We start from the raw sequence: 70,162 nt of genomic DNA on the forward strand, positions 1-70,162 counted from the left end.
CCCTGCATAACTACTTTAAAGTATAATATATATTTGAGAAAACATTTATAACTCCACTGGGGGATAGGTTGCTAAGAAACAGAAGGTATTTCTTAAAAAGCAAGACAACCATCTGCTTAGATTTGAAGCATTTCTCTCTGACAAATGGTGTGGTAATGATTCATGAAATTTATAATCTAACTTAAAATCTTATGGTCATGGTAGCTTACAAATTCATCCATAATCCAGAAAACAAAGAGAAACCTATGTGATAGATAGATAAATTGTGATGTGAGCAGAACCAGAGTTTCTTTGTATTCAAAACATCAGTCCAGCTATGAGGATTTGGTTAATTATTAAACATATGCATGTAATCAGAACACCTGACTTTGCAGTTTCTTAGCAGACTGAGTATAGTGTACTTCTGCTTAAGCAGATGAGAGAAGGGAAATGGGATTTATTTGCAACTTTTTGTTTGGATAAGAAAAATAATGTAGAATATTCTTGTGTTCTGCACATCAGTGCACCCACAGTTTCTAGATCTACTAAAAAATGTTAAGAATATTGGATCCCAGAATTTTCCTGCTAGTACTTTCATTTTTAACAAGCCTACGGAGTACAAAGGTACTTTCAGAATGGAAGAAATGTGGTGATTGGGAATGTGAAAGTAAGTAACTTCTTTTTTTTTCTAAAGCTGTCAGTGTATATTTAGTTATTACAAACCATTATGTTGAAATTAGATGAAGCACTGAATGAAAATGAGTAGCCATAGAAAATCTCTGTTGTTGATATGCTAAGTTTATGAATAATTGGCTTAAAATTTTCAAACAAAAAAAAAAAAGAGGAACATTCCTGAAAAACCTACTTACTGGACTGTGTTGTGTAAGAATATAAAGATCGAAGTTCAGTCAAAACAAAACAAAGTTCTTGAATAGCTCACTTTTCTCAGGTTTCCACAAGACAGTCAATATAAAGCAACTTTAAAATATTTTTCACTCATTCCTTACAGGCATATATATATTTGAAAAAGGTAGCAAGAACGAACGTATATCTTTGTTTCATAGCCTGTTCTGCAATACTGTATTTTTCTATTCTAAGCAAACTGTTTGGAGTTTCTTGTTTGTTTGCTTGTTTTATAATCCTTTCTATGTGGCACACAGATCCCTTATCCTTATGTCTTTAAGAAGAAGTAAGAGTAGTAACTGGTAATGGAGTTCCTGGGGATCAAATAGCTTTTCAGGAGGCAGTCAGCAAGCCACTGAATCACCAGTGGACAGCAATAAGTAATGTGAGGCATTTTCATACTAAATGCTTAGACCTCCTCTGCTGACAGCCTGATTTTCCTGGGGAGCCATTCCAACTTCCCCAGCTTCTGGTTGCTCAGAGATATCTATCTGTCTGTGTATGGAATGGGCTCCAAACTGACTAAGGCACATAAGTAGTGGTTTCTGTGGGTATATACAAGTGGAGACAAAGAGAAAGCAAAGTCATTCAAATTGAATTTAATAATTTGTTTTTGATAATGTCTTTAAGTTTTTACTGCTTAAGCTTACCTATTTTCTTTATAATATTAATATACCCAAATAGCAGACAAAACCCATACAATAGCTACTAGATTTAACTTAGAATTTAAAAAACAAAAAATTAGAAATTTGCTTGGAAAATACTTCTAGCTGCTTAGATTTGTGTTTAATAGTTGAATTTGCTAATTCTCCACTTGCATTTCAGCCTTGAAAGCTTGGATGACAAGCACTAAAAACAATGCTGATATTGGACAGGAGCTTTTCGCCTTGGTGTCTGCACAAAGTAGCAGAAAAAAAACAGGACAGGAGTTCTTTTTTCCATTCTGTATTTTCAGTAAAATACCACTCCAGTAAAATACCTTTCAGTAAAATACCACTCCATCACCAAGTGTCATCATATATTATATGATTATATTTTATATATTGATTATATTTTAATATATTATTACATATCAGGGTTTTTCAATAACCTATCTGACTTCATGATGAAGTGGTTACCAAACTTACGAGCTCCCTTCTTCCTACATATTATTCCAGCGGCTATGAGCAGAGTTCATGCCACTACAGATTATCTGGGACCTGACTGCCGATATCTGAGCTTCAAAACAGGGGAGGAGATAACTGTATATTCCAAACTTTCCAGGAAAAATGAAAATTTGTGGATAGGAAGTGTAAGTATTTAAATCGGATAGACTTCCCACATAAATAATTTAGGTACTATAATAATAACAACAGCAGTCTACTTCCCTCTAGGAATTTTCCATCTCTTTTGTAATTGTAACTAGTCATGGGTCAACATCGTTATTTGTGAGATGCTTCATTGTTTTTATCTTTCTGTAAAAGGAAAAATCAAATCTGGCTATCAATTACTCATTGAGAAAGAAAACACAGATCAGAATCCAACTTTTCTGACTTCTCTTCTAATAATTTGACTGCAATGATTGCATCCAGTTCCCTTAAGAACATTCTGGTCTGTTGGGTCAGGTCTGCTGGTAATGAGTTTTTATGGTTACTTAGTGGACAATCCACTGTTGGGACCCGACGTTACAGTTCAGTGCTCAGAGAAAGTTCCCAGAGAAGTTATCACATATATGTAATGGTTTGGAACAACTGACAATGTAGTTAGAGCAACAATTATTTACGCTGCAGCTAAAAGCAGTGGATGCACAGATCCAATTCCAACTGCTAGTAAAACTGAGCTGGAAGGGAGCTTAAAGCACACCCAGTCCCAGCTCCTGCCATGTGCAGAGCTGCCCCCCACCAGCTCAGGCTGCCCAGGGCCCCATCCAACCTGGCTTTCAGTGCCTCCAGGGATGGGGCACCCACAGCTTCTCTGGGCAGCTGTGCCAGTGCCTCACCACCGTCTGAGTAAAGAATTTCCCCCTAACATCTAATCTAAATTTCCCTTCTTTTTGTTTAAAACTGTTCCCATTGTCCTGTCGCTATCATGCCATGAAATATACTTCTTGCTTCCTGAATTGGCAAATGGAACAATTTTGTGAAGGAAAAATAAAAAATAAACCTTTCTTCTTCTTTTCTTTTCTAGCACATATGCAAGCACCCAATATAATCATTATTGAAGTTTAAATGTTTAAATGTGTTAAATGCTTAATATGTCTTACAGAAAGGAAAAGATTTTGGTTATTTCCCAAAAGATGCTGTGAAGGTTGAGGAAGTTTTAATTGCAGAAGAAGTTGAAGTGCTCACTAAGGTAAACCAAAATCACCAGATTCTCCAGTGTAGTTTACACCACATGAAAAATCTAAAAACAAGTTAGAAATTTGTATTTCAATGCACATTTTATTTCAGATAATTCAAGACAACATTCCATTTGTGTATTTATTGTCTTTTAAGATAATTTTTTATCTGATAAATGATATAGAACCGCTAGGAATAATTCAGTTACTTACAGTCCTTTGCATAAAGTTATAGGCACACACAGAGGAAGAGAATAAAGATACACTGCTGTAGAAAATTACATATGAAAATATTTTAAAAGTTTATATTTTTCTTTTAGGAAACTGATTTCCTTTGTCTTGATGGAGACGAGTATGTTTTTGAAAGCGAAGATAACGCATTACATTATCAGAACAAAGAAAGTGAATATTCATCATCTGATGCAGAATCAGAGCTGCAAGAAAATGAACTCTTAAATCAGACAGGAGACTCCTTCCAAAATGAAGACACAACTGAATCAGTTTTTGAAAATGACTCCAAAGAATCTCAGAGTCAGGAGTCTGCAAACAAAAAATTGGTTAGTGAAAATGAGAGCAGAAATGAAGATGCTGAACAGCCAGAACTCCAAAACAGTCTCCCACTGGAACCCATTCCAACTCAGTCTAGTTGGATGGTTTCCGATATTGCAGGGTGGTTCACCACGAGAAGTGAAAATGATGAAGAGTCCTTAAAAGCCATTACTGAACCATCAGAAGAAAATAGTTACCAAGGCAGAAAAATAGCAGTAACTGCAGACAATGACTTAGAGGAGCCAAATGACAAGGAGGAACAAGAGCCCACATCATCTGGTTGGCTTCAGGGTGGACTGAAGGATTTTCTGTATTTTGGTAAAGAGAATGTGAATGTTGGTTTGGTATCAGAAAATGATGTAGAAATCCATGATGTTTCTAGTGTGGATACTCATTCCTACAGTGAACATGAAACAACAGTCACAGAGTTATCGACAGAAAAAGAACAAAATAGTGAGAGTCAAGAATCCACATCAAATTGGTTTAGTTTGGGTTTAAGTGATGTTCTAAATTTTGGGCAGGCTGAGAAAAATACAGATGCTATGGAAGATCATGAAAGCAAAGAAAGAGAAGATGAAGCAAATAAGAATGAAGAAATGCAGACTTTAAACCAGCAAGAATTACACACAGACAGAGAATCAAATGAGACAGTCAAAGAAGCGATAGATAAAGCAGATGAGAGTTACACACCAGAAATAATAGATTCAAACAGCAACATGCTAAATGCCAGGGAGATAACAGCAAGTGTGTATACTCCTAATGATACCAAAAACACCCCAAGCAGCACAGGATCATCTTTTGATAAACTAATAGGTGACAAAGAAGATCCAGTTGATCCCTGCAGTACAGAACAAGATGTGGTATCAGTAAGTCAACTGTTAAAAAACACTGAAGATAGAAATCCAGAGTTGGAAAGGAACTACGGCCAGCCAGGTTGGTATGAAAATATCTGAAAAAGTTTCATTAATAATGTAGACAGATATGATAAACCAATTGAATCAGGTCAAATTTCTTCTCCCATCTCAGTACTGTGATCCCTCAGACACAAAAAATATAGAAGAAATGCCTGACATATCAGAAGAACAGAACCAGTTCTTCCCTTAGGATTTCTGCAGATCTAACAATGTTTCAGATTTCAATAGCTAAGGGAGAGAAAGTGTGGAGTTTACGGGAGGATGTGTTTAGTTGTTCCAGTGTTGAAGAATGTGTTTCTAGAAGTAGTGAAATTTAGGAAAACACCAACATAAGAGGTTATTATGATGACCTTATCTCCAAAGATTCTCTATACTTACCTTCAAGATTAAGTTTTGAAAATACAGAATGTTTACAGGCATGAGATTTTTCTCAAGCAAACACCATTCACTTTCAAAAGAGGAACAAAGTGAAGAAGAAGAGAACAGAGTATGTGTGAATGAAGAAATGTGCACTTTAAATCAACTGGAAATTGGAAACTACTGCAGGGAAACTAAAAAACAGAAGCAGTTGAAACAGTGCAAAATGAACAAAATAACATCAATGCTTATATTCACAAATATGTAAATTCAGAAAATGAATTGCACGCCAGTGGGGACCACCTAGATTATCCCATGTGAGAGTGACACCAGGCTCACTCTGGAAATGCTGTGTGATAAATGCACACATTCACCGAACCCATTTCATTATGTTCCAACAATTTTATTTATAAATGTTAAGCTGAGAGCAGCTCTGTGAGGGAAACAAACTTGTACAGCTACACCGATGTGAAAAGCTTCACTGTGAAATCACAGCCTACTTGTGGAAGCTATTGGGTTATTTGTGATGGAGATCTTTGGCCACTTGTGTCCCTGGAGCTTAGAATTAAAAAATATTTTTGTTGTAGATTGTGTGTTTTTCTACATAGTTAGGCAAAGTGTGGCATATTTTTTTTGTTTTGTTTTTTAAAGTATATTTTGAAATGCTTTTTATTCACTCCAGAAAATTTACCTCAAAACAGAGGAAATAAGGCAGCTGATTCCTTCCAATACCCTTCTGCATGAACATCTGTGTTTTTGTATTTTACTGTGTTTTTTTACTGTGTTTGTTATTTTGTAGTTTCCTAAAAGATCTGCTGATCTTTAATCCTACATGGGATCTTTAATTGTTGAGGAGAAGAAAGAAAATAAAATCAAAACCTAGTTAGATATTCATATTCATATCTTGTAATTAAAAAAAAAAAATTGTGTGAGAACAGTTGTTGAATCCTTTGATAATAAACACCATTTCTTTTCACAATTATCTGCAGGAGTAGGCGGTAAAAGAAGGCTGCTGGAAGAAAAGCCAGAGGATAAATATGAAAAGGATGCACCTATTGACAAGGAACAACATTCAGAAGAAACAGTGATTCCTTCAGTAAATTCTGAAGAAAAAATGCCAAGCTTAGTAGCTGATTTTCAACATGATGATGAAAAGCCTTTCTCAGATGACATTTTCCAAATTCAGAACTACATTCCAGATAATGGTACGTGTAAAATTTCCTAATTTGAGATGGCCAAAAAAAAAAAAGAAAAAGTTAAAATTATATTAAATATACCATAGTAACATAATTTTTTCTTTTTTTCTTTTTTCTTTTTTCTTTACAAACAAACCAGATGGAGGCTGGATAAATCAGATACTTCTGTGCCTGAGTGCTATTGAGATGGGGGAACTGGTAAAGTTTGTTTTTTCATCAATTACAAGTATTGTCAAAGAGGTAAGAGTTGCTCCTTGCTTCCATAAATATCTGTTGCTAATAGCAACTGGTCATGAGTGGTGTTCCCCAGGGATCAGTACTGGGGCAGACCCTGTTTGATATCTTTAATTGATGGTTTGGATGAGGCAATTGAGTGCAGCCTTAGTAAATTTGTGGATTACATCAAGCTGGGAGGAAGTGTCAATCTACCTGAGAGAAGAAAGGAAGTCCAGTTCCCTACAGAGGAAACTGGACAGACTGAATCAATGGGCTGAGGCCAGCTGTGCATGCTTTGACAGGACCAAGTGTCAGGTCCTGCACTTTGGTCACAACAACCCCAGGCAGCACTACGGGCTTGGGGCACAGTGGCTGGAAAGCTGTGCTGAGAAGGATCTGGGGGTGTTAGCTGACTGCCAGCGGAACATGAGGCAGCGGTGTGCCCAGTTAGCCAAGGTGGCCAATAGCATGTTGTATCAGAAATAGTGCAGTCAGCAGGACCAGGGAGGTGATTGATTGTCCTCCTGTACTCTGTTCTGAGCTGTGCACTTTGAGTACCGTGTTCAGTTGTGGGCCTCCTGCTACAAGGACACTGAGGTCCTGAAGCGTGTCTAGAGAAGGACAATGAAGCTGGTGAGGGGTCTGGAGCACAAGCCTTATAAGGAGCACTTGAGGGAACCGGGACTGTTTGGTCTGGAGGAGGCTCTGGAGGCCTTACAGCCCTTTACAACTCCCTGAAAGGAAGTTGTGAAGAGGTGGGGGTCGGCCTCTTCTATGAAGGAACAGTGATAGGATGAGAGCGAACGGCCTCAAGCTGTGCTGAGGAAGGCTGAGGCCGGGTATTAGGAAAAACTCACCCCAAAGAACGGTCAGGCACGCACTGGAGCGGGCTGCCAGGGAGGTGTCGGAGTCACCGTCCCGGGAGGCGTTCAAGTGCAGATGCGGCACCGAGGACGCGGTTAGCAGTGGTGACGGCTGGGTGCCTGGCCTAGCTGACCGTAAAGGTCTTTTCTCCAGAATCCCTCGCAGCGACGGCAGCCTCTTCCCGCTGATCGACGGCAGCCCCAGCACGCTCGGTTTTTACCAGGCAGGCAGGTGTTCCCGAGGCCCGGCCCCCCGCGGCGCCTCACGGCGGGGAGAGCCGCCACCTGTCGTCCCTGGGCACGAGTCACAGGCGTGACGGCAGGCCCGCCTCTTCGGCGGGGCAAGGTCTGTGCCAGGAGCCGGCCCGGCCGCTGGCGCTCCTGTTTGCGCACGGCGCTGCCGTGACGCGGGGCGAATGGAAACGGCGGAGGTAAGCGTCCCCCGCAGCAGCGCTGTGGCGGCGAGCGCACGTCGCGTCGGAGGAGCCGCTCCTCCGGGCGCCGGCGGTTCCGTTCACGAGGGCGGCCTGCCGGGCTCTCCCGGCCGTCGTGCACCGCTGCCGGCCGGGCCGCGCGCCGAGGCCCGGAGCCCGCTGCCGCCGTCCCGCTTCCTCCCCTCCGCCGCAGCGCGATCTCCCTCTTCCCGGCGGCGGCGCCCCCCTTCGCGTCTCAGTGGTGCGGCCCGCCGCGCCGCCCCCTTACCGCCGGCGGCAGTGGTACGGCCGGTTGCCCGGCGAGGGGCCGGAAGGGAGCCGCGCGTGGCCGTGCCGGCGCCGCGGCAAGATGGCTGCCGGCGGCCGAGGAGATGCGACGGGCGCCGCCGACGCCGGCCTCTGGCTGGGGCTGCGGGACGCGGCGCGGCGCTGCCGCCGGTGGGCCGCCGAGGCGACCCGCAGGGTGAGCGCGGAGCTCCTCCGAAGCCCTTCGGGGCTGGGAAGCGGGGTCTGGGGAAAGCCGCCCCGCGCCGTAGCGGCGGTTCGGGGCTCCGCAGGGGAGCCCCGGCGTAGGGCCGAGCCGTGCTCCCGGGGAGCGGCGGGCACGGCTGCTGCTGAGCCGCCCGGAGGGGTCGGTACGCGCTGCCCGCCCCTTCGGGGTGGGAGAGGGACAGGGAGCCCGCCCTAGCTTGTGCCCTGCTCAGGTAGTGGCGGTTTTAAAGCTTTATTAAAGAATTAGAGATTGAGGTTTGCTGTATGGCAACAGGTTATTTAAGACGCGTTGCATTTACTGCACGCATTGAATTGTGACTGCCAAGCATAGCAGGAGCGGTTCTCAGAGCTTTGTCTGGTCCTTATCCGATCTTGTTGCATTTTTTTTTTTTTTTTTTTTTTTTTTTTTTTCCCATTTGGTAAATGTATAATGCAAAACTCAGGCTCCTGTTAACCACCATCTTGGAGTCTTGGAAAAGCTAGATGTACAGGCCTGTGCCTCCTGCCTTACACGTTGACTTAAATTACTTCTTGCAGCTGTTTCTGTTGAAAATATTAACCTCCTCAGTTCAATCTTTCAATATTATTTTTCAGGCTGTGGCATCACTGCCTGAAGACATGAGACCCGGACCTGATCTCTATGGTTTCCCTTGGGAACTAGTGATCGCTGTCAGCATTGCTGGAGCCTTTACAATTTTCCTGTTCCTGTATAGAAGTTATCAGTCAGTAAGTGTTCAATTGCCTTGCTGATATATAGACTTCATTGACAGTTTCTAACAATTTAAATTGTTACTCTGCAAAGGTATGTAATATTTCAATCGCAGTAGGTTTAAAACTCTGTATTTAGACTCTCTTTTAAAAAAAGGAGAAAAGCTGGAAAGTAGCTTGCTTTGTCAAGACAGGAGGTGTTTTTCTAAAGCAACTAGGTAAAAACAATCTGGATGAATCCCCGTCAAGGGACGCATTTTAAAAAACTTTGACCATTGACCTTGATGCTACGTGTCGGAGTACTGAACTGATTTTATCTTGAGCTGTTTGTGAGTGGTAAGCTGGAGAAATGTAGTACTGAAACCTCTTAACACAAACATCACATGATATTTTTGAGGTATGGGTTGCCTTCCGTTGTTATAACTCAGATCCTCCCCCACGCAAATCTGCCTACCAGTCTCTCTCTACTAAAAAAAAGAATTCATTATCCATAATCCAGTATTCCTTAAGTTCTGTTTGTGCTTAGGTAGTCAGAGTGTGATTTTTGGTGCTAGGTGTAATGGCACTTGTCTTTGAAGATAGGCTGTGTGGCATCTTTATTTTTCAGAAAAGAGCAATTGCATTTGTATTAAAGGTTCTGCCATCTCATTAGACCTGGAAAAATACCACCTATTTTGCAGCAGCAATTCAGGTTGTCTGGAAGAGGGGTCCTTATTTGTATAAGTTAATGTATCTGTAATTTTTTGTCATTCCTTTAGTGTTTTTTTGTTTTGTTTTTATTTGCTTTTTTTTTTTTTTTTACTGTATTCCATTTCCGTCAATGGATATAAAATGTAAGTTTCAACTTAAACTTGAGTCAAATAGCAACTCTAGTATTGTTTTCCTCTTGCACCCAGTATCAGTCACCCAGTATCAACCCTTTTAGGGATTGAGAGGATAGGTATGCTTATGAGTTTGTTCCATTTTTCTTGCTTAGACTGCTTGACTGGAATTAGAAGGTTACAGGGAAATTCAGAGAGAAATTCATTCTCCTTAGATGTCACAGATACATTCCAGGCACGTCTGTGAGAGAAATGTCACGTTGCAACATTTTGGTGGGCTCATTCAACTTCTTCATCTCTTGTTCAGGCTGTTAGTAGCATTTCATTCTGCTATTTGTTCAGTTTTGGTTCTAGGGCATTAGGCCTCACGTGGCAGCCTCTGATTTGGTACTTCCCACAGGGGAAGTGGGCAGGATGCCCATCAAGTAGTGCTCTTACTGCAGCCCTGACTGTTATGTATTACAGCATGCGGTTTCTTGCTTCCTTCGTAGGAAGTTAAGTCTGAGCTGGCATGTAGAGTAACTATCCCTTGTCCTTGCTCTCTTCTTCTGGCCGTTACCACTTTGTGTTGGCAGTATGTGTGTTACGTGACTGCAGCCTTTATTTGCATTCCTTTCTTCAGTTCACTGGGTGACCTGATTGTTACCATAGACAATAGTTTCAGATACTGTATAAGAGTAATTAATCAGATGTTTTCAAGGTTGTTTTTTTTTTCTTTTTGTTTCAGGTTAGAAGTCGACTTTATGTAGGTAAGCCTATTTTTCATAGTTTGATGCGTAACTTTCATAAACCTTTTTTTTTTGCTACTTTTTATTGTGTGAATGTTGCAACATCTAGCTGTCTGTTTATTTTAGGAAGGGAAAAACAGCTTGCCAATAAAATTGCTGAACTAGTTGAAGAGAAATGCAAAATTCTTGAGAAACTCAGCCTTAGCAAAAAAGAGGTAACCTAACAACCTTCCAATTCAGTGCCTTATCAATATCTCACATTGTAATCAAAATTTGTGCTTGACTAGAATATTATTTATTCTGTTATTTAGGCAATTTTTATATAAGATCTGAATATTTTTTTTCAGTTGGAAGACTTAGAATTGTCTCTAAAGGATGACAACATTATGAAAGAATCAGATGCATCTCTTTTTGAGGTAAAAAAAAAAAAAAAAGGAAAAAAGATGAAATCATCATTTGATACTAGAGCAAATGGCATGTTAGACAATAATTAATTGGTTAAACAGGAGAGAGAGGGCACTGCAGGAAGTATGTTCTCATGTTCTATTTACTTCAAATGCATTTTATAGCCTACTGGAACATTTTAAAATTACCAGGACTTTTAAAGAAAAGACATGCATAAGTACAGAATAGCCTCGTATTGACACAGTAGCAAAATCAGATGAAATTGCTGCATTTATATCCCCTGTACTTAGTATATATTTGTAAAAGATTTAAAAAAAAAATTGTATGAAAAAATGGACTATATACAATTTACGTAACAAAAAAGCAAATAGATTTATTTTGTTCTGCACCTCAGACCCAATAGAGCTAGTTGTTAAAGGTTTTGTTAGCATGCACGAGTCTAGAGTGCTTTGAGATTTATACTTGATATGGTGATGTTAAGTGTACTTTGTCATTTTTGCATTAAAATGAAATTTAAAACTTACTCTTTTTATGTAGTTAATGTCAAGTGTGTTGTGTTAACTGTCAAAACAACTTAATTTAGGAAACACATGAAAAGCTGAACAAATCAAACTTGGAACTCAACCAAGAAATAGAGAATCTGGAAAAGGAGCTGGAAGAAGAAAAATCCAAGCAATCAGAAAATGATAAATTGGTAAGAATAGAAATGATCATTAAAGTGAGTGTTGCTACTCACTTTAATGTTCTCAGAAAAACAGCCTTCTCTCATTTGGAGGTAGCAACCTTCACAGTTTGAAAATTAAAATAACTTTGGTAATTGCTTAGACTTTTCCAGTCAAATCTATTGAAGAAACTGTATAAAAAATAATTATTTTCAGGTGGCTGAAATTCAGGAAAGACTGGAATCTTTGGAGAAAGAAGCAAAATGTATTCAATCACAAGTTGCTGAGGTATGTCTTATTTTATAGTTTCTGTTTTCAAAGCTTCATCGTTTCTCCGTTCTCAATGTAGTTATTTGTAGTTATATATGTACTTGGTGTAGGGAACCTGTTTTGGCAAGGGGGTTGGATTCGATGATCTCTGGAGGTCCCTTCCAACCCCTACAATTCTGTGATTCTGTGATTCCTTTAAAATTTTGACTAGTAAGAGGCAGAATTAATATGGTACTTAAATGAGAAGAATTGCAAAGGCTTTAATATTTCTGTGTGCCATGATTTACTAAATTTGGTTTCATATAGTGATTGCCACTTACTGGGAAATGCACTTCCATTGTCTTTTCTCTGCTCTCTTACTCTATAAAATGGTACACATTGTTGCAAAACTACAGTCTGCAAAGGCTGTTGAAATTGTGATAAAAAGGTGAGAATACAAATATAACGTACTTAGACAAATTAAGAATGAGTCCATGGTGACTCTACTTCTTATGTCTTCACATGTACCGTTGAAACAGCACACTTTTTCTTTTTTTTTTTTTAATTGATGTAGGCCAAGTCCACCCTAAAAGTGTATCAGATTAATACAGAGAGACTGAAGACATCTCTTCAAGATGCAATAGATGAAAACCGGCAGCTTCAGGAGAGTGAGAAACAGGTAAGTTCTTCCTAGTTAAATTCCTTAGAAATTTTATCTTTGTACAGTGCTTCCTAAATGTGACTTCTCCAAGGAGCTCCTCCTGCACGGGTCTGTTAGTAGCCCATGAATGTTCTTGTAAATGGAATTAGGAAGAGCGGGCGTACCTTTAAAACGATGATGGAAGTAGTTCTGTATTGATTAAAAAACAATAAAAAAATAGAAGAAATACATATACAGATTATTGAGGAAGATGGCATGTAGTAATGTGACACTAATAGGATTTTTGCTGAGGAAAGCAGAGATGTAAGCAAGCCTGCAGCTTGGATTCTTTTTTAGCAGCAAAGAGCAAATGCTTTTATTTGATAAAACCAAACAAATGAAGAAATGACAGACTGTGCAAAAGACAGGTAGGAAACTGTAGTGTTGCTGTGGATGACTTTGTGGGAAGTCAGATCAGTACTGTGGAGATACAGAAAGGACTGTTACTTCTCAAGTTTTAGCTGTTTATTTTCTTCCTTGCTATAAGCCAGATCTCAAAGAATGGTGGTTATTTTGAAGTGATCAGCATATGCAGTAGACATTCAGTGCAATGCCAAATTTTATAATGAACTTATGATTTCTAACAAAAAAGATAACATTTCTGAACATTAAATGCTACATAAACTATTTCATTTTTTTATGGATATGTACTTGTTTTCCTGTCTGACTCATCTTGTTTTGTGAAATGTGTCCTGGCAGTTACCTTGAAGAGCTAGATGTACAGGCCTGTTGATTTTGTTAAAGCACCTTTGATACCAAACTTGCTGGTTTGTAGGAAAGTTACTGGAGATGGTAAATTTTCTGCTAGAGAAACAACTCTGTTATCAGTAGAACTTAATGTTGTTCTTACTTTTAGCAGGGTTAGATGTTTGACTACACCAATAAAAAATAAAACGGGGGGAAGGGGTGAGGAGAGTTGTGTTAGATGCTGTGAGTGGACAAATAGCAGATGTTGGTTTGGTCACTGCAAGATGAAGTTGTGTGAGAATTATTTTTCTTTCAGGAGTTCTTTTTCATCAAATCTGTACGTAACTTTCTGTGAGAAGGAAGTGTCTGATCTCAGTGTTTTATTTCCAGTGTGACGACATATCGCTATGAAATTTTGTGAAGCTGTAGACAATTAAAAGTTTTAAGAGTTTTTTTTTTCTATTAGTAGCTTCTTGGTTTCAGACAAATTTTCTATTTATTTCTTCTTGAGGGAAAGATTGTTCTTTTTTCTTTCTTCCATTTAAAAATAGGACTTAAAGCAAGGTAATACTGAATGCTGAAAATTACTGTTTTATAGACAGTAGTTTTATGTCAGGCAAACCCAGGAGAAATTCAGAAAAACAGCCATTGGGGTGTCATTGATTTGTCAGGTTCCTAACTAAATATATATTTTTAAGTCCTTCCAGATAAAATAACCTGGGTATAGTCATTTGTTAACCACCTTATTTAGGATGAGTAACTGCAGTTTGTCATTTTATCATAGCTGTGTTGCCATTTTTAGTAATTTCAGAACGGCTGTATTTGTTGCATTTTGCTGTGCTTTTTAGTGAATGAAGAACTTGGAAAATAGTTTATAGAGCCCAGTAAGAACAGAAGAGAAAGTATCTGCTTTGTTTATTTGTGTTTTCTTTTATAAGGTTGTTTAAGTGCGTGAACTAGTTCACTGTACTGGAAGATTTCTATCCCTTTCTTTTTCTTTTTTTATTTAAAGATGGAATTTCACTTATGCTTAAAAAGTAACAAAAATGTTATTTGTTCACAGAAATTAGAGTACGTTTTTCCCACTGTTTGCACTAATGGCTCATCATCTGGCGCATCATAGTTTAAACACTGTAACAGATGTGCTCTCTCAGACTTAGGACGTGTCAGGGAGAGGACTGGGCCATTTAGTTTGAACAAGGGAACTGCTAATGAACTCCACATTCCTGTTCTTTGTTTTATGTTTATATTTGGTTGGGCGGTTTTTATGTTTTTTCTCCAGGAACATTAGAAATACATGCTGCTTTATTTCACTGCACATTGTTGCTTTTTTTCCTTCACTGTTATTCTTACAAGTACATAAGTAAGGTTGATTTATTTTCTGTTTGGCTTTATGCAGAAGCTACTCAAAGTTTAGTTTCCCTGTTAGAAGCGATGTTTAATGATAAACATAGTTGCCTGTGTATGTCTTGTTGTATAGCAACTGCTGAATCACAGCCTGAACCTCTGATTGATCACTTGAGGTGAGCAATGAGTCAGCCATGGGAGCACAGGTGAAGGCAATTCACCTGTGCTGCCAGAAGGGGTGGAGCCTGGCTCCACCTCTCCTAGACACATTTAAGAGCTGACTACCAGTGGGAAAGGATCTCTTCTGGAGATCCCTCCTCTGGAGTTTTGCAGCAAGCTTAGGATGCGGATAAGCTTTCTGTCTGTTCTCTTTTTGTTATTATAATCTGCTTTGCCAAACTCTCTTGTTTATTTCATGATTATAACATCTTTATATTCGTTGACTATACACTTCTGTATTAACAAAAAGAGTTTTTTTCTTTTGTTGGTAATACCCAGTTTGCACTATGCTGTGAATTCATATGTGGCTTCTACTGATTGAAAGATGCAGTTGTGTGCCAGCAGCCAAACTACTGTAGTAAAAGCAATGGAGCAATAACATAGAATATATTTTCGAATCTTGAGAATTTAACTGTCTTGTAGCCTCTGTTTGTTTAATTCATATTGGTGGGTGAAAGGTTAAAATTCTGCTTTTGAAAAGACAGTACATGTAACATGCTCTATAAACTGATATTTATCCTTGATTTTTGGTTCTAAGAAATAATCACCCTAACCTAGTATTTCCCTTCTTAGCTTTTACAAGAAGCCGAAGGATGGGGTGAACGATTTAGTGAACTAAATGAACAAACTAAGATGTTTGAATCGTCTAAAGCAGATATAGAAGAAGTACTGAAAGATAAAGAGAATCAAGTCAAGGTAAATCATGAAAGTCAGCTTTGAATTGAATTACTCAAACTGATGCTAACCATGAAGTTTCAAGAGAATTGAGCAAATGATTCCTGTCTTAATACTCATTAAGTTGTTTTGAGTTTTTTTGTTTGCTGTGTCTATCCTCTAATGTCTGCTTTTCTGCTAAGCAAATAAAGTTGCTTAGCACAGGTGGAGCATTGTGATGGTCTTGGAAGCCAGCAGGTCTTAAAAAGGAGAAACACTTTTGATTCTTATAAATAGGTGTATTTTTTTGAGATTTGGATTATGGGGGTTAGGGCCTTATTCGTATTCACAAGCCTTATGAAAAGCCTACTTATATGGGTACTTGAACAGTCTTGCTAGAGCATACCCGTGACATGCAGTATATTCTTTAATGGGAAGAGTATAATGTTGGACGTGGAGAGTCCTACGCATAAAGCTCACTTGATCTACTAAGGGAACTACATAAAAGTTAGAAAACCTGGAAAAGTAATTGTACTGATAACTCCGTTTTTATTATTTGTACTTAATTTTACTATTCTTGTTTTGTGTGGGGTTTTTCTTAGTCACTGACACAGTACTTGTTAAAGATGAAAGACTGGAGTTCAGCAGTCAGAGATGACGATGATGCTGAAGACAACCATTGGGACACTGATTTAAAGAGTGAAACAGAAAATGGAGAGCATTTAGGTATGATATTAAAAATATTTCAATGGATATCAAACCAACAAACTGGATAAAAATTGGATTTTCAAAACTCACCCAATGTTATTCATGTCAGACAAGTTATTTGATGCTTAGAAACTTGTGGAATAATGGTAGCCTATGCTACCATAGAGTAATGGATGAGTATAGATACAAGTGTATTAACTGTTATAGAGCAATGAAAAGATTCAATGCCTGGTCTCTTGCAGAGTGACTTAGCTTATGTTAGTATTAGGCAGTGATTTTTCAGACATAGGTGGGAACCTTACTTTAATTTCTTCCTAAAGTTCCTCCAAGCAGTATTACTGTGGGTCCCTAGATTTTAATTTCTACTTTCTTGTCATTGCACAACTGTTAGTTGTTGCAGACAGTGTGACAGCACTGGGGATAAAGATGTGGATACCCTGAAAAAGCAGCACAGAAGAGCCTTTCCTCTTCCTGATTCGTGTGTGGCTTCTCTTTTGCTAGTGCTGGTGACAGCACAGTAAATCTTTAGAATGCATTCACTCAGTCTGAGTCTGTCAGGGAGGGAAAACCTATTTTCTGTTTTAAAATATGCTTTGCCTATTGTGGCATTTTTTAATAAAAATAAACTGATACCAGTAGCAGAGTAGTAAGCTCTGTCACAAATCTTTCTGTGCTTTATATGTGATACCTTCTCTTCTGTCAATCAGATGATCAGCAAAAACGAACCATAAAGAAATTGATCTATGCTGCAAAGGTATGTGATTTTTAAGAAATTTGTGGATGGAATGGGGGCAGGGAGGGAATCTAAATACAATATATATGATATTTTTTTAATGCTAAGTTTAATTGTAAATAGCTATCTAGTGATATCACAGAGTCGTGCGGTTTTGTTGTTTAAATATTTTTGCATACAAACAGTTTCTAATAATTTTAAGCTACTTTTTTCATTTTGATTGTAGTTAAATGCCTGTTTAAAGACCATGGAAACAGAAAGAGATCAAATGTATTCAAAATTGTCTGATGAAAGTAAAGCTAAGGGAGAACTTACAGGTAATTAAACGACATATTATTTCCACTAAAAACTGGATTAAGTATAAGTTAATAGATTTACTTGATGTTTAAAATGCCTGTGTGAATTGCTTAGCTATTTTAAATATTTTATTTTGGTGGTGAAGCAATCCAAGTTTAGTAATTTATAATTGACTGCTAAAGCACCGTTTCTAAATTTTACTGTACTCTTCTGGAGTATGGAAGTTACAAAATCTTAAAATATCTGGGCTAAGTGATGTTAGTAAATTTAGAATATATAAATACTGGATGTGAAACAATGGACTTTTAGTCTAAAATTTTAAAACTACCTACTAAAATTGATAGTTTAGTTGTAGTGTAAGCTGAATACTTATTAAAATCTGAAGTACTGCATTTTAGAGCATTGAAGCTAGAAGTATTTTTATGTTTTTCTTTATTGTATAGATCGTACTGAATTAAACTTTACGAAATGAAAATACTGCTGCTACAATTTGAAAATTCTTTAACTGTTGCTTTTGATGATGAAAGCAAGCAGAATAGCCATCACGCTTTGATATTTGAATGATGGTATGCTCTGTAAAACTGTATTTTTTCAGTGCTTAATGGTCATTTACACTGACTTCTTATGCTGGTGCATTTTTCAAATCTGTCCCATAAAAGTACTTGAACTTACTTGAAGCTCTTAGGAATAGTAAATAAAGAGCATGACTGATTCTAGATAATGGAGATTCAAGCTGGAATTATCCCTTCAGGCATTTTAGCAAGACTTTGTATGGGTAATCTGCAAGAATGTACGATGATAAAGATTTTACTCTTTTAGTGCAGTAATGACAATAATAAAAGCTGTAAATGAAGATTTACATTGTGAGTTACAAAACAGCATTGTCTAGAGAAGCTCTACCATTTGGAGGGGTTGCAAAGGTTAGTTGTTTGCTCAGAGCTGTGCTTTGTGGCAGGTAGAGAATATAATTGCTGGCTTCCCATCAAAATCCAATACTGTTTCTCAATTTGTATAATCTACTGAAATGTATTGATACACATTATTGCATACTTTATTAAATTAATGTAGTATCAAAAGTTTTTACAGGCTTTTTAGAGTCTAGATATATTACAAATACTTTAATTTTGTGAACTGTATCTAATTCCTAATATAATTATCTCTGTATTTAACAGAGCGTATAGAAAACCTCCAAAGTGAACAGGTTTCCTTACAATCTGAAAATGAACGTTTGGAAAGTGAAGTTCAAAAGCTTCAGCAGAAACTTAAAGTTATGACTGAGCTTTATCAAGAAAATGAAATGAAACTACACAGGTGATGGTTCCTCCTGACTTTTATATTAAATGCTTATTGCTTGACATTCACATGTTTTTGTTTGGTGGGCTGAAAATGATTTACAGTTCTACTAGCCAAAAATTACTGCTTCAAGGAGAAAACATAATTCTGAAGGTAGCAAGAGAAGCAGCACAAGTCTTGATTCTGTACTAGGCAGTATGCAGGGCCTATTTTAAGTGTTACTTTCAACAATAAAACTGCTCTGTAGTTCATATATAATACATGCGTAACTGGCATCCTTGCTAGTGTAGCAAAACCCAAAAATCCACTACATTAACATTTGATTTTAAAAGAGATGAGGGAATAGAAAGGAACCACTTAAAAATTAGCCATTTAGACATACCATGCCAAAGCTCAATAAACATGTGCTGCTTGTCAAAGACAAGAATAGACAATATTGATTGAAGTCAGTTTAATAGCTGAATAAAGGAGGCTATTAGTACTAACAGAACATCTGCTAAATAGCTGCTGAAATAGCATTGAAAAATGATGTAGGTCTGTGTAGTTGGTTGGTTTTGGGTTTTTGGTGGGGAGGCAGGGGGTTATGTGTTTTTTGTTTGTTTTAAATAGAAATACTCCCTAGAAAGTAAATATTTTGCAAAAGGAGGACTTTAGTATTTGGGAGTTTAAATTGCCTTCCAGATTGCTTTTAGGAATAGTGATAATGCTTCATAAAACAAAACTAATTAACTGAATAAATTAATATGAATAAAATTGAGTCCTGTTTCTGCCACTTAGTTTGTTGTCTGTAAAATCCTTTATCTAGATAAACATTTTCTATACGTTCTAGCCATTTCTTGATATTCTGACTACAGAATTGTTGACTTAAAGACAAAATTAACCTTAGTTTGTGAATTTTCTTAAAGAAAACTGACAGTAGAAGAGAGAGAACGCCTACAGAAAGAAGAAAAGCTTTCTAAAGTAGATGAGAAAATTACTCATGCTGCTGAAGAACTAAACAGCTACAGGTAATTACAAATTTTACTCACTTGTTTAAAAGTGAACAAAAGGCAATAGAGAATATCAGAAGAAGTGAATGTATTTTCTTCCAGATTGTTTCCTTTTTGTGTGTGTGCTTGCTTGTGTGTAGTAATACATACATAATTGAGAACAGAAGACTACTGAGAGCTTTTCGATTGGAACGTTATTCATAATTATATGTCAGCTGAACAGGCATCAGAATTAGAAGCTAAAATGAATGTAACATTCGGTTCTCCCATCGCTCTGAACATATTCATTGTGTAGTTTTACTATTCTATTTCTGTATGTCTAAGTTGTAAAATAGTATTACTGCTTAGAAATTCTTTCCTAAAATACTCTAATGCAGGAATATTTTTCTATAATTTTTTAACAGGTTTTCTCTATTTTGTGTTACGCCTGCTGTTCTGTAATTTCTCTAACTGTAGTGTAGTTCTTTGATCTGTAATGTACATTTCCTGTCTTCCTGTAGTGCTTCTGAGAGTGTTGATTCAAAGTGAACAGTACTGATCAGCTATGCTTTCTGAACAGTTAATTACAGTAATTTTTCTTTGGAATATGAAGTTACTGTAGGCATTCTTCTGTATCCTTATAGGAATACAGAATTCGCTTTTTAGCATCCTCACCACGTATCTGTGGCCCATCTGCAGAGGCTGTGCACAGGAGGATGACAACAAGGTGGCTTCATGCTTTCTGTGGTCTGGAAATAACCTTAGTGCAAGTAACTGTCCCTCAGAACTGACTGGTAGCCTGAAATGGCATAAGGTTCCAGCCAATTAACCCAGTGTTGCTGCACTGGGTAAGGCTAGCTGTTAGGGCATTATGTAGAGGGATAGCCTTTAAACTGGAAACATATCACAGACCACTGAAGAGCTGGGAGGGAAGTTAATGGTTTTGGTTTTGTTTGTTCTTAGCATCCTGTATATACTACTGTAAGGACCGCAGGATAAAAAATGACGTCGGTGCTGTTAAATCTAGGCCTAAGTAACAATACTTCCTTCTAGATGCAAAATCTTAAGTACTATGGTTGTGCTTTTTATATTTAAAACTACTTTTTTTTCTCAGCAGTTTATTACAGCATCATAAATGCTGTTTTTGTTACAGAGAGAGAGCAAAAGATCTGGAAGAAGAGCTAGAACGAACCATTCGTTCTTATCAGAATCAGGTATGTGCTTTGTGTTACCTGGCATCTGTGACAAATAGGACGGATGCTGCTGCACTGAAATACCACTTCCAGTTAGGTTGTGGTACTTCATCTGGCTTTTTGTTCTCTTTTAACCTCTCTTACACCATCTGTTTTGGTTGACTCCTTTTCTTAGCAGAAATCACTTTTTGTAACTTTGTGAAAAAGGAGCTTTGGTTTAAGTTTGCCTCATAATTATACACATTAAACTTATGAATGACAGCATTTACTCAGTTTTAACTTCTTTAGATGAATAATGCTCTTCAGTGATGATGTAACAAATGTTTTTTTTCCACAGATTACTTCACATGAGAAGAAAGCTCACGATAATTGGGTAAGTTCAAAACACTAAATGTTCTTCTGTATCAGCTCCTGTCTCTCTCTTCAGTGATTTGAATAGCTTGCTTTATGAGCTCAGTAGAATTTAAGTACTGCAGTGTTATTTGCTATTGCACTAAATCTGCTTGAATAACATGCTATCGTTTAATAAGTGTGTGACATTTTGCTAATAACACAAGCATTTGGCCTTGCTTCAGTGCCATTTTAATATTTTTCCTGGATGCACTCCACTCCTTTTATCTACTAATGGAAGACATTATGTCCTGTGAGAACAGTGTGTTCCATTGACAGCCTCCTAAGAATGGTGCTATGAATTCCATTTTTACTTTTTTCCAAACAGAAATCGTTACAATATTTCCTGACTAATAAAATCTCCAGTTTTGCAGAATGGTCTGTATGAGATCATCCTTTTAAAATAGCACTTCATGATTGTAATAAAGATTTGAATTGTATTAATTTAATATAAATGTTTCTTATGTAAAATCAGAGATTTTAAATCTTGTATGTATTTTGTAGATGCTTCAAAGCAGCTACAGCTTAAGAATTCCATTCCTGCAATTCTAAGAATCTGCTGGAAAGCCTTCTTGTTTCCAAAATGTTAGCTAGCAGAACTGCTAGTGTCATTTGGTGATGTCCCTGAGGCTCTGTTTCATGTACTTTATGCATCAGTAGTATGAATGAAAATAGTCTACACACCTCAAATAGAAAAATGTCTTAGATCTAGGAGCTCTCATATTTATGAAGGATTTAATTAATAAAATACCTAAGCATCTGATTTTTGTTCCTCTTGGAAGCTGACAGCTCGTGCAGCTGAAAGACAACTCAATGATATAAGAAAAGAAAACGCTCATAACAGACAAAAGTAAGTGCAGTCCTGATCTGATTCTAAACAAATGTGATTGGACACGTGGGGATGTTTTGGATTTGTGCAATTCAGTGTTTTCTAGACCTGTGTTAACCATTGGTGATCGTGATAGGGCAGAGAGAGCACAGTATTCCATCGTAGCTCTGAAAGACAGACAGTTGAGGATTCCTGTAATAATGCCATGCAAGAAAATATGAGCTATGTGAGGTATTGAATTAGTTCATTAAAGAAGCAGAATGTAGTACTAGGGCTCTGAGGTTTTGATGATGCTGTTTTTCTCATATGTATGAATTAACCAGAAGTCATGATTATCAAGTGATCTTGCAACTTGCAGTTCAGAAGGTAGTACTGATCTAATGGCTTAAGTGGTGAGAAGGAACTTTTGGATGTACAGTTAAAGTAACACCTGAAGCATATCTTGGAGTGCTCATGAGAGCATTGTTGTGCTAGCAGTTGTGATATCTAACATGCTATTCAACTTCTGAATTCCAGTTTAAATACAGTAGCATAAAGAAATTTGAGGAATTACTAAATTCAGAGTTCTGTGACATCCCTTGTCTTTTTTTTTTATTTAGAGAATGAAATATGTCTGTCTGTTTAGCACTTACAGTAGGAAAGTTAATAGTAAGCAGTGCAGTTTGCTAACATTCTTACACTTTCTTTGTTTATTTACAGATTAACTGAAGCAGAATTTAAACTTGACCTTTTAGAAAAAGATCCTTATGCTCTTGACGTTCCAGTTAGACCATTCAGAGGTACAGTACTGAATTGTAAAATAGACCCTAATAGTTCTGAATTCCGGTTCTGTTTCCTGAGCTGACACACATCTAATTGTTTCAAACCTATCTTGGCCACGTGTATGTACAAATAAGTCATGTTAAAAAACTAAGAGCGTTGGCAGCATTGATGAGAGTAGACTGGAAATATGACACATACAGTAATTGGAACGCAGTTCTCATTTCACTTATTGAATTTGGTTTTAAACTTCACCTGAGAAGTTAAGTAATTAATACAGCTTGCTAAACTGAGTATTGTGAACTTGAGTATTTTGTTTTAACTGTTCCAGAGCATTCCCCATATGGACCCTCACCAATGGGCCGGCCTTCATCTGAAACAAGAGCTTTTCTTTCCCCTCCAACTTTATTGGAGGGTCCTTTAAGGCTTTCACCTATGCTTCCAGGTGCAGGAGGAGGAAGAGGTACAATTCTTAAACTTGAAAACCTGTCTGTTCTGGATTTCTCTCTCCTCTGCTATAAATCTGTCACACCTTTTCCTCTTTCTGGTGACAAAAGCATTAAAACAACCAATTCAGTATAACCAGACAAACTCTTCCTGTTTTTCATCTTGCTTCTAAATCTATATACTGTACACCAATACAATGGAAAATTTTGTTGGTTTGAGTTAGTCAGTGGATTCACTTCACAAACAAATTGAGAAGAGAGCCAAACTTGGTCTTATTTCTTGGACAAATGCAGTTCTGCTGAAATAACTTCTGATGTTAAGTTAAATGAGTCAGTTAGATTTCTGAAGGAAAAATACAGATGCTTCCATCTCATTCAGACATTCATTTAAAGAGGGAGAAGGAAAGTGGAGGTACCTACATTCTCAACATTTTATTGAGGGTCATGAAAAATGATTCTGTAGGAAGTTACTGATTCAGTGAAATGCTTCTCTCCCTTTAGTTTTGAAGTTTGAGTCTTATCCCTAGTGCTGAAAGAGAACAGGAAGGCTGTGTATAAGGAGTAGAATGTACTAGTTGAGAGGTAGGTGAAAGAAACCCACAGTGTCTTAGGTCATAAGGGAAGGAAACATGACTCCTTCACGTTTATTTTTTTTAATGGAAACAGTGTAGGTGAATTCTAGTATGGAGTTCAGCATCTGTTACAGGTAACGAAGAAGCTACTATATAACTTAGTACTGCTATGAGATCTGTTGGCAACTGTACTTAATGGGAAATATGTCAAAGTACTTATAAGGATTTCAATAATCAACATTAATTTTTAAAAACTAATATTGTCTATTTATGTACTTTAATTCTCCATAAATAATATAGCCAGTTCCATCTGAAAGTTGATTCATGTTCTAAGAGAGGGGGAAAAAAAGAGCTGAGTTTGAATGTTCAACCATAGCTATACTACAAACAAGAAAAATTACAGGTTTGACAACTTCTACTTGAATAGAAGCAATAAATAATGAAATTTAGATGTCACACAAATCTTCAAATTGTAGCTCAGGTTTTACTGGTGAGTAAGGTGAAAACTGGATTTCAAAGTGGAGTCTTAGCGAGGAAGTTAACTATGCAAAAGCATAACTGTGGTTCATTTTGCAATAGAACACTAATATAACTTGGATAGATTAAACAAATGATGTGTGTAGTTGATGTAACTGCAGAGTAATTATAGTGCTTGTCTCACTTGATGCGAGGTAGAAAATGGCTTTGAATTCTAGGTTGAATTTCAGAATAGAGGAGGATACCAGAATTGTGTATTTTGTCAATCTTCAGAACAAGTCTTATCTGAAAGAAAACTACAAACCTGAAGTCACTCATTGTCACAATTTCTCTTCCACTTACTTATACATTGACCTGGTCTTGTCTGGTTTTTTTTCTTATAATAGAGATAATGAGGATAGTGTTGAATATAATATGAATAAATATTTTTAATGAGGATATTAACTTTGAGCAATAATTTTTAAATTGATGAGGTCTTGTTAGTGACAGTTATTTTAGTGCTAAAAATAACACTTAGCATGAAGGCAGTAGTTTCTTTGAATTAACAAGTACTCTTAAAAATGATTTAAAAAAAAAATCAGGTAGTGTAGGTTACACTTCTCTTGAACTAAGATATTTTCCTTCCAAACAAACCTTTAAAGGCTTCTTGTAAATCATCATCAGCAAACAGCTGGAGATTCCTGTGGACCCTTGCTCCTCTTATATCTTGAAAGTGTTGGCATTTTGTGATACCTTCCATTGTTTTCAGACTTAACGAGGAAAGACATAATAGAAGTTTAAAAACATGAGTTTTAGCTATCTGATTTCTTCAATTAGGATCTAGAGGACCAGGATCAACTGTCATGTATGAAGCCAGCAATGAACGAGGAGACATGAGTTCTGATAGATTAACTGATCCTCACAGACCACCATCAGATACTGGATCCCTGTCTCCTCCCTGGGACAGAGAACGCAGAATAATTCTGCCTCCATCAGGTACAGAAATCTGCTTAGCTACTGAAAGAATGGAATTACTGACTTGTGGTGTATATGTTTAAGTATTTTTTGCTTGTATTAAAGAAACAAAGATACTACAATTTTAAAAATGAGCATTTAAAAAAAAAAAGGGTATAGAACAATTGTGAGTTGCAGCAAGGTATCATAGTTGCATATAAGCCTCATCAGCTGCGTATGAGCCTGATCTTGAAACTCAAAGTTCATTCAGGGTGAACAAACTATATCTGACAAATTTCCTACTTGCTAGATCTCAGCTACTTACAGGATACTGCAGAGGTACTCCTGTTTTCCTGTCCAGAACTGTGTTCTTACCCACCCTTGCTCTGAATCTCACTGCTGCAGTTTGCCTTGTAGCTGCATAATAACTAAATTCAGTGCAAGTAAATTGGAAACGTGTTAGAGCACTATGAAATGTAATGGGAAATGTCACTCTTAGTGTGATTTAAAATAAACAATAGATTATTTGTATATTGGCCTTCTTTGCTACTGAATCTAAGATTGCTTTCCCACCCTGTTTAATAGTCACTTTGACTATGTACAAGAGCATAAGATAGCCAGAGAATTTTGCTGGTGTAAAATTGTGTGAAACACTGACCTGTTTGGTGATATTTTGATTTTCTTTTTTTCCAATGATAGGTGAGCCTTATACTGATTCAGTTCTTCCTCCTCGAAGACAAGAAAGATTTTTCCCTAATCCTCCAAATACTGGAAGGCTTTCTGGACCAGCAGAGCTGCGGACTTACAGTATGCAGTCTTTTGAGAAGACAGGTGGGAATTACTTTACCTGGCTTCTATGGTACAATCAACTGGAGAATCTCAGTATAGATGACTGTACTGAGCCATGGGAGGGATTAGCAATAGCAGTCTCTCCTGAGTGCACGGTTCTTCAGCAGTTTGTAGTCTCCTTAATGGAACTGGTGAATAACATTTGGATAACGTTGCTGCCAACATCCAGCAGCTCATTAAGCTTGTGAATGTTGCTCTTTAGAGACACATAATTTCATCAGACTTAGGCATTTGTAAAAATACACCCATCATCTGATCTCAGAAGAGCAACATCTCACAGTAGTGGAATCCAGGCTCCAACTTTAAAGTGAATTGACTACAAATTCTCGGCAAGCTAACATGCCTTTTCTTAAGATGAGATGTCTAACTCCAAAAGCTTAACTTAAGGCAGATATCTGGAGAGGAAGAAACTTGTCAGAAGGGTTAAAGTTTGACAGAGTTTGAGAGCAACTTAACGGGGATTTAAAACAGAAAGTGTTATGCAGCTTGAGTGTCAAGGAATGAATATGCTCTGCATGGCTTAAAAAAATGTTTCAGGTTGGTAAGTAACTGCTTCTCTAACACAGGCAAAGCCTGCTTGAAATGACGTGATGCTGTTGCACTTTATGTCAGGAATATGTTTTAGTGCAGTAATTCCCAGCCTGGGGGAACAGGGGTTACGGAGTAGGACTTTCAGCTGAAGTGGGAGTTCCCAAAGGAATAAGGTATGAAAAGGGAGAAATGCAACTGCTGTGGTAACCCCTAAGAAAATGCACATGTAACTTCTGAGGGGAAAAAAAAAAAAAGCTTTATCTGGATACAAAAAACTTTGGTAAAAGCTGCAGCCTAGGAATATTCACATGTGAACTGTGCACAGGTTGGTGAAAATGCTGAAGCACAGATTTTGTGTTCCTCGGTAGTCTTTCAGTCTGCTTGCAGAGTAGTTGCTTGGCACAGCAGTATGTTTAATTTTCTTGCCTGTGTCTTCTGATTTAAGAAAAAAACTGGGGGGGGTCAGCACTGAGTAACTTGTTTACCTTCTGCATACAGATGGGCAGACATCTTCAGAAAATAGCCCGCTAACAGAACCAACTGGAAACGAGATGAAAGATCATTCTAATCTTAGCGTAAGTAGCTAAACAGAAACTTGATTTAAAATATATTAAAAAAATATTTAGAAAAAAATTGTCTGTAATACTTGGTAGCATATTACACTGTGCAGTCCAAGTTATAAAAATTGTGTGTGGACTTCTATCACAGTATTCACTGTCTTGTGAGTTAATTTGGAGATGTTACTAGCATAATCACTGTTGAAAATTAATTAAAACCTGGAAGGTGAAACTGTGATCAAGGTGATAACCAGTGCAGCAAAGTAGCCTTGCTCAGGATTATGCTGCTTAGAGCTAGTTTATAGCTTGTGTGACAGTCCACATCAAAGCAGACCTGATGAGATTTAAGATATTCTTTCTTTTTCTCTTTTCCTAAGTTATCTTCCCTGTTTAAATGTGTTACAGAACTCTCTCCCTGATCGAATGCTGGCATCTGAAAGTGAAGCAGTTAGCTCAGGGTTTGCTCCTCCACCTTTCCCTCCAGTCAGACCTCCAATGATGCCTATGGATCCCCGAGGACCCTTCATGAGACGACCCCCTTTTCCTCCCCCTCCACCTGCTGGCATCTACGGACCACGTGAATGTTTTCCAGTACGAGACTTGGGGCTCCCACGCCCTCCACTGCCAAGTATGTAACTCCTGTTAGCATTTACTTCAGGCTAATGAACGTGAGTGGTTTATTGCCTGTTCATTCAGTTTTAATCTGCACAAACCACTTCTCAGTTTGTCTAACTTTCTGGTTATGATGGTAGTGTATATTTACTTCTTCAGAGCTGCTCACTGTAGTAGTGTTTTTCACTAATATTACCTTTGGAAAAGAGCATACAGTGTTCAGGAGCTGAAACATTCCTTTTCTCAGGTAGAAAAGCAAGTAGTTGTGAAGCTGCATCAGACATAAATTTATCTGTCATTTATCAGACAAATCATAGAACTTCATCATTCTTTAACTGTAATGTCCATACAAAGGCATGCATTTGTGACGTACCTTTTAATTGTTTCACTTCATAGCTTCCATTTTTGGAACAAGATGTAGGTATCAGATTGAAGGGCTTTTTTCTGCCTCTTGCTCTTCTCAGATTAATCTGTGAGGAAGTAATCTCTATCTTCCACAGTCTTTACAGTATGACAGCCAAGGGCTACCAGATCAAATTGCACATTAAACTGAAGGTAGTGGTGGCAGCAGCAGCAGCCCATTAGCAGACACTAACTGCTGCTGCCAAAAGCCTGGCACCAGATCATTGTTGAGGAAAGTGGGTATTTTGTCCTTCCCTTTCCTAGAGTATTTGTCTCATTGGAGCACATCATTGTCTTAAATGGTTTCACCTTGTGACTTCTAATTGGGTAGGCCATTGTGAGCAGTAAGGTGCATGGGGTAGAAGGAGCAGGTGTGGATTTGCTGGTGTGATTGGTATTAACTGGACTACTTTCATTGTTTCACAGTGAGAAATCCATTTCCCATGAGATCCTTTCCTCACTATCCACCTCAGCGACCTGAATTCTTGCCTCCACCCCCACCTCCTGAAAACAGAATTGAGTCACCTCAGTCAAATACGTCAGCCACAGAACAACCAGAACCACAACAAGAGACTTGAAAGGTGTTTGAGCACCATGCTGAACCATTTCTCTACTCTTCTAATGGCATTTTCCCTTATGTTAAGTAACTGCTGTTACTTAGGTATAAATAAACTACTTTGCTCAAATTGAAGCTTAATAGAAAATTTTCAGGATAGTATTTTGTAAATAGAGAGAACAAAATATAACTCACAAATATTGTGAATAAGTGATTTCCATTGTACAGTAGTCACTTTAAGTATTTCTAATTTAGGTGATCTCTTCAGAGGTATATAAAATTAAATAATGTGAATTGTTTTAAAAGTGCAGCTGCTTTGTCCTTGTTTAGCTGTACAGGGAAGCTTTGCATGCTAAAAGTGATGCTTGCTCTATGAATAGAATGTGAAAAAACTGAATAAATAAAATGTAAAGGTGATGAAATAATTACTTCTGTAGTACCATGTTAACAGGAAAGTTTCAGGGAAGGGAAGAGGAACCCAACTACATATGTACTCTATTATTGACTTGTAGGTGATCTTTCAGCTGAGAAAGCTTCACAGAATGGCAGATGACAGCAACTTACCACTGTGGCACAAAGGAAAGGAAATGTAAAGCATTCTTATCACTATTGAAAACTGCTAGCCTAAGGAATGTTTCATTGCAGGTGTTCTGTTTAAGGCAAGATGCTGTGAAAGCAAGGAGTTACCATCTTACAGCTGTATGTGATACTTCAGCATCATCAGACAATTGTTATTAGAGATGCGTGGCCACAGTAAACAGCAGTTGAAGTCCTAGTTAGTATTTTTTGTTTGCTTTTTTACTGTCCCAGCATGAATTCAGTTTAACAGTGTTCTAACACTAACAAGGGCCAAAACTAAACAAAAGCACTCTCCGAGCTTATAGTCTTCGTTCTTTCAACTCTGCAAGGCTGGAGAGCCATCAGCATTTATCAACTAAGTAGCTATAGAACATGGTAGGAGACTTCTGTAACCATGTAATATTACAGATAATTGAAAGAGCAAAGAAAGATCAAAGTATAACCAACATACTTTGCAAAAGGGAAGCAACAAAAGTTGTCAAGAACATGCTGCTAAGACAAATGTGCATTTAAAAGAAACCCAAACATAATTGTTTTGGGGGCTAGAAAAAGGTTTTAGAATTGTGTCCGTGCATGCTTTGTGGTGAGTGTTAAGTTTCACAAAAAATAAGTGGCATCTCTTTGTTTCTTGCCCCATGGTAGTGATTGTTAAGCAGCCACAGCAGCCTTCCTGCAACCACAGCACAGATCCTCATTAAGGTGACAGGCTGTATCAGAACAGAGCCTTGCTCCATGTTTACCTGCTGTTGTACAGTCTAAAGGCTCCTGCTAGAAGCTGCTGGCTTTTGTCAGTTGGTGTTGTTAAGGGTAACACACTTCAACTTGAAAACCATGTAATTACAGTGCAGTCATCTGGTAAGGAACCCTTTAAAAAACAGAAAAACTGGTTTTAGCTAAGGCTCCACTTAGAGTAGTAGTAGGGGGCAGCGAGCTGCTGTTCCCCCATTCTCTGCATGTGTGTGCACACAAAACAGTTTTTAACGTAAACCAAGTCTGTACATTTGCTCTACTCTCACAAGCTACCACACCCCATAATTAGAAGTTTCCAAAAAGCTCCAGTGCACTTTTTTTGTAACTGCTTACTTAGATCAAGTCTGCAAAGTGAGCTTTTCTTTCTGCAATACTCCTGCTCTTAACCTTATTTCCCTATAGGCTTATTTCAGCTGCAGAACTGCCCCATGGCTCCTCCTTGCTATTTCTTTATTCTTTCTAATTTAGTCCAAGGCACTTAGATAAGCCCTGTACTTAAGCTACTGGCCAATGAATTCTGGCAACAGGCACTTTAAAGGTTTGTGTGTGTTGAAATCTTTAACTGCTGTTTAGCTTGGTTCAGCTGTTGCATCACTTAGCCACGATTTGCTTTCCAGAGGCTCAAAGTTGGCCTGTGGGACTTAACCAGGCCCCCAAAAGCAGCTGTTCAGCTTATACATCCACCTTTGCATCAGCCCTAAGAACAACCAGAAGCACCAGCTATCAGCCAATGACCCTATGTGTAGAAAACAGCCAAAGTCACCGAGTCCCTTAACATTGGTAATACTGCCAACAGAACAATCTTATTTTTTTTAATCCTAAAAGTACTTGTAAGTGTGGTTCCATTGTCTGAACAGATGCAGAGCTGAATATTTGTTCTAGCTTATAATTAACCATCTTCAAAATACAATTGTTCCTCCACCAAAACAGTATACTCCACGCCCACAATGGCAGGGAGCCGCAGGCAAAATGAAAGCTAACTGGACTAAAGATAATACAGGACAGGCATGGATTGGAGCATCCTGCAGACAGAATGGAAATTTTTTCCAGCAGTAGCCCAAAGTTGTATTTGCAGGCAAGCAATGAAAACAAGCTTGTATTTATGCACCAGGAAGTAGGACAGAGTAGTTCACGAAATGGGTTACATAAGCTTGCCTGAGCAGGATCACACAAGCGCGTGTGCAGGGAAGTCCCTGCTCCCCCCACTGGGAAGGAGCAATAGGCTGTAACAATGAAGGGCTTGTGTTCCAACTTCCTGCTGCTAAATCCAAAATGCAACAAGACTAATTTAACACTCCCCTCTTTTTAGGGGGAAAAAAAAATTAATCCTTGTTGGGATTATGCAAACTCAAAGCAATTTCACAGAGCTCCCCTGGCCCCTCTCAAAGTAGAGTGGTATTTTCTACATTAGGACCAACTTGCCTATCATTTGATTTACAGCTGCTTTAGTTTGAATCCCTTCATCCTGGTACCACTAATTCAGACTACTGTTAAATGCACAACCACCCAACAAGAGCCAACTGTTACTTGTTTCTAAGGAAACAGAACCAGAGGTGTACCTCTCCAACTCTGCTCAAGGTCTGTGTTTCTCCAGCCACTCGCCTTGCAGATCCCTACACTCGAAGAGCAAAGGTTCAGTGCAGCATATGGACTAAGCACAATGAATTCAATCTGGAATACAAACCATATCCAGACATTAGACTTCAAGCTGAAGGAAGAATCACATCTGAAGTACTAACAGCACTCCATAGTACTAACCTCCATAGAGACAGCCCATTTTCAGCATAGTGAAAGGACTGCACACCTCTCTACCACTGACGAGTGGCCAGACTCTCCCGCCCCTTACCTTACCTTTAAACATTACACTAATTAAAAACAAATCAGAAAATAGGTTAGACTACAAATATTGAGGTAATGAAGCTAAACAAGTCCCAACTGCAGTAAATAATGCAGCTATGCACAGTAACGCTGTAGTCTGCAGAGAAAAAAAATAACTTTCTGCAACTCTGAGGACACATCTTCTGCAATTTGCATGGGAGCTGCCAGAAATCCTTCTATCACTTTGCAACCAGATTTAAGGTCCAGATGGTGCTGAACATCCCTGTAAGATGTAACTGCTACAGAAACCTCCCCCGTGAGGCTGAGCCCCAAAAGGCCATGACTATGTCCTGATATTTCACTTCATTGGAAAATTAAAAGCTATAGTCACATTTATCTATGTTATTACCCATAGCAAAATCTACTTCTCTCTCCAGCAAACTGTTAAATGCTCTTGCTTGCCAGAGCTACAAGATCTAGGACAGTGCTTAACCAACAAGCGGTGCAGTCCTGGTAGTGGTTTGGGCTGTCACAAAACGAAGTTCAGAAGCTCAAACCAAACCCGTGCTTGGCACGCACACACTGAACAGCCACTCCAACAATTCTCACAGCACAGTCAGCTGCTGCAGGGCACAGCAGCTCCACCAGCTTATCAGACATCTGCAGTTTTCATTCAGAATACACAGCTACGTACTCTGAGTGCGGATAAAATGTCAACTGAAGCATTGTGGGTATTCATAATCTATTTAATAGTGGGACACCAAAAGAGTACTACACATTTTTCTAGATCACATTAGATTTTGATTTAAGCAATTGCAACGGATGCAGGAATTTCTCAAAATAGTCTTCTATATTCTACAATCCACAGTTTACTGTATCAGTCTAGTAAGTCATATCGTGATATATTGTTTGTGCTAACTGGTCTGGTAGTCTGAGCTTCAGCAAAGCATCCTTCCCCTCCCCTCCAAAAACAATGACAAAATTCAGCCAAGTGAAAGAAACTTCTGTATGACATTTTAGACTCTTTCATTGACCTAAACACAACGGGAGCTACCAGTTATACACAGCTTATGAATGATTGTTGCATTTTAAGTCTAGAAATTCTCATGCTGATACAATAAAATATTTTATACAGTGATCAATTTTTAATGCTTTATTTATTGATTAAAAGAATATACATTTAACATAAACCATACAACATCAGTCATCAATTCAAACATTCAGCTGGTTTCCTTACATTTTCTGTCAGGAGTTTATTTTTTAATCTGATCACATTTATAAGATAAAATCTCACCACATCTGGCATATACACACACTGTGCCAGTGGATTCACTCTACTGATGTACATATAAAATCCGCATGGTATGTGCTCACTGGAGACAAAACAGCGCACACCTGTCAAAAGGTCATTTTAATATAAGATGGTAAAACCATTTGTAAAACACATATAAACTTTTTCCATAAATAGAATCATATCTGGACATCTGTTGCATAAATTGTGTTTTCCAAAGCTTACAATATAGCAGCCAGGTCTCAGCACTGCTGGGCACCCACGTTGGCCACTTACTTTATTATTGCAGACTGTCCTTTAAACATTAAATGCACAACATTCGTACCACTTAAAACTGGGGTCAGGTGGAAGTCTCACAGAGACCACGTCTGTACCGCGGTTGCCCTGAAACAGTTAAATCGGCTTTTAAAGCCTCTCAGATATAACAAGATTTTAAAACATACTTCATGGAATGTTCTTCATGCATCGTAGCAGCTCATACCTGTGATAGAACAAGCTTTGTATTTGTTTCCTTTCCTTCCTTTACATTCACTATTCACAGTGAAACAGGTGCATGTTTGTTAAGAGTTCTGAGGTTGCTGACTGAGCCACAGCACAGCTGTGTACCACAGGTCGAAATTCGACCTTATATATTACAATCTAGCAGTATCTGGCTGGCCAGAAGTTGGCCTGCCCCTGCCAGCATGTGGGCACTTCTTCGTTTTTAATCTATTCTTTGGCAGCTGACACAGGCGCTGACAGAGAAAATCCAGTGACTTAGTTGCTAGGGATTTCACGACTAATGTTTGTTTGCAGGTGTATACCTTTATACTGAAGCCTTTACTGTTATGCTTCTACCTCATCGGAGTGCACTTTCTTGTTTTTCTCTCTTAAACTTTGGCCCAAAGCTAACTTCTGAGGAACACGACAGAAGATGAGAGTAAACTAGGAGGAGTTTACACAAAGAACCTGAAACACCACGGAGCATGGAGTGAATCTGCAAGTACGGGTATCTGAAAAGCGAGTGTTTCGCAGCACTGCTTGACAGCCAAGGAGAACTGGGATTGGTAGCAGGGCATGCTTCAGAACCAGTATGTGAAATGAAGCAAGGCGAGAGTCTAACGACGAACAGCCCTGGATAGACCTCTCTTCCTTTTAAGCCTATTAAGTAGCATGCTACCAGATTAAGCAAACAATGACAGCATAGAAATCCACTGGGCTATGGATATGGATATCAAAAACAGCTGGCTCCTGAGCACAGAACTCCGATATAATAGCAAAAATAATTCAAAATGCAGTTACTTAATAAAAATAAAGTTAGCCGGCAACCTCAGACAGCCTTTGGCTGCATCTCTGTAAGGTTTGGTAGACAAGTCCATTAACCGTGAAAACCCTAAACACCGCCACTTTCAGCTTCTAAACCAATACCCGACTACGTTCTTTGATCAAGAAGTAGAATACACATATGTAATTCTATATAGCTAATACTGATTAAACACAGCACAAAAGGGGTTAATTCACGCTACTGAAAAAAAAAACATAATAGGACCCTACTTGCATATGTAACCACAGGAACTGTAAATAAGGAGCTAAATGCCTTCACTGAAGCTTTGCATCTCTCTGTAAAAATGACGAGTTGGCTCAGTGAAGACACTGAGCAGCTCTATGTCCATGACTGCGTGCCAAGGTCGACCCAATCCAAGAGATACTTGCTCAATGAGATTATGTACTGGATCCACATCCTGGTCGGCCAGCTCTCCTTGGTCAAAATCAATGCTTTCCTCTGTGACTTCCAGCACTTTCAGATCAGAGCCACGAAGACGAGCAATTGCAATGAGATTGTGAGCCCAAACTGTGTAACCTATGGGGGGAAAAAAAGTGTTTTGTAATTTTGCAGTAATGCATTTCTTATGGAAGTATTTAATGTCGGATCATCCTAAAATCTTTCCCAACTTACTTTGTCATCTTGTGTGTGGCAGAATTCCCCTCCCAGTTTCTGCTTTGGTTGCAAGTAGGAAAGTTCAATTTTACATTTAGAATAAGGAATATCAAAATAATTTCAGTTAGTTCAACAAAGTTTTTCTATATTGAATTGTTTCACTGTATCAACTTCTTTGGTACAAGTTAAATTGTAACTACAATATCAAACCTTCTATCACCTACTTATAAATAAATCACATCAAAGAAGCAACTAATCAATTAATTAAAGTGGATGTATAAAAGGACTATTTTAAAAGTGTGCTTTTGCAAGGAAAGAAAACTGAAGTTAGCTTTTATTGCCCTAGAGGTAGACTTGATGGAAAATAAACAGAACAGAAGCCTCTCCAGGAAGCAGGTCCCACCAGTGTAAAAAGAAAATAATCTACATATATCTTTCTATTCTACCTAAGATTAAACGTGATTATAAAGCTTCCCTCTCTTCCAATCACTGTGTATTAGCATCCCTCTTCCAAAACACTTACTTTGCAGTTATCTGCTAGTTTTCTGTATCTTGGCTAAGCTCTTCCTTGTCCACATGCAGGAACACAGAGTATTTGGGAATTTCCCTTTTTTGAAAGCTCTGCAAGTCAGCCCTTCCATTGCAAAAAAAAAAAAAAAAAGGCTCATTTCTGCCTTCATCATCATCATTCTCCCAGGTGCCTCCTGGGGAAATGCACACTTAGAGTCTAAGTAAAGCTGCCGTCTGTGCAGTATCAGAACTGGGAAAGCATGCTGCTGAAGGAATAACAACCAGCTGTGGTCTGGTCTTCAGCAAGGCAATCAGCATGTTCTGCATCATAAACTATCAAGACAGCTGATTAAAGAACGAGGAAAACTGTAGTAAGAGATTAAAGAAAGGAGAAATTTTCATGTATATATTTTTTCCCCAACTTTTTGTCTGTAACATCTCCTACAAACATTTTGCTCAAAGTACTTTTTGAACAAGAAACCCCACAAACATGTCTTTGGCTCATTTCTAGGACATCAACCATTTAGAATGTATGAACTCCTGCAATTCTCATCTGCTGAGACTTTACCTGCAGGCACAAGAGAATCAAAAGATAACGCTGTCATTGAGGCTGTATGACATCAAACCCAATGGAAAATTGCACTTCTGTGGCCTACGCTCCTCTCAGGCCTTGAAGGAGCTCACAACACCTTCGGTCATTTTGATGGTAAAGAAAGGTAATGGAAAAAAAAAAGCCATGAGAGAACAAGAATAAAAGGGGCAATAACCACGGTTGAGTCCCCTGTGCCACCCCTGGGGCTCGGGTACACGGTTTTTGCTGTAACTTTTCACTGCCAGATCTTTTTTTTCCAGTTAATCTTATTTTAAATTTTCTTTTCAAAAGTTTTGCCTCAAGTTTCTCAGGAACTTTCCAGCAGCAAAGAAGCCTCTGCTCAACTGAAGTATTTCAGAGGTAACAAAAAACAATCGTTTCCTCACAAGTATCAAACACAACATGAGCAGCACTGCAGTTTGCTCTTGCTGGTGCGCGTATCAGCTTTAGTTTTGCTCTGACACAGAATAACACTGAGGATTACACAGGTAATACAGCACATTTACAGCACAAAATATCTCAGAACTCCACATGAAGTATCTTTCTTTTAAATTAAGGATTTCAGGCCCTATGGATGGCCAGATCATACCACTGTCTATCCTACCATCCCCATCTCCACAGACAAAATACTTCTCACACCATTCATTCCTACATGCTGCCAGCAGCAGTTAATATCCTTGGCTTGGTTCTCCTTTGCTCCTAATGATGCCACCTTGGTGGGACAATGATATGACTTCACACAGATGTCAGAAAAGGCTCCTTCAGACACGTTCTCCCTCCCTCCTTTTGTCAGTGCCAAGTGGCAGCCAAAGCTAAGCATGGATCAAAGTCTTTTTCAGAGCAAACTAAAAGCAGAAGAGGGAAAATCTCTGAAAAATATTAGAAACTGAAGAATAACTGCTTCTCATCTAACGAAAAGAAACACATGCACTTACAAATTGAGCCAATCATGTCTCCTCAAACAAATATAGATTTTTTCTTTTTTTTAAGTTTTCTTTCCTAAAGGAAGCTTGATAGCATCACAAGAAATATAACAAGTAGCACAAGAAACCATTATTAGATAAATCTCAAAAAAAAAAAAAAAAAAACGAGTGTGAGAATAAGATGCTATACTGAAGCACCACAGCATTCTAGATCTTTCTTCCTAGCCATATTCTTCTCAGTGTCACCACTCAAGTAGAAAGACACTTATACTACAGTACCAGAGAAGTCCTACTCACAACTTGAAAAAGTAAAAATAAGAGTTAAGAAAATTAATAGTAACTTATAGTTACTAGCTTAGCTAACTTTGTCTACAAAGAGGAAAGAAAAGAAAGGGAAAAGAATCTGAATTCCAACATCAGCGTGTGGTTGATGTTTGGCCATTCTCTCTCCCAGGTATACAACAATCCCCACAGAAGATGCAGTAACAATCCTTTGATACAAAAACTGTAAAATGTGTTTGCCTTCCCAACACTCTGCACAGAGTAGTATATTGTGCACTGATAACAGGTGACACACTAGCTTATATTCAGGTATTTTATCATCTTTTTGAATTCAAATAATATATTAGGAGATCTTCCTGTTGTAGGAAGGTAAATGGATTTTATTTATTTATTCTAAAAGGCCCTGAAACTTCAATTTAGTGTAAGAGAAACTGCTAAAATCCACCTTTACTGAGTGGTACGGTCATTTGCCAATCTGCGTAACTATAAGGGGAGCATACAGCAGGACTTTCTGACTTCAGCTGAGATCTGAATGTACCACTTTTGCTGCTGAAGATGTCTCCTGTTTGTGCTGAGTAACTGGAGATTTATTCCTGCAAGCTGCCTGAGGAAATGGCCATTCATTCTTACGTAACAGAACAGAGTCATCCCTTAACTCCTTCATGCATCAGCAAGCTTGCTCTTCATAAGCCACTTCCAGCACAAACCAAAGCAACAACTCTGCACTGTTTCAGTTTCAGGTGCCTTAAAAATGCACCAATGATTCTAACTTCTAACAGAGCTGAATGTAAGCATGCGCTTCTTTTTGATTTACAATTACACAGAAAAAAGGTGAGATAAACCTAGTTATAGTATTACCAGTGAAATCAATGCACTCAGCAAGGTAACCTCTTCCACATTATATTTTTCTCCCCCCCTCTACAAGTAGAGAGTTCTCAAATTTTGCACACCACCTTCATCTGCTGCCAAAGTGTTACCAAGCTGGTAACAGACTTCCTTCCCCTCAGTCACGAGGCACTTAACCTGTGTTAGTTACACAAACAGGAAGTACAATCATCTAATCTTAACAGCCTATGAACTCATGGCACACACAGCAAGCCTCTGCAGCATTCACATCCAAATACCCAGCCACATGGAGGAAACCTACATTGTGCCTCCTGGAACGCTCAGATCGTAGTGCTCGATTCTGTGAGCAGTCACAAAATCCTACGTGATCTCTCGTCCAAATTTAGTAAGCTACAAGTATATTTAAGACAAGTAAACAAACAAATTTCCTGTTTTCAAACATGAAAATACCAGTATAAAGTACAACAGCTTGTATAGTGACCACACAGCAGACTCTTGAACATGACTCTTACTGAAGCTCATTAGTTAGAAAAGCTGAAATGTTCTAAGTATTTCAGTCACGTACCGTGTTCACACAACGTATTACCTACCATGAACAGCTAGGAGAGAGAGCCTCGTGCACCTCCAGGCTAATAGGACAAGTGGATCTTCGTTCCTGTTGTCACTAAGATCTGGGAAGCCAGACATATCTATCACATCATTCATTAGTATAAAATGAGTGAGGAACTTATCATACTGCCTGGATATGAGGTCAACAACAGCTCCAGAAACACAAGTGATGTAGCTGTCAAAGTGAATCCTCTCTAGGGGAATACTGGGCTTAAGAATCCTTAACATATCATCGCTCTTTACATCAAAAGCCATTATATAGACCCGAAGATTAGTGCTGTTGCGTGTCAGTGCCTTCCAATTCTCATCTTCTGGCATACTGTCCAATGACTTGTGCATTATGGAAACGCTGTGGACCAGGAGAGACAGTCGATGCAAAGGCACATGGTTGCTATCAGCCAGGACTCTTGCCATTTCAGCCGTAAAATCACAGAAATCCAAAGCAAGCGAACGCAGATTCACAAAGCGCTCCAATTCAACTGCAGTAATGAGAGTGGTGTTACCAGGGATGTGGTTGTCCAATAAGCTCAGATGTTCCATGGTGTTGGCTATGGGGTTTGATAAGGACGACAGTGATGTGGGAGTTACTATTTGCAGCATAAACCCACAGGACAGCCATTTCAATTGCCTGCTGTTGCCTAGTATCTCTTCAAACAGCTGTTGAATTCTGCAAGTAAACAGAACAGATAATGATGCTGTTAAAAATGGTTTAGTGTTACCAATTGCATATCAGTCTTTTTTTTTTTTTCTCCATTAAAGAATTGTTCCTCTTTTTATTTATAGCCTTATCCTAAAGGTGCTACCATCAGTTTATTGGCAATTACAAAGGTTAGAACACAACATGCTGCCGACATCCTGCAGCACTTCAACCTTCACTGCATTTCAAATGTTTGAACTGTAAACTATCCTGACAAAAAAAAACCAACACACTTCATCTTTCAGTTGCAGTGCTGCACTATGAATCTTCATTTCATACTTCTCAGCACGTATCCTAGCACATGCTAGCACCTTCCCACAAACGCATTAAGGTTATGCAAATAAGAAAACTTGTAATGTTTTTAAAAGCAATAATTGTGTTTTTAAAAACAGCTTCTCATATTTGTTAGCCAGCCTCTCTAGAACTGCAAATTAAAATGGACAAAAAGTCATTTTCATTGAAAAGTTGGAGAAACTTAGCTTTTATGCATGTTAGAATAATCTGAAGCCTATTGCTTGATTTTCCCCATTGAAGGGTAAAGAACAAACACGTGATAGTCTTGAAATAATTCTGGATATATAGATGACTGGATTTTTGAGTGTCAACAGCTTGACACATTACAGGAGTAACTTGGACCTGGTGGCATTTGGATCCCAGATCACCAGTGGGAGGCAATTCCAGCACCAGAGTCCTCATGTGATGTATAGCACTGTATGATTATTACACACTTCCTCTTACGCATCCCACCTGTCCTATCCGATGAGGTTATTTTAAATGCAAGAATGTTCTTTAAGTTAGATATTTAATCCAAAAAGGTATTTTAAGGTAAGATTTGAATACCAAATACTACAGTCCTACTCTACCAACTTCCTCAAAAGAAATAGTTTTCCAGTCCTCATGCCACAGCTGTTAGGGATCCAAATGATCTCCCTCTGCCCAAACAATGTGTTCAGTAAGCATATACACACTAGGGTGCAAATATAGATGAGTCTAATCTCAAATCTCGGTCAGCTCTAAGGCAAAATCAACGTTCAGGGGAAGCAACTGAACTAGGCTATGACAGGTGTGAGACTTGATGAAATAAGGTAAATCCCTCCAGTAGGAACCTAGCAGGAATCTTTGTGCCTCCAATCAAGCAATGTTTTCCACAGAACTCTTTTTCCTTTATTGTTGAATAACACATAGAAACATTCACATCTATGCTCAAAACAATGCTACCAAGTTATTATTCTTATCCCCATACCTATAATCAAGATAATGTCCAGGCAAATCTAAAGGCTCCATATCCTGACTGACAGCAGAAAAACACAAACACCATAAAAAGAGGGAAGAGAACAAGGGAAACACAGAGTCATGCTTCTCAGAGACTTTCCCCTTTCTAAAAGCTTTCAGCTCTCACCTCCTGAGCCAGAGGTGGCTTCCTGTCTGCAGTAACCCTCAGGGGCCTCACTTCCAGCACTGTGCCTAGATTCCTCTTTGAGCCAACCCTTCGCAACTTTAACAACCAACCACAAAGAACTCTGCAATGCTATCCCCCTTTTTTTCTTGCTTTCACTTGATCTGTCACCTTTGATGTCACATAGTCCTCGTGTTTAAGAAAATTAACAGACCAATCCTAATTCATCCTCCTCCCTATCTGTATATGCTTTCCTCCCCACTGCCATCACAGCACCTAGGAAAGACATTTGCAGCAATGGTAGCCTTTGCTCCGTAACAGTCCAAGCAATACTTGTGCTTGTAACAATTTACAGAACAATTCACAAGATGACAAATCAATTTTGACGTGCTCTGTCAAATACTACTATCCATACCTCACTGCACTGAAGTTTTGTTTAAGTTGTGCTTCTGACAAGATTTAAGCATCCAGGCTTACCAGAGTACTGCTCTAGTACTCACAGAACTGGAAAGTGATACTGCTTTAATGCTATGTAACTTTGTATTTAAGTATTTATACACATATTTAAATTCATGCTGATGTATTACTCATCCATATGTCCTAAGAGAACTTTCCAGACCTTTTCCTCTAGTTCTTTGCCAATTTAATAATAATAAAAAAGATACAGCACTGCAATATATATTTAGCAATGACTGCTTTCTGCTTGCTTTAAATGCCTGCTTTATACGAGGACAGACAGAAGGAACAATAAAAACTGCAGGCTCTTAGTTTGATATCAAATACATCTTTCCATCACCCTAATTCCTCCCCTGTAAATTCTTACACATATCCTATTTTTCATAAGCAGACTGCATCTAATTGGAGTTTGCAAAAACAGTTTGAATTGTGTCTAATTTCACAAACATATTAAGTGAATTCTTGGAAATTAACACCTACTTTACAACCATACTTGAACTGCATACTACCTTGCATGAAATTCATCCTAGTATGCACATGACTGTCTTAAAGCTTGTTTATAAAACGTAAGTGTAAGCATGGTTTCAAACACAAACACAAAATATAATCAAAGCCCAGCATATGCAAGAAAGCAATTTAGAACAGTGATGTCTCAACAAGCATACTTAGTTTTGCTCCCAGTGAAGAGCAGTGAAGGGGATGTTCCCCATCAACCTACAACTGCCAGTACAGAAAAGCACTAGTGGCCCTGGACAGGAAGTAAACCTATTAGCAAGATCTATATGGAACCTATTTGCTTAAAAACTGTATCAGTCAACATGTTCTGTTTAATACAAGTTCTTTTGGAAACAAAACTATCTGAAACATATGGAACAACCACAGAAAGCAGATTTCAGAAAGCAAATATTTTAAACTGTCTTTGTTTTGCTCTGCTCAAGACAAATGCATTCTTTACAATGAGCTTTCACATAGTGATGAACTGAGCTCTAAAGAGAATTTTAGAAAGTATCCAGGGACACACAGACAAACCCATTTATTGTATGTGCTGACCGTTGCAAGAGGAAGATTTTGGAAATGTAACCCAAGGCCTCCTCTTCCCCAGAGCAACCATTAGTCTTTAATGGGGAACGGCCTAATGGCTCTGTGCCAGCTGAGATTCCACCCAACGTCTGTTACATTCAGTTCAATGCTATGGACTTTAGGAAGTGTCATGTTTTCTTCTCTGTTTGAACTGTAGGAAGTTCCCAAAAGAGACAGTAATATTTACCACTATGCAAATTCCAAAATCCTCAGCCATCATTAACACTGTCTCCATAGGTTGCTCAAAATCTTTCAGTGTTAGCTATTTGCATCCATGTTTTGTAACTTAACTGATGCAAGCATCCAAACGCATGCAAAAGGCAAGGCTACAAAGACAAAGATTTACTTTCTGAAGTACATGTTTTTAGTGCTGATGATCCACTGCCAACTTTCATCTAATTCAGAAAAGAACTAGCAGGTTCCAAACACACTGCTTTAGTTAATAAAACAAAAAAGAGGTAGCATTTGTTTCCGCATTCCAAAACGTGCAAAGGTCAGTATCTATTTGAAAGACTAATTTCAGTTTAGATAATAAATTAATTTTGAATTGTTTATGGCTATGAAGTATGCATAGCAAGTTTTGTTATTTGTTCGAAGAAATATTTAACTGTATGCTCAGCTGAGTAAACACCTGCTTACATGGCTCTCTTTAAGCCTCAGGACAATGAGGCTTCATTACGTATTTGTTTTCACAAAAGATAAGAAAAAAAGGGCTTTTTACCTGCAGACAGTAGATATGCTGAACAGGAGCTTAAACTACTCTGACTTCTGCATTCTAAGCATAACAGGGTAAGAAAAATGCACATCTTTATGTGCTCTGATGTGCAGTTTAAGTCAGGACCAAGCATTCAGTTTGGTAGTTGCACTCTCATACATACACTGATCTGACAATATATCCATACTAGTTCTAAAACCACTTAAAATAAACAGTAAAGATCTTGAATAGCTCTACTTATTCTCAAGCTACCCAGACGATGTTTACACTGACACAAATTAAAATGATGGTATTCAAGTTTTATCTATATGGAAAGTTTTAGCAGAACTAATAAACTATTTATACTTAGCATAAGTTCTCTGGGATAATTGATTCCAGATGTCAGCAGCTTTTAAATTTGTCCTTCACCATTTCCAAAGAGCACAAACCAGGTATTTTGATTATATGCATTCAAAGACTGTTTAGCAGTATAATTATGGCAAGTTAAAATTCACCTCTGAGACTAAACAAGCACACTGTGAGCTAAGATCTTACAGGAATCCTACAAATACCTAACCTAGTTTTGAGACACAACTTAAAATAAGTTCTTGGTGCTTACGTCCTCTCTTAAGTTCAATGAGAATTGAGGACATGCAGCTAGTAAATACATCAGATGACCTCCATGTGTATTTTTTTTCCATGAATAGCAATAGTAAATGTACTGGTAAAAGATTCCTGTCCCTCCTCTAGTTTTAATAGGAAGTTGTTTCTAGAGCACAATATAAAAATGAAAGAAAGGATTCCCACCTAAAAGAAGACCACAAAGCCAGAGTATTTCTTTCAAATACTAGAAATAAAACAAAAAATTCAATTTAAGAATTTTGATTCTCACCTAATAAAAAAAAAACTTGAAGCTTTCTCAGTTACCTACTTCAGACATGAAAAACTGTTAAGTATTGTTTTAACATATTTGACAGTTTACAAAATATAACTTACTGCTTAATCTTTTTGCCATCGGGGTCAACCTTGCCGAGGTATGTATTTGATATACTTCCATGTTGCTGCAGAATGCTTATATCCCCAAAGAGACTTAACTTCTGGAGGTTCCTGCAATGACAAAATGCGTACAAAACAAAAACACTGTAAGGAAACACTGAATAAGACAAAACCAGGCAGTAAGAATACATTATTATACGGAATGTGTAAACTCTTCTGGGAAGCATTCTACTGTCCTGCAGTACAGGCAGGTTTGGAGCTAAACAGAGTGAGACCAACGCATTAAGGGGAGGAGGGATGTACAAACTGGTGATTCTAGCTGTAAAGCAAACGTCAGCTTCCAGTGACCACAAAGGCCACCACCATAAAGCCAACTTCCCACAGTACTTTCTCGTTCTCTTTAATTCTTGGAATGTGGGCACATAATGTCACAGGTGAAAACATCAACTATCTATTCCTTTTCAAATGTAATGCTGTTTTCAAAGCACAAACAGAATACAACCGTGAGAAGCCTCTCCTGAACACTCCTGTATTGCAGCCAGGTTACGAACGGGGGGGCCCAAATATGCAGCAGCTGAGGCAGCACAAGCTTCTGAAGGAAGCTGAGCAAAAGATCCCAACGATCCCAGTCACTGTTTGATTTCTGTTACACCGAAGTAGTGGAAGCTGTTCTGACATCAGTCAACAGAAAAGGATTATTTGTCCATTGTGACACAATTTAAATTTTCAGAAGTAATACCTAAAAAGTGAAAGACCACCCTCTAGTTTTATGCTGGACTTGTCTTAGTGTGTTAGACAGACAGACAGGCAGATTCCCATCCCTACTACAGTTCACTCCTGTGACTTGCATCTTTCCTACGCCTTGAAAAAGATCAAGCAGAAGTTATGAAAATGATAGCGGTTTCAGAGCAGCTGTTTGCAGCATGTCTTTTCAGGGTGTTGCTGTTGCATTTTTCTAACTGACAAAGGATCGTTTTGTTTGGTTTTAAGTTTATTTATACACACAGTAAGTTAGATTTACTTCCAAACATTCAAGGAATAGTTTGCACTTGGAAATGAACACAGAATGGCCACAGAATCACAAATGGCCACAAGAGTAAAATTCATCTTTAACAGCAGATGCCAATTAACTGGCAGCTGACAATTCAGAAAGCCACAGAAATCCTTACTCCTGCTGGCTTACTAGTCATATACTAATACTGCCGATCAGCTTTTAGGAAAACACAATACAGTCACGAAACTCAATGCCTAGGGAAGCTCTGGTGCCAGTTAACTACCTCCACAGGATAAGCAGAAGGTGACAAGGAGTCAAGGTTTTAGCTTTTTAAGTCTGAACCTAATAGGTATCCACTGCAAATAATTATGGACCTGTTTAAAGTTTCTGCATTAAATAACCATAGATCTGCTTGCTGAAATCTAGCCACTGTCACACCTTTTACTTTTCTTCTATGGGTGACTGAATGACTTTAAAAGCTCCATAAGCTTCATATCAAGTCAAATATCGAAGTAAAGCACCTAGATTTTACAGCCATTTCAGAAATTAAAACACATTAAATTATTAGAAATTCAGGACTACTGTAATGATGGTATTTAAACATAACTGAGCCCTGGCCACTTGATTAATATTCTACAAATCTAAGTCAATCTTGATCATACTGAAGAGTAAGTATGGCAGGGCAATCTTAAGACTGCAGCAACACCACTGAGAGTATTCTGTGCTCTTCTGTCTTCCACAGATTTTGAAGAAAGCCTGGTACAGCAGGAAAGTCAGCAGAAACATCCACAAGGTGTGAGAGGCAGACTTCACAGCCAATATTCTAATTATACAATCATAATCTTCTGATCTCAGTGACTTAATTCTGAGACTTAAGACAAAATGCAATCTTCTGAACAATTCTGATTCACTTGCATATCCACATCACACACAGGTCTTGTTCAGTGCTACTCAGACCCTAGTGAATACTACTGCAGTGTTAATTTCAGAGCCTATCAGCAACAAAACTTACAAAACACCATTTACAAGTACCTCACACAGTTTACCCGCGTTTATTTCACTGCCATTCTACTATGCACTGTAGAGACACAGTTAAAGCTTTCCACCTTAAAATTTAAGCAATGAAAACATCCAACTACTCTTCCACTCACAGCACAGTTACAACCATCAAAAATGTGATCACAGTTCCATTCAGTATTAGATTTCTGTCACCACTGTAGAACAACATAATCTCCGTGGCATCTGGCTCACCTCTCACCCCTACTCCATTGGATTAGTAAAGCCACTGCTATTTAAATAAAATAATTTAGGAGTTAACTGTCCTCTTGATGAAGGTCAAAATAGCATCTTAATACTATGTATACTACAAATCACACAGCTTGGAAAGAACATTCTCTTTTGAATTTAGTATTTGTTTATCACATAATAACTATTTATATTCCACTAGCTTAGAAAGTATACTAAAAGTAATACGCTTCTTGCTATGCTCTATCTTCAGTTTTGTTGTGTCTTTTTGAACATCCATCCTCAATTCTGCAACGCAAAAAAAAAAAAATCCCAATAGACTTGCTTACATTCAGCAGGAACAAAGTGTTAAGGCACACACTGTCCTACTAGATTCATGCATTTTTTGGTTGTTTGGGGTTTATTTTGTTGTTGCCAGCTGCTCGCTACAGTTAACAGAAGAGAGTTCTTAGAAAGCCTCAAATACAGACACAGTCTGCTCCTTGAATGATTCACAAATGTTTGGCAACTCCAAAGCAGATACCTTCACTGAGACACCTTAGTTTACTATAATCTGCATTTTTGTTTCACAGCAAAGATCAAACAATGTCTGCTTGTTAGCTCTGGTCCATACCAGAAAGATTTGCACAGAGCATCGCCCTCCTTCCTGCCTCCGAGAACTTATGTTTTCAAAGAGCACCATGTGATGGTGCAGATGGTGAAGATCCCTGAAGAACCTCTAGGAAACAACTCGCTCCTCTTGATACTGTTGCATGATGCCACCCCCTACATTTTATTTTTAATTACAAAATAGAATATCATCTGTTTAAATACAGCACTTCCAGTTCGCTTCATTTGCTGTTGAAAACTGGAAAAGTTACAAATCACTACAGACATCACTTCAGTACTTACTTTTTTTTAAGAAATTACAGAATTTCAGAGCTCCTCCTCTTGGTTTCAGTGCCAAGAAAGTGGTATTTTGGAGTAATGTGCTCTCACTCGCAGAATGAGAGCTGTGTTGACCTGAGCTCTGCTTCAAACACCAGACAGACCTTGAACGTACCTCTGTGGATGCTGAACACCAGCAACAATATTTATCAGAATGCTATCAGGGGTTTCTAGTTACACATCTGCAACCTCCTTAACTCTATCAGAATTACCAAAGATTGCTCCAAAATACTTTTTCAGAGACTTAACAGAAAATATTTTATTTGCATAAAAGCACACCATCATTCTCCTGTACCCAAGAGGACATCCAGAAGTCACATTACTTTTAGTCCTTCTGTTAGTCTTTTCTTACGTCCTGCAGTATTATAAATCCAAGGAATTCCATTTAAAGAATTTTTTTTTTCCTGAAAGGAGGAAGTTGTTGCTGTATTGTTTAACAGCAGATTTAAATCCTACAACAAGATTACATAGTTAAGAAACAGCATACCATTTTACTAAAGTGGATTTCTCCCTCTCTAACTCTTAAGTGTAAGATGGAAGTCCTTTGGATTTCTCTGCCAAAAAGCTATCAAGAGGGCTGACAGGAGCTATGAAAGAATCATCCTGTTTCAAACCCTGTTCCAAAAGGAATGCATTTGCTGCGATTTAGTTGCTGGAGAAGTTAAAAACATTGCTGTTTCCTTTATTTTGGAAATTGCAATAGCTATCATGTGTACAAGAACATTCTGCAAGCACAACAAGAAATTATTAATCACCCTTGTGCTACAGATGAGAAAACAGAAGCAGAGAAACAAAGCGACTGACTGCGGTCCTTCTACCAATAAAATGAAGCACTGAGCAGGTGACAATGGTTCCAGTTTAGAGGTAAGCTAAGAAGCAGAACCAAGCAGCAACTCAGCTCACATTAATGTTCCTTTCCATCTCATTTCTATCTTAAAGCTTCACTTAAAAAATCTAAAACACGACAATGTTCTACATGCCAAGGAACTGGTTGTAGATAGCTACTTTTCAAGAACCAAAAAAAGTATCAAAATAAAACCCAAACCTTGCTTATGAGGGAAAAAAAGCTCATTCTAGAAGTAATTCTGAATGTACATCTGTTTCACGTAAATCCCCCTCGCATGTTTCAGTTGCTCACTGAAAAAAAGTCTGCTATGATAACTACGTACTATACATTCCCAGGTGGTACATTTTTCATTCCAAAGTCAAACAACAGCAGGCAAGTGATTTGGGGACATCAAGAACATACAGAGACACTAAATGTTATCAAAGATAGTAACTTTTCATCTGTACCTACCACAGAAACTACACTTATCTACCAGAGAACAGCCACTGAAGAAACAACTGCTACTACCAAGTGTTTTGATGCATTCTTCAGCCACACTGTACACACAAAAATGTGTAAAAAGGACTTCAGAAGGCAGTGTTATTGCACAAGCTGGAGATAACACCACAAAATCTCTCTCTTCCAAAAGTGAAGCATACCGAAACCATACTCATAATGCATTTCACTTTTTTTCCCCAATGAAACTCTCACGCAATATCTCCTGCAGCTTCTAACGGTCCGCTTAGAACGCTGAAGTCCACCTAGCAGTATTTGTAACAGATCTGACAGCCATCAACTGATGTCATGTATGATATCAGTTGAATTTCCCCAAGATTCAACAGCAAAGTGAAAGCTTCTCCTGAAAGGCAAGAAGAAACCGATTAGGGCAGCTAAACCTGCAGGCTGAGGATTCACAGGGCAAGAAACAAATCAAGATGAAGATGAGCTGTGACCCACAGGCAGTGTCCAAAAGCACACTTGCGCCTCCAACCACCGCAGTTCCTCCAGGAAGTACCTGCAGGCATCACAGGGCCTAGGAACCGAAAGCGAGACCTCGCACGCTGTGCTTGTGTTCCTCTAACGCCAACCAGGAGCTGAAGCTCTGCTTTCACCACACAAACCAGAGGAGAAGTGAAGGCCTCACGCTGCTTCTTAACTGTTTCAGGGTCAGGGCTGGCGGCTGTACCACGATGCAGCTGTCATTGGTTTTCCAACAACTATCTACAGAAATGCCCTAAAATATTTAGCGGTGGTCGCTTTGCCCCCAGCAGGTGATGCACACTGCCATACACACAGGTAGGAAAGCACACAGCTACTTACTATCCTGCAGCCCACACGGCTTCCCAGCACGCCGTGACTTCGCTGCACAGTCTGGTTTTCTGAATGGAGGCCATGCATTATGACCTCTGAGTTTTTAAAAGATACTGTGTGGGAATGTTAGCAAGGTAAGCAAAGAGAAAGCAGGCGTTTTCATTTTAGAAGTCCTACCTGAGGAAATTAAGACTCAGAGCTGCCAAAGTCAGGGTGAATAAGCGTGATCCGAGCGCATTTTAAGCCCAGAGCATGGGAAAAGGAACCCACTGCTCAAGCGGATCGAGGAACCGCCTGAAGCACGCTCACAATAAGCAATCAGAAAGACCTTCTCCTCCTCCTGCTCAGGCCAGGCCTCATTCCCGGCACACAGGGGAGCTCCTCGCCGGGGCCGGCGGCCTTCTTGGCGGCTTTTGTGAGGGAGAAACGAAGTCTCGCTCCAGCGCTCCGACGCCAACTCCCCCATCAGCTCCCACCCTCACGCAGCCCGGAGGAGCCCCGCCGCCCGCCCACTCCGCGCCCCGAGGAGGCCGAGGCGCCCCTGCGGCCTTTGTGTTCCCGGTCGCCGCCTCCCCTGCCCTGCCCTGCCCTCCCGGCCCCGTTACCTGTTGTTGCGGACGCTGCTGAGCACGCACAGCACCAGCTCCAGGTAGGTCCTCAGCAGCTCGAGCCATCGCGGGCACAGCGGCGCCGCCTCCCCGTCGCCCGCCGCCACCGCCGCGCCCTCGCCCGCCGCCGCCCCACCGCTCGGGTAGTTGTCGGCGGCGAACTGGACGCGCAGCTCTCGCACGAACCAGCCGCACTTGCGCATGAGGAACTCGAGGCGCGGGCGCTCGGCCGGCGAGACGCGGAGGCTGAGGCGGAGGCGCGGCCAGAGGGCCGGGTAGAACAGGCACTCCCGCCAGTGCGAGCAGGCGGCCGAGGCCCGCAGCCGGTCGGGGCCCGCCAGGAAGGAGAAGATGTGCACCACCAGCTCGCTGGGCAGGGAGCCGGCGCCCACCGCCTCCCCGCACACCGACATTCCCGGCGCCGGCCCGAGCCCCGCTGCTGCTGCGGAGGCCACGGGCGGCGGCGGCGGCGGCCCCGGCCTCGCCTGCGGCTCCTGCGACAAAAACAACAACATCAATGACAAGGCGAGGGGGCGGGCGCCGGCCGGGACGCGGCCGCCGCCGGGACGCACCACCCGCGCCGCCGCCGGGGGGAGGAGCGGGCCGTACCACCGCCCCGAGCCGCGCGGGTGTTGCGGAGAGAGGCGGGCCGCGTCCCCGCCCGCGCGGCGCCGCCCGGGCCCCACCACGTCGCTCGCGAGGGCGGGGGAGCTCAGGCGCCGCGCCGCGGGCGTGCGGGGAAGGCGGGGGGCGGCGCGGCGGAGGGAGGGCGGGCGCCCCGCGGCGGGAATGGAACGCGCCGCCGTTCGAATGGCGGGCGGGTCCGGCCCCGCGGCTTCCGCGGGTGGGGGGGGAGGGGGTTAACCCTTCCGTGCCCGGCGGCCTCAGCCCTGAGGCGCTGCGTGGCTCGGCAGCCGCGAAACCCCCCGGTATTCCCCGGTGCGCGTGGGGAAACACACCGCGTTTCCTCGAACCCGTCCGAGCGGCCCCGTCGGACTTCCCCGGGCAAGCGAGGCCGGGACAGCCGGACCTCCCGGCCCGGAAGGTGCCGTGGAGGGGCAGTCCCGCTCCCACGCGTCTATCTCCTTATTTTAATGCCTGCTCAACCGGTCCGCCTCGCTGAGTCAAAGGGCTCCTGAGGTCACCGAGCGTCTCAATGTAACTGCGCCCGCAGCTCGGTGCTCTGCGCTTACGGAAGTGACATGGGGAGACAGTGCCGCGCGGGGCCGCCGTGCCGGGACGGAGCCCGGCGGAACGCGATGGAAGCTCAGCCCGAGCCGGCGGTACCGCCGGGAGGCCCCGGGGAAGGCGGCGCTGCGGTTCGGATGCGGCGCTCCTCCCTGCGCTCACCATAGAGCTGCGGGCGGCGCCCTCCTCAGCGTCGGCATTTCCGGGCGGCGCCGCGTCACGTCCGGGCGGCGGAGATGCCGGTAAGGCTGCCGGGGGCCGGGCGCTCCGCCGGGACTCGCTGTCCGCCGCGGGGCTGGGGCTGCCCCCGAGCTGGCGGGAGGGGAGGGTTAGGGCACGCGGCCCGCGGCCGCAGGGGGACGGCGCCGCGCAGGCCCAGGGCCGCGCCCGCCCCTCTCCCGGGCCCACTATCCCGGGGCGGGCTGAGAGGTGGAGGAGCGCAGCGGTAGGGCTGTGGGGCGGGGCGCTCCGCTCCGCTCCCGCCGCCATCGCTGCCGTCCCGACCCTGTGCGACAGGTACCCCGAGCGCCGCGGGAATGCTTTTGATTCTCTGCGAGGTGGTTCTGTGATTGTGATAAATGGGAGGCGTGGCAGGAACTTCGGTTTGTTCGCCCCTCATTAGTATCAAAGCCCTTTTTTGGTAGTTAGGAACGATACATTCCTGCTTTATCTCGTAGTCCAAAGAAGGAACATTGTGTGACTGTGTGAAATAGCATCTGAAGAGAACTTACCTCACAAATCCCTATAGCTATCTGTGTCCAATTAGAAATTTGTCACCACCACCAGTTGGACGTGTTAGAGAACAAGCAGAGGTTTCCTAGTGATGGGGTGCACATAGTGCTTGTCATCAAACATTTGGATAATCCCCACAGGGGATTCAGCCTCTGTCTCTTGCATGCTGACGTATGTGGTTTTCAATCAGTTCCATACATTTCCAGGTAAACAATTAAGATTCTCAGTGAAAATTACACATTACAAGGAAAACTCTTAGAGTGGGTCCAGAGGGCCACTAAAATGATCAGAAAGCTGGAGTCCTCCTCTCCTATGAGGAAAGGTTGAGAGAATTGGGCTTGTTTAGCTTGGAGAAGGCTCTGGGGAGACCTCATTGCAGCCTTCCAATACTTGAAGGGAGCATATAAACAGGAGGAGGAATGGCTGTTTAAGAGGGTGAATAGTGATAGAACAAGGAGGAATAGTTTTAAACTGAGACAGGTGAGGCTTAGGTTAGATATTAGGAGGAAGTTTTCTTTCCACAGAGGGTGACAACACTGGAACAGGTTCCCCAAGGAGGTCGTGGATGCCCCATCCCTAGGAGCCCTGAAGGCTGGATGGGTTTTGGGCAGCTTGGTCTGGTGGTTGGCAACCCTGCACGTGGCAGGGGGTTGAAACTAGATGATTTTCCCAGGCCATTCTATGAAAGCTTGGAAAATAGCCACTGAAAATCAGTTTCAGATGTTAAGATATTATTTTGGTGGTTCAAGAACAATTTAAATGCAGGAACCTCTATAAGCTCTCTCATATACTTCAAAGTACATTCTGCAGTTACATGCAATATCTGCTGACTTTTTCTTGCTCATGCTTGTTTGTTCATTTTTTTTTTTTTACTGTTTAGGTTAAACCAAATATTTGCGCAACACAACTTTGTGCAGGAGGACCATCGCTTTGTTTTATACTTCAGAAAATATAAGAATGAGTCGAGTGTTGTTCTCTCTGAATTAAAAGTATATATCTGTGCCTTGCTGAGGACAGCTGCAGGAATCAAACACTTGAATCAATGTTATCGGATGAGTTAGAATCCAAACCAGAGGTGAGTTCGGTTCCCAAAGAAGTTTGCAGACAACACTTAGGAAAAGTTCAGAGATTACTGTTTGCTGCTTAGATATTTTTTTTTCCTTTGTGATACTAGTGATACTTTCATGTTTTTGTGTATGATAAAAGATGGAAGAATACTTAAGGCTTTTTCCCTTCCTCTCAGGTTTAAGCCAATACTTTTGCCTGTTCTCAGGTTACATTTTTTCTTTCAGTATTATAATGTTCTTTCTGTTAAAAGAATAAAATAAATTGCTGCACTGACTACTTCTTTTCCTCAAACCAAATTGACTTAACTCACTCCTTAAAGCCAAGTAATTATTATTATTTTTCTTCTACATGAGCCAGTTGCGTTTTAAAAGTGCTCACATTTCCAGTAAGGAGTTGACAGGAACAGTAGATGATTGCACTCAAGGCTTCCCGGTTGCTCAGCATGAGGCTGCTTCCGTCCCCAGGCAATGATGTGTGTATGTGCTGTGTATGTGCAGTTGACCACAGATTAATACATGTACATCTAAGATATCTTTAAGAGATAAACAGAAACAGTGTGAATGATACAGAAAGCCACGTTATTTCTTGCAGGGTAATAAGGCTTAAAGTTTGTAAGCAGAACATGGCTATTTTCATAGTCATTTTACACACATAGATTCACAGATGTCTTTAGTCTCTACTAGACCTGAAGTCCTTCTTGTACTTATACCAGACCCACAGCTTTTTAGCCAGTTTCCACTAGGAGCTTGGGTCTTTCCAGACTAGTTTCTCCCTATTCACATCTGCTGACAAGCAGAACACTTACTTGCAGGAGAAGTATTCAAGAATAGTATTTATTTGAGGGGTTAACCTGTGACCAGGAACTCTAATCTCTCTCTCTTCTCCATGGTTCTTCCTCCATTCACCTGGCTTCATTCCCCCACTGATCTTCCCCCAAGACTTTGCATTATAAGTTTTACACATCTCCCCATCCCTGTTGCATTCTATGCTTTTGATCTTTCCCGTGATGCCTGTATAATCAATGAATATAAAGATATTATAATTATGATATAAACAAGGGAGCTTGGCTAAGCAGGTTATAATGACAAAAAGAGAATAGATAGAATGCTTACCTGTGTTCTAGGCTTGCTGCAAAACTCCAGAGGAAGGATCTCCAGAAGAGATCCTTTCCCACCAGTAGTCAGCTCTTAAATGGGTCTAGGAGAGGTGGAGCCAGGCTCCACCCCTTCCGGCAGCACAGGTGAATTGCCTTCATCTGTGCTCCCATGGCTGACTCATTGCTTGCCTCAGGTGATCCATCAGAGGTTCAGGCTGTGATTTAGCAGTTCCCATACACTGCCCATTTAGGTAAGACTAACAAAGGCACCATATCAGGTTCTGTAGTTTGCTTGATAATGTGGTATGGTATTTATAGCTTAACAAAGCCTTTCCAGTCACACAACTCAGGAAGAGTATCTGCAAGTTCTCAAGAACTGTGAGTAGTCTCAGCTTGGGCTGCAAGGAGTTTTTTTTTTTTTCCTTTTCTTTTGATTTTACATAAACTGCTTATGAATTTTCTCTAGGTTCTGGAATGGTAAGGTAGAGGAGATTTTGTGATCTCAGTCCTTTGAGGGAGAGGATTGCCATAGGTTATTTCTGACAAATTTTAAGGGCCCGGATACTTGGAATACTTGCTCCCTTACTACTCAAGTGAACTGTCAGTGGGCCTCATTTTCCTTACTTAAATTATTTGTTAATTAGGCATGTTTGCATAATAGTCCTATTTTCCCATAGCAGGGTTGTACTTTCTTTCCGGCAAAAGCAGGACATAGTAAGCCATTCTCCAGTAAGAACTGACCGCTTACATGAATGCTACAGTGGTTGTAGAGCAGATTTTTTTTCATAGATACTGTCTTTTAAACCGTATTCTTCAATCTTGATCAAGGCTGCTTTATATTACAAATTGGAATTTGTTTGTACTGTGTATTACCCTCCTCTACACATCTTTTTTCTGATTCTGACTGTGAAAGCTGAGTGTTAAATTAGTGAGTGTCCTTTAAAGAAAAGTAGGTAGATAATCTTTCACAAATATTAGTTCCTCTACTTCTGAAAATCTGTCATGACTTTGTATTTGCTAATGGGCCGTGGCACCCTAAATCTTATAGCCACAGATATGGTTTCATATACTCTTACCACGTGAGAAAGTTATTCATTAAGAATTGACTATTTATGCACAAATAACATCTATATTAATATTCATCAAGACACTACAGATGGATTGCATAAGCTTCATTGGTTCTGTTTTTTATCTTTCTAAAAAAGCAAACACTTAATACTTGAACAGGGACAGATCCTCCCCGATAAGATATCACAGAGCTGCTTGGAGAGTTTAAGGCTGTAAGGCATTTACCTTCTCATCTGCATTCCCTGCTCCCATAGCCGTATTGCTTGCGTTCCTCAGGGAACCGATAAGATCTGAATTTTGCATGTTCTAAGCCTTCAGAGTGAATTGTTAAAATTGCAAATATTTCCAGCCACCTCTACCACACTGCCCCACTGCAGAGTGCTTTCTGCTGTCTGGGGAGCTTTACCACAGTTAATCATGCAAACTACAGCTCTGGTCTGTAAGTTGACGTGCCTGTTGAATCTTTCCTCCTCAGTACCTTACAAGGAGAGATTCTTGTAAATTAATTCCCTGGATGTTACATGGTAGGAAAGTACCTTAGTTCCTAGCTGATCAGCCTCCTACTGTGTACCCCCCTTTCAGTGGAGAGGGAAAGATGGCAAGGAAATATTATTTTGACCTTTTGATTTTGTAGCAGTTCACCAGTTAAACTTAGAGCAGAAACACTATCGATTAAAACAGTCCGTGCTGCTCTGGGAGTCTAGTCTAGCCCTGCAGTGAGAGGACAGTTGGGCTCTTGACCTAGTTCAAGTGGCGTACTGGTATTAAAGTGGGTTTAAGCCAGTGCTTACTTCTGCATTCCTCAATGAGAGGTGGCTGCTGCTCAGGTAAGCATGCTGGGGAGCACCCAGCCCAGGCAGGGCAAGACCAGCATTCTGTGCTGTAGCACCTGAACACAGCAGGCAGAGGGAGATGCTGGTAACAGGATCCATCAATAATTTTAACTAAGGCAGCGTGAACCATGTCTGGGGCCATCCAGGTGGCCTGCTTAGGAACAGCAGCAGATGGGGCTGAAGTCGCTGCTGTAGTAGAGGTTCAACGTTCATCCAAGAGACAAAGCCAGAAACAGAACTGACAATAGCTAGAACTACAGCTTGGAATGAGAAGAAGGCCCCAGGCTGAGCTTAAATAGGTCTCTGATCAGTGGGTGTGAGTGAGTCTCCAGGTGAGACCACTCAGGGCAATTAATGCCTCGCAACTCTGTCATAAGTCTCTCTTAGAGGTAAAACTGAGGAAGCATCAGTATTGCCAGTATTTTCATGAGAGGATATATGCATAAAGGGATCAAAGCCCAAACGATTAGGTACTCTCTTGTATTCTTTGTAGCTTCTTTGATTTAAGGTACTTGGTTCTGTTGGTTCTGTTGTAGGACAGGCTTAAAAGGCTGGTATCTGTTACAGAAATTGTTTGGATTTGGGTGCCAGTGGTTCTGAAATTTAAATGTTAAGACAGTCACAAAATAAATTTGTAGAATAAGGATTAAATAATGAGTGACTGTGAGTTTTGTTGTTGTTTCAAGTGGATTGTGATTAAGTGAGAGGAGCATGCCGTCCTTTTTTTTTACTTGCTTTCTTTCGATACCGATGAGCCGTCACACTGCACAGGTAACTCCACATGAATACATAAAGTTTAATAAGGAGACAGGACAGACTGTGACGGTGGTTAAGCATGGGTTTTGGCCGGGCAAATGAATTGACCGACTTATGACTTGACTACTTACATGTAAGGGGCCTCTTTTGTGTCCATCTTTTTCCGTATTCCTGTGTTTGTTCTACCCTAATCCACCTTGAACCCCTCCTCTTTCAGCCTTTGGCCTTTTTCTTGGATAGTGTTCTGTGTCATCTCCCAGATGTCGTGTCAAGTCTGGGCATGCGTCCCAGAATAAGTCCCTTTCACACAACAGTCCCCCTTACCTTGCATTATTTCTTCTGCTGAATTCCCTTACTCTGTGGGTTTTGCACTAAGGATGACAGCTTTAATTGTTCACCTTTGATGGTTTTAGAGGTAGCTGATTTGGACAGATGAGACTGTGGACACCTCCCCCTTTTCATCTCAACCTTGTTCCAGCCCTACCTGTCAACTTCAAATAGCCATTAGCTAGATGTTTTGCAATCAGTCTCTTGCTTTTTTAAATTTATACAGCCAACTTGTCAAGTGTTGTTTTTTTATATAATATTTAAACAACAACAATTTCAAAGATTGATCATGGAGAACATTTACTTAGAAGGTGATAGCACAGTAAAGTATCAAGTTCTAAAAGATACATTAAAGAAAATATGGAATAGCCTGATTAACCTTCAGTATATTCTGCAGTGATCCAGAACTTATTTTTTATTATTTGTTAAAGAAATGAGACTTTTGTAGATATTTTACAAATGACAAATACAAATATGTTCTTTGTCTTTAATGTAAGCTGAAGAGCTTACAGTCACTTTGATGGTAATAAATGATATTTTTTGTCTCTTGCAGGGGGGATTCCTACAATTAAGTAGGATTAATGTTTTATGCTCCATCTAATCTTCAATTTCTTTTTTCCAGCTGCTGGTTCAGTTTGTTCAGAATACTTCTATTCCACTAGCTCAAGGGCTGGTGGAATCAGAGCCAAAAGACATCACCTGTCTTTCTCTCCTTCCTGTTACTGAGACCTCAGAATGCAACAGACTCATGTTACCAGGTAAAATCTATGCAGTGGATCTTTGTGAGCATGCTGCTTATAAAGCTGTCTTAACTACTCCTCTGTGGTGCATCATCCCTGCCTCTTGCAGATAAGGCATTCCAGTGATGGAGGAACAAGTTCAGAAGAATGACTGAAACTTTTCTCATTTAACAGTGAAGTCTGACTAGTTAGAAATATCCTTTCTCCCCAGTTTCTCTCAAGTTTTTTGTTTGTTTTTCTTTTTTTCCTAGAAAAATAACTTCATGGGTATTTTTATACTTTTTGTTTTCTGTTTTATTTACTTCACCAGATGATGAAAGAGATCTCACTTCTCCAAGTCACGCTAATTCTTCCAAAGATGTCTCTTCATCTGCTGTGTTGAGGAGCCTCCAGGTAAATGTGGGCCCTGATGGAGAGGAAACAAGGGTACAGAATGTACAGAAACCATCTGAACTTCTGTCATCTCCAGAGACTTCCAGTTTATTGCAAGACCTGCAGCCCAGTGACAGCACTTCATTTATTCTTCTCAACCTAACAAGAGCAGGTAATTCTCCTTCTGTTTGCCATCTAGCTTGGTATGTCTCAGACAACAGAATGCAGGGGATGCACAGTACATCTCTGTCCCTGCTGCTTAGGAAAGGGAAAGGTCACAGAATTTGCTGGACGTTGTTGAATATTCCAGCACATTTAATCATCAACAGCTTCCTACAGTGCAGAGGTCAGTGAAGACTTTTTCAGTGCAGCAATTACACCCGTACAATGAATGCTAGCTTCTGGGAAGGAAAATAAAATTCCCTCTTCCATTTATTACATTATCCTTCTCTTTGATGAAGTTGCCTTCTTTTCTAGGGCTGGGCTCTCCAGCAGAGCACTTGGTGTTTGTTCAAGATGAAGCAGAAGATTCTGGGAATGACTTTCTCTCTCACGATAGCACAGACAGCAGTACTCCATGGTTCCTGCGGGTGCAAGAATTGGCCCATGACAGTTTGATTGCTGCAACTCGAGCACAGCTCGCTAAGAATGCCAAAGCAAGCAATAATGGTAGGATATCTCCTGATTCTGTCTCAGAAGTTGAATGTTCCATATAAGACTCCTATTTTCATATTGTTTATTCCTCTCTTTCACTCTTTCTTGCTTTTAAGCTATTCTGTGTGTCCTCAAATTAGCAGTGACAAAGTTACAGACAACAATCGTGATTTTTCTGTAATATAAATAGGCTCCTCAGTTTTTCTCAGAGAATGAACTTCAGTGAAGCCAGCAGTGCTGTTGCAGTCCCTGTGTTCTCTGGTACATGCAAAAAGTATCTGACTACAGCTGTTTTTCTTTTAACCTTCATTTTTGCTTTCAGGTGTATTTTTAATGCATATCATAACTTATCCTTTTTTCTTCCCAACTGCTCTAGGTTTTGAGATGATCTGAGGAGTACGTGATTGTATTTAGACATTTTTTTGTGACAATTTTTTCAATTAATGATTGCAAAGAAATGCAGTATCCCTTTTTTAGCTAGAGTGTTTTTAAAAGTAGTTATCCTGACTGCTACTTAAAATTGGATGGTTATTATTGGTATAGAGACTGTTTTTACAGTTTTTGGTGCATTGATTTTCTATCCTTCTTGTGATAAGCCTCATCTGGTAGGAGGTTGTATGATACAAATAGTTTGCTGGCAGTAGTCTATGGTCCTGGAGAGGATTGTGAATCTGTGTCAGATCCTTCTTATGGGCTGGGTAGCAGCACGTAGGACATAGTAAACAATTAGAAGCCTGCCACATATCTACCTTACAGTCCTGTATCATGTTTTATGCTGGTTTTATCTATTAGCTTTGATGCATTTTAGTAATCTGCATCTTTTTAAGATGGGCTTTTTATTTCAGGTGAAAATGTTCATCTTTGCTCAGGAGATGGGCAACCGAAAGACTCAAGCCCCATTCCTCACTTATCTCGTGTGGAAAGGAAGTTGAAATGCACAGTTGAAGGCTGCGATCGGACGTTTGTGTGGCCAGCTCACTTCAAATATCATCTGAAAACACATCGGTGAGCAGAATAAAGCCACACGTTGTCATGACTTTCAAAAAAAGATGCTCTGTAGTTGGGAATGCATTACCTTTTGATGTCAGCAAGCTGTGGAAACCTGGTATTACTGTTAGAAATAGTAGGCCTGCTGCTTGCTTGCTTCAGATGGTCAGTTATGTTGAAACATTTTGGCCAGACAGGTTATTTTTGAAGTTTCTTATTAGTGTTTGATTTAGAATATTTCTATTTTAGCATGTCTTCAATAAAGATATTTTTTATTTTTATTTCAACAACTGGAAAAAGTTGAGTGTTGATGGGGGGGAAAAAAAAAAAAAAAAACATTGAAGAAGATGGTAATGAAACAGCTATTTTATTGCTTTGCAGGAATGATCGTTCCTTCACCTGCCCAGCAGAAGGCTGTGGAAAAAGTTTTTATGTCTTGCAGAGGCTGAAGGTGCACATGAGAACTCACAATGGTGAAAAACCCTTTGTTTGTACAGAGCTGGGTTGTGGGAAACAATTTACAACAGCTGGAAATCTGAAGAACCACCTACGAATTCACACTGGTGTGTTTTAGACTTCATCTATTTGTGGTCTGAAGAAGTGGGGTCTTAAGTGAGGAATAAAGTACTGCCTCCTCCATCATCAAACTCTTGAAAATGTTATGCTTGTATATCTCTGGCCTTCTTTAATGTCCATTTTCTTTTCAAATGAGTAATAAGTGAACACCTCTGCTGTAATTATTTTCGTAAAGAAGCTATTTTAAATTCCTGAAAAGCACAATAGTTTAGATGTTTCTTCAGTGTGAGTCCTGGTAGACAGTAGTAGCTATACTGACATTTGGCTGAATCTGCCTACCTTATGTGCTTGTAGAATGACTATGTGTGAGAGATCTAGGAAAGTGAGGAGTACAGTGGAATGAGTATCAAAAATCAGCAAAATCTCATAGAAAAAGGCATTAGTTGAAGAAAGCATTTTGGCATGCAAACTGCTCTATTTGTAGTAATGCTGATTCGGGATGTTGCCATATATTGGATTCTATGTACTCTTAACTAATGCACAAATTTTTATATTAAATAAAAGAAGAACATTATTTCACAGTGCTGTATTTTATATATGGTTTGTTTATGCTGTTTCATGAGCAGAGTTCTGCCTTGTCAGTATTTTTGGAAGTTTTGCCAGCCGAAGTCTTGACAATGTATAGAGTGCTTTACAAGCATTTATCCTAGAAAGGTGTTTGAAGAGCTGTGGAAGTTCCTTCTGAAATGATCAGCAGTTTTAATCTAAGTTAGCAAAGTTGTTAGTGAATATTTCGGGAGCTTTGCTTGTTTGTTTTTTAAGCTTCGAGGTTAATGCATCACTGACACAAATGACCCAATCCAAGCCTCCCAGAATTTTGTGTTTGGAGATTCCCTGTTGGCTGAGAAGGTAGTGTTGCATTACAGCTGGTTAACATTTCAAAATAAACTTGAAAACTGGGAGAGCACAATGGCCTCTCTTGTAAAATGAAATTCCAAATTATGTGGGCTGCTAGCAGCTGTACATGCTTTCTGCCTTAAACACTACCTTATGCTAGGTACTTTGTAAAAAGCTCATGGGAAAAAATTGCTATTTTAAAGGCATTTGCAGTCTAACTAGAAAACATGGGAGCAGATGTTGGGATGTAGTTAAAAGTGATATATGCCAAAAATAAAATTTTGAATGTGCAGTAACAGTAACCATAGTTTGTCTAGGTGGGGTTTTTTTGTGTGTGTGTTTAAAGTTCCTAGCCAAAGAATAAACAAAGTAAATAGGCCCAGGTTACACATGCTCAATCTTCTACAATAGTGTTCTGCAGCCAACAGAGTAGTAACTTCTGGAAGAGTAAAATATGTTTTTCTAAAATGCATTTTGATAACGTGATTAAGAGTTTGATCAGCTCTTGATGCAGATGTACAAATACATCTAAGGTTTCTTATAGATAGAATTTTATGCTGTTGTTTTTGTCAGTGGTAGTTTTTATTTCTTTCTTTCCAAGTGTTAAATGGTTATAAAGAGAAAATTTCCAAATAGTGTTTGGGAATCTGCTACTTGTTTCAGTTCTGTAACACCAACTGATCTGTTAAATGCTACAGCAGATATGAAGCTGAGAAATGAACTGTAGAGAGAGGACTTTTAAAGGCAAAATTGCAGTAGAAACAACTAAAAAAATAAGTTTGCTCTCAAAGATCTATATACATGTTAGACAAAATAACTTCAAAATATCTTCAAAATAACTGAAGCATTACTTAATCTGTGAAGTTGTTACTCTGACACAGTAGTGTAGAAAAAGGCTTGAAATTGTACTGATAAGCATGGCATATTGAGATCTTTAATTGGATGTTGCAGATGACAGTTAGCTTTGATTTTATTTAAGGCATTAAAAAGGAGTTTAGAACAGATTAATTACATTATAGTGCACTAGTACTGTCATCTCCCAGTTTATCATCATGTAGACAAATGCAACAATAGCTCTGGAGATGTATACAAATAGCAACTTTCTGTCTATGAGAACAAATTGTGCCTTGAATTACTGTTCTTTTGTGAATAAATATAAATGACTGACACACCTCTGTCAGGTTTTTGCCAAGGTCGGCCTGATCTGAAATAAAGTATAGAATCTGATGTGAAGGAAAATAGAGCTAATGGCATTTTTGGCACTGAGAGGCAGAAAGGAAATAGGATCCTGGGAGTTACTGAATCACAAAGATAGTTCTTAAGACCTGCGTATAAATGCTATATCATATTCCAGACACTGTTGTATTACTCTCTTGGTATTTATGCAGTTGGAAGATCTCTTTAGAAACAGAGCTTTTTTTTTTTTTTTTTTTTGTCTGATCAGTTAATGATGATCCAAGAATATTTAAGAAAAGGATTTGAATGTTTCCTCTTGAAAGCTGATAATGAGAATGCTTTAGGAGATTTAGGAAGCCTGTGTTATTTCTGTTGACCATGGTTACGTGTATGGCCATAAAGGAGAATGAGGTAGAGATCTTTAGGCAGTTCTTGGTGATTTGGACAATCAAATCAAGTTGTGATCCCAAACTATAAAACCTTACTTTTCCCTTTCAGGGGAAAAACCCTTTCTGTGTGAAGCACAGGGATGTGGTCGCTCCTTTGCTGAGTACTCCAGCCTTCGAAAACATTTAGTTGTCCACTCAGGTAAGAGGCTTCATCTGATATGCTGTGATTTAACTGAGAAAAGAACTTTATTGTCAGATTTTTATTTGACTTCCTTAAGAAAAATGCTCTGTTTTCTACAGAATTTCTGATTGTGCTTTTTTTGACAGTTTCCTTTGTGGTACCTGTGGCCTGCACAGTTTAATTTTTTTTTTTTTTTCCAAATGATATGCTTCTAAATTTGAACTACATTTTTAAAATCTATTTTTTAAAATGTTTTTAAGATGTCATGAAGGCATCTCTTTCATAGCTGCCATTTTCTTATTTTAAAAAGAGAATCTAGCACAGCTTTACACTAATCAAGACCATTCAATCTTTCATGAGTGAATTTCTGCCAGGGGTGGAGGCTTTTTTTTTTTTTTTTGTAATACCACATACTTGTGATCTAATGCTACAAAACATTAGATGGACATTTTGTGCATATTTCAAAGCTTCTGCTTTCTGTTTTGATCAATCTACCTTAAGAGGGATTATCTTAGTTCTCCATGCTTTTTACAACATCTGTCTTCCTGGTTTGTAGCTACTGAGTTCTCTCTTATTGGTATTATACTTGGTTGTAGATGGGAGGAATGATAGACTCCTTTGTCTGTTCTCTGTGGAAATCTTTTTCCAGTGACACTGTCATTCAGTATCTGCTCAGTCATGTTAACCAGATCCTGGTTATTGTATGATCAGATGCTCACCTCTGATTTCTTGCTTTTGGTCAGTTTGTATGCTAGATTATGAGATACTGAGTAAAAGATTTCAAATAACTCTCCTCCTATAAATCAGATGTTATTTTAGTCTTCAGAGCTGAGTTTTCCAACAACTGGCAACGCTGGTGTCTAAAACTCATATTCTGGAAGCTTACTGCTCTATAGGAAACAGTATTTCTCACTATTTTTTTTCACTGATATGTAACACAAAGGGTATCAACAGCCATTTCAAAACAGTGGTATTTGACAGTTTGTTTAATGAGATCTTTATTCCCAATTTTTTAATTCATAGGGTACTTTTTCCCCCTTTTTCTCCCAGGAGTGAAGCCCCATCAGTGCCAAATTTGTGGGAAGACATTTTCCCAGAGTGGTAGCAGAAATGTGCATATGAGGAAACACCATTCCCGAATTGGAACAGGTGGCAGCAGAGAGCAAGAACAACCAGGTAAGGAGGGGAAAAGTGCACAAAGAAAGTAGTGGATGGCCAAAGAGAAGGGGAGAGACCACAAGACAGTAAAAAATAAAAGACTGTTCCTCTTGGTGTCAAGAATCTTGTCAATTGCTCACTCTCTCCTTTTCTAGGATAGAAGAGGAAGTTATTTCTGTATTGTGGTTGAGGCAGATTGTTTTATTGTTTTAAAAATTGCGATGCTTTTTTTTTTTTTTTTTTTTTTTTTACATTAAAGTTGCTCCATTTGTTACATATTTTTGCTGTAAGAAGCCTTGTGTAAATTATTTCAGGAAAAAGGCAAACCTGCCTGAGATTCTGACATACTAACATTCAAAACAAAACAGATAAATATAGGAATTACCATCCATTGGAGATCCAGGTGCTCAGAGTAGTAACTGATAAAGCAGGTGACTAATGAAGAAGTCTGTGCAAATTGGAGGGGTGAAGGGATGTGTCATATGTTGTAGTACCATTACATGATTTTGTTTTACCCCTTTTTTCACAATAGAATCATTGATGGGCAGTAGTTTGCTGGAAGAATCTACAGTGCATAGTAAGAATCTCATCTCTGTGAACTCTCAGCCCAGCCTTGGTGTGGAGTCTCTACATCTGCCAGATACTGAGTCTATTATCGGAGTAGAGGAGGGTGAGACTGGCTGCTCTTTCTTCCGCCCTCTTATATGTAGTGACTGAAGTGGGATTGATTGCTCCTCCTAGAGACTCACCATGTTGCAGTGGGATGAGTAAACGTTGCTTTAACTGTGCACAGAGCAAGTTGGGTAGATGGCAAACAAATGATAACGCTGGAGCTGGAGAAGACATACTGGACCAAGTTTCTCTCTGCAGAGCTCAAAATGTGGTCTACTGCTTAAATGTCATTTAGCCCATGTCGTGGAACACCATTTCAAAACTGTTCATGCAGTCCATTCTCCTAAAGCCTAAAGCACTTGTTACATTGGAGCACTTAGAAGTTCCAGTTAAGGACCAGGATCTCATTGTGTTAGGCACTGTCCTGAATGTACAAACATTCAGTATCTTGAGCAACAGGCCTTTCATCCTTTACCTTCAGAGACTATATTCTAATACATCTCACTATCAGGAGCTGACTTAATATCTGAAATAAATGTACTACTTGGTATCATTTAATTACAACTGCTGTGTTCTTTTCCAGTTGCTTCTTTTCTAAAAATTTCTTTGATATATTAAGCTCTATAAATTACTCTACTATGTAGATATTTTGAATTTTTGTTAAGATAAAGTCATTTTCTTCATTCATTCTTCACATTCTGTGATTCTGTGATTCAGAATTAGCATTATTAAGGAAGCAGAATTTTGCTAAGATACTCTGCATTTGTTATGGCTCCTGTGTGAAGACAATGAATTTATATTGCTCCCCAGCTAATGTAAATGTAGTGCTGCTGCTGGTAAAGGTATTACAATTTGGAGGTTCTTGCAGAAGCAAGAAGGTGAATTTCAGTCTAGGGGACAGCACTCAGCAGATGCAATGTTTAGAATGCTCAACTGAAAAAAGAGGGGGGAAAAAAAAAAACACAAGAAAAGCCCCACAAGCATAAGCTTTACTGATTCTTTACTTTACTGATTCAGAATAAGTACTGAATACTGTGAATTCAGTAGAGACTGCTGAAACATATTCAGCTATTGTCAGCATGAACTGATTTCTTTGAAAGTGTTACATATTAACCCAAAACCCTGGGGCCCTAAATTTTAAGTTCTAATACTTTGTTATGATTTTCAATGCCACAAACTCAGCTTTATGTATCTATCTAACGTGCTAGCTGTTACAGGTACTGTATTTTTTATTTGATGAAGAGGTGGAATTGTTATGAAGAAATGGATTGAGCTAAAGAAGATAAAAGAAGAGACAACTTCCATTTATGTGTGGAAAAGATTGATGAAGAAATTGGACAGTGCAGGAACACTGATGGCCATTATAAAACCTTCTAATCTCAAAGTGTTCTGACATCACAGCTCTCAGAAAACAGGTGGTAAGGGTTTATATTTTTGAGATGCTATATTACTGTCAAGTAAAGGAAGATGACTAATGTGTGAACTATACCATTTAAGATGCCCCAGGCGCCCCAGCATGACACATTGACAGGTAATACCTAATCTTGCTTTCACTGAAGTCCGTCTTTGATATCACAGTAATAGTAGAATTAGGACAGTAGCAATCCAAAGTTCTTAATTACAACCTTAATAATCTTGGTTCTTTTTCAGACCAAATAAATGACCTGAGTTGGTAAGAAATTAAAACTGAGTTTCAAATAATGGATTTATGTGAGAGTTCTTAATATAGAAAGACTATTGCTTTTTCCTAATGAGAGGAAGAAGTAGAGCTGGTAATGAGTGAACAAATTGTTAACAGGCCGGAATAGAATTTCCTCATGAAACTTCTTCCAAGGTAGGTCAAGTCATGCTATTTTGTGTAGAAACTTTGCTTAAAGTCAATGCTATTACATCTATCTACAAACTAATGTCTGGCACACTGAGAGAACTCTCCCCTTTCTGTGTGCTTCTCTGACATGGACATAAGCAGCTGACATTAGAGGATGAACTTCAATCTTTCGTATCTACTTTTATCCAGAGATAGTGCTTCAACCTTTTAAACTTGTTTGTTTGTTTTTAAAGAAAGGGAAGTGGTTCACATGAGAAACAATCAAGAAAACTAAAAGAGGCTGTAGTGTTTGCAGAATCGGACAAAATGTGACCTAAACAACAGTTAGTCTTTTTCTCCTTTATTAAGATTTCACATCTCACTTACCCCAAAACAATTACTGTCAGCCTGAAACAAAAAGTTCCTGAGGATTAATGTGGGGATACATTAAAAATCAAAAGATGATTGATGGTTTCTTCTGCTAAATTTTATGTTGCCATTTCTTTTCCTTTCTGTTCTTCTTGAGGTTCTCCTTCCTGTATAGTACAAACTTCCTTTTCACTCTGAAGCTTGGGCAATCTGCAGAAATAGTGATTATCTAATACTGCAAATATTTTGCAGTACTTACTTGCTGCTTACTCCACAAATAAGAAATACATGGACTACCTAGCTGTCATAAAAATTAAGATGGATTAAATATGATGCTTAATTAAAGAGGAGTGGAGTTGATTTAATTTTACCTATATTACATGGTACAAACCAGAATTGCTTTATGAAAACTGAAAATATTTCCAGTCAAAGGCATAAAATCTCTATTGCATTATTACCTGTGAATGTCAGATTCTTCTTCCAGCAAATCAGCAGCATCTTTCCCTTTTTTCCTTACAAATTCTTCACTTAGCCCAACCTGCTGGAGGGTGTGTCTGTAGCGACGCTCTGCTCCTTGACGAGCATCATGCTATCAAATTGAAACTTAAACAGTAAGCATGTAGAACAGGGGCTTCTCTATAAGCCAGCTTATGTTGTTTTAAGGTTTGGAGCTGACACTGCTAATGAGAAAACAGTCCAGAATTTTTGTCTACCATAGAGTACAAAATTGAAATTGAATACAGGGAGAATGTTCTCAACGTTCCTCAAAGTTGGAGCTCATCTTTTCCTGCATCTGTTTGTGTTGTTTTTTGTTTTTGTTTTTTTTTTTTTACTTCCCTCTTCTGTTCTACTTCTACAGCATACAGTGGTACGCTTACGTCTGAATCCTGACTGACACTCAGATTGAGAATATGTGCTAAAAGGGTTGTAAGAAATTCTGGAAACACATTGGCCTACCATTTGTAAGCACTAACCACAAGGGATTTCAAAAGAACTTGTGAAATAGCTTCATATCAGCTTGTATTCAAGAAGCTAAAAGCAAAGCATCCTGGGTCTTATATTCTCATTGCCTCCGCACAAACTTCACAAATTAATGTAGTCTGAAATGAGGGTTTCCAGAAATGGTGGGCAGTTTATAAAGATTAAGGTGTTCTATATGGTAGGATAAAATTATAGTCTCCAAAGAGTTAATGTTATCAATACTGATTAATTCTCACCAATGTGACAAACAGAAATGTTACCAAAATTTATCATACAAATGTGTTCTCTGTCTCCATTAATCATTCACCTGAACAGAAAGTTTGAGCCAAGAGGATATTTCTACTAAGAGAACTTAAATCAGCATATAGCTACATATTCTCAATATGTCTCTAATCAGTTATCTGTCAGCTGTGCAAGGAGAAAGAACTGAAAGAGAAAACCCTGGGAAATATATTTTATAGAAAGTAAAGTATTTAACTATGGTAATCTGAGATTTGGAGATTTCACTTTGTGATGGTGATATGTGCTGAACAGTCAGCCAAGCTTGCAGATGATAGAAGTGATTTTACCAGAGAGGATGTTTTTAAAAATTAAAATTTCTAGACTGCGGACCATGGTATTCAGGTGCAGAATGGGTAGTCATATAATTTCTGGTGTGAAAAGGCCTGAATTTTGATCAGACCATGTATTTTGGTTGCAATATATGCTAGGGATTGGAAAGTTCTACAATCAAGAAGTAAGTACCAGTGTTCTTTAAGTCATGGAAAGGAATTTTCCTAACACCTGTGTGGCTGTCCCATGTGTAGTCCAAAGACTATACAAGCATTATCACCTAACTGTGAATAACTTGAGTCTAAATTTCTTATTGCCTGTCCTAAATGAAATCCTGTCACCCAGAGACACTTGGAACTTTGATCAGTTACCTTGGAAACCTGTTCAAAGAGGTATGGTCTGTTCTTGACTCGCAGCTGCATTTCTTCCAGCTCCTTTCTGTATTCTTTTGTTCTTTCTCTCATATTTTGCCTGAAATGAAAAATTTCCATGTCCAAAACAGGTTCCGTTCTGACTGTAGCTGACAGGGGAAAAATGAATTCTCAGCAGCCATTTAGTCCTTTAAATAGCTCTGAGATTTGAAATGTGATTCCATATAATGGCCAAAACACTGCTTTTGCTACCGTGCTACACACCATTAGCAAGCTTTTCTATTTAGAGTGTAAGCTGAGAATTGACATTCACATTTTTACAAAACCTTGTCTTACGTGTTTTGTGTACTTACCAAGGGAGACAATGAAGTTGTACAAATTAGTCTCTACCAATGTTAATGTAAAGAAAACTATTATGTGTGCAAAAGGTAGTGCTTGTGAAGAAATCCATCTGAATCTGGAATGGGTATAGCAGCTAAAGGTTAACTCTAAGAAAACTCTTAGACTAAACTCCTCCTAAAGAATTACCTGATAACTCCCAGTTACCAAAGCAAACAGTTATTTCTGTGCAGAATAGGATACTGACCGGTTCTGTTTCAACTTCTCCTTGTGTGTTTCATCCAGACTTTTATGTGGATCCAGGGCTTTTGCTCGGCTGTTCACTGACTTACGAATTGCCTGACATTTCTTTTTCTGTTTCTCTACCCAGTAAATTCCTTCTTTATCTCCTTCCTTTTTGCTCTCTTGGGAGTATCTGTATAGAAGAAAGTAAGTAATCAGCTCACTTAAGAATTCCAGACGGCACAGTGGTTGACAATTTCACTTTTTGCTGTTCTCCTTAGAAGACTACAAATTTGTGTATAGCTCCCAAATTGACTGTGAGGCAAGACAAGAATTAGTGAGGGAAGAAGACCAGCCACAGAGAAACAATTAGGATAACAATTGTCAATGTGATGAGGGAGAACATAACTTTCTCCATTTCAGTCACTAGGTGGTGTATGGTCTTGTAGACAAAGTTTTACTTACCTAATAGCAGATTCCCTTTTTCTTGTTGCATCTGTAATATGCACTGGAAGGGTATTGGAAGAGAGAGAGGAAAGTGCAGTCAAAGAATGACTTTTTTGCACAGAAACCTTGGAAAGTTGCTGGGAATCCTGAAAGAAATGGAACTTTATTCAGTGTAATTGTTCACAGCACAGAAGCTCCTCTGTCTAGTAATGAGAACAGTTGGAGGTATGTGGGCAATGCACTCATTCTTCTTTCTTCCAACAGTAGGGATTTACATGGGGACAGGCTGAGAGATGAACAGGAAGAAGACTTGCTCAGGAGTATGGAAGGGAAGCTGACCCTTGGCTGCCATAGCTCATCTCTTTGTTCTTTGATTTGTCCTAGAATAGTGCAGTACTCCTGAGATAAATACCGAGGTCATAGGTCTCACTAAAGCACATAACCTATTACAAATAAATGCTATATATTTAA

The 70,162-nt window shown here is 39.5% G+C and overlaps 4 protein-coding genes across 11 annotated transcripts in view; 2 read left to right on the top strand and 2 right to left on the bottom strand.

Moving 5' to 3' along the window:
* Positions 1-516: 516 nt before the first annotated feature.
* On the top strand, positions 517-29,280 carry MIA2 (MIA SH3 domain ER export factor 2). Of its 2 annotated transcripts, XM_090141362.1 has the most exons (29): positions 517-646; positions 2,040-2,173; positions 3,127-3,213; positions 3,520-4,681; positions 6,009-6,224; positions 6,355-6,455; positions 8,815-8,946; positions 10,477-10,498; positions 10,604-10,692; positions 10,825-10,893; positions 11,466-11,576; positions 11,761-11,832; positions 12,368-12,472; positions 15,320-15,442; positions 16,003-16,126; positions 16,816-16,862; positions 17,068-17,158; positions 18,311-18,449; positions 19,337-19,438; positions 20,553-20,613; positions 20,930-20,965; positions 21,765-21,832; positions 22,511-22,590; positions 22,902-23,033; positions 24,882-25,040; positions 25,698-25,829; positions 26,877-26,953; positions 27,341-27,563; positions 28,376-29,280. In XM_090141362.1, the coding sequence occupies exons 1-29, from the start codon at positions 532-534 to the stop codon at positions 28,525-28,527; spliced, it is 4,161 nt and encodes a 1,386-aa protein (XP_089997488.1). In that variant the 5' UTR covers positions 517-531; the 3' UTR covers positions 28,528-29,280. The 2 variants fall into 2 exon arrangements, with proteins under 2 accessions (XP_089997488.1, XP_031449705.2); XM_031593845.2 differs by lacking the exons at positions 517-646; positions 2,040-2,173; positions 3,127-3,213; ... (1 more) ...; positions 6,009-6,224; positions 6,355-6,455 and adding an exon at positions 8,048-8,191 and having other exon boundaries at positions 28,376-28,930.
* Positions 29,281-32,790: 3,510 nt separating this feature from the next.
* Positions 32,791-50,917, bottom strand: FBXO33 (F-box protein 33). Of its 3 annotated transcripts, none has more exons than XM_090141363.1 (5): positions 50,813-50,917; positions 49,851-50,347; positions 43,943-44,053; positions 38,605-39,290; positions 32,791-34,783 (listed from the first exon to the last, which is right to left on the bottom strand). In XM_090141363.1, the coding sequence occupies exons 2-5, from the start codon at positions 50,264-50,266 to the stop codon at positions 34,512-34,514; spliced, it is 1,485 nt and encodes a 494-aa protein (XP_089997489.1). In that variant the 5' UTR covers positions 50,267-50,347; positions 50,813-50,917; the 3' UTR covers positions 32,791-34,511. The 3 variants fall into 3 exon arrangements, with proteins under 3 accessions (XP_089997489.1, XP_031449709.2, XP_031449708.1); XM_031593849.2 differs by lacking the exon at positions 50,813-50,917 and having other exon boundaries at positions 32,791-33,047; positions 34,477-34,783; positions 49,851-50,281; XM_031593848.2 differs by lacking the exon at positions 50,813-50,917 and having other exon boundaries at positions 49,851-50,398.
* A 25-nt stretch (positions 50,918-50,942) lies between these two features.
* On the top strand, positions 50,943-66,100 carry ZNF410 (zinc finger protein 410). 5 transcript variants are annotated; one of them, XM_031593860.2, is made up of 10 exons: positions 50,943-51,283; positions 52,654-52,848; positions 57,544-57,679; positions 57,972-58,205; positions 58,511-58,702; positions 59,533-59,692; positions 60,056-60,237; positions 62,762-62,851; positions 63,884-64,009; positions 64,524-66,100. In XM_031593860.2, exons 2-10 carry the CDS (start codon positions 52,816-52,818, stop codon positions 64,706-64,708), a joined length of 1,338 nt encoding a protein of 445 aa, XP_031449720.1. In that variant the 5' UTR covers positions 50,943-51,283; positions 52,654-52,815; the 3' UTR covers positions 64,709-66,100. The 5 variants fall into 5 exon arrangements, with proteins under 5 accessions (XP_031449720.1, XP_089997491.1, XP_089997492.1 ...); XM_090141365.1 differs by lacking the exon at positions 50,943-51,283 and adding an exon at positions 51,387-51,557; XM_090141366.1 differs by lacking the exons at positions 50,943-51,283; positions 52,654-52,848 and adding an exon at positions 54,045-54,188.
* Positions 66,101-66,749: 649 nt separating this feature from the next.
* The window catches only part of FAM161B (FAM161 centrosomal protein B), a 7,559-nt gene continuing 4,146 nt past the window's right edge, over positions 66,750-70,162 (bottom strand). Inside the window, exons 5-9 of the mRNA XM_031593850.2 lie at positions 69,710-69,837; positions 69,270-69,437; positions 68,684-68,783; positions 67,238-67,368; positions 66,750-66,989 (exon numbers count right to left, since the gene is read on the bottom strand). Coding sequence (XP_031449710.2) covers positions 66,899-66,989; positions 67,238-67,368; positions 68,684-68,783; positions 69,270-69,437; positions 69,710-69,837 — 618 coding nt within the window. The 3' untranslated portion in view covers positions 66,750-66,898. The remainder of the gene's footprint in view (positions 66,990-67,237; positions 67,369-68,683; positions 68,784-69,269; positions 69,438-69,709; positions 69,838-70,162) is intronic.

The sequence above is a fragment of the Phasianus colchicus genome, chromosome 5 (genome assembly GCF_987193195.1).
Source record: "Phasianus colchicus chromosome 5, bPhaCol1.hap1.1, whole genome shotgun sequence".
In the NCBI taxonomy this organism is placed as follows: domain Eukaryota; kingdom Metazoa; phylum Chordata; class Aves; order Galliformes; family Phasianidae; genus Phasianus; species Phasianus colchicus.

What these genes read in the sequence shown, in the direction of transcription:
- FBXO33 (XM_031593848.2), bottom strand. Translation starts at nt 50,368, where the DNA reads ATGTTGTTGTTTTTGTCGCAGGAGCCGCAGGCGAGGCCGGGGCCGCCG. An exon ending in AGCAGCGTCCGCAACAACAG is followed by an intron (nt 44,054 to 49,850) that starts GTAACGGGGCCG and finishes TTGTCATTGCAG; the next exon opens with GAACCTCCAGAAGTTAAGTC. An exon ending in GATGGCAAAAAGATTAAGCA is followed by an intron (nt 39,291 to 43,942) that starts GTAAGTTATATT and finishes GTTTACTTGCAG; the next exon opens with AATTCAACAGCTGTTTGAAG.
- MIA2 (XM_090141362.1), top strand. Translation starts at nt 532, where the DNA reads ATGTTAAGAATATTGGATCCCAGAATTTTCCTGCTAGTACTTTCATTT. An exon ending in TTACAAGTATTGTCAAAGAG is followed by an intron (nt 6,456 to 8,814) that starts GTAAGAGTTGCT and finishes ATTATTTTTCAG; the next exon opens with GCTGTGGCATCACTGCCTGA. An exon ending in CAGATGCATCTCTTTTTGAG is followed by an intron (nt 10,894 to 11,465) that starts GTAAAAAAAAAA and finishes AACTTAATTTAG; the next exon opens with GAAACACATGAAAAGCTGAA.
- ZNF410 (XM_031593860.2), top strand. Translation starts at nt 52,816, where the DNA reads ATGTTATCGGATGAGTTAGAATCCAAACCAGAG. An exon ending in AGTTAGAATCCAAACCAGAG is followed by an intron (nt 52,849 to 57,543) that starts GTGAGTTCGGTT and finishes TCTTTTTTCCAG; the next exon opens with CTGCTGGTTCAGTTTGTTCA. An exon ending in TCTCAACCTAACAAGAGCAG is followed by an intron (nt 58,206 to 58,510) that starts GTAATTCTCCTT and finishes CTTCTTTTCTAG; the next exon opens with GGCTGGGCTCTCCAGCAGAG.